General features: G+C 30.6%; 3 protein-coding genes, 2 long non-coding RNA genes and 2 pseudogenes across 7 annotated transcripts in view; 4 read left to right on the forward strand and 3 right to left on the reverse strand.

Moving 5' to 3' along the window:
- The window catches only part of LOC149884378 (uncharacterized), a 1,377-nt gene extending 930 nt beyond the window's left edge, over positions 1–447 (forward strand). The window contains exon 3 of the long non-coding RNA XR_016455795.1: positions 234–447. This is a non-coding gene — a long non-coding RNA (uncharacterized LOC149884378). The remainder of the gene's footprint in view (positions 1–233) is intronic.
- A 13,546-nt stretch (positions 448–13,993) lies between these two features.
- On the reverse strand, positions 13,994–14,776 carry LOC149884379 (uncharacterized). Its single transcript, XM_090096997.1, has one exon. It carries the CDS (start codon positions 14,774–14,776, stop codon positions 13,994–13,996), a length of 783 nt encoding a protein of 260 aa, XP_089953123.1.
- Positions 14,777–21,904: 7,128 nt separating this feature from the next.
- Positions 21,905–22,936, forward strand: LOC149884380 (uncharacterized). The gene has a single exon (XM_090098754.1). The coding sequence runs from the start codon at positions 21,905–21,907 to the stop codon at positions 22,934–22,936; it is 1,032 nt and encodes a 343-aa protein (XP_089954880.1).
- Positions 22,937–30,862: 7,926 nt separating this feature from the next.
- LOC149884381 (uncharacterized) lies at positions 30,863–51,708 on the forward strand. 2 transcript variants are annotated; one of them, XM_090098462.1, is made up of 10 exons: positions 30,863–30,940; positions 35,923–36,082; positions 36,568–36,725; positions 41,697–41,823; positions 42,619–42,677; positions 43,242–43,361; positions 50,856–50,942; positions 51,036–51,093; positions 51,186–51,272; positions 51,531–51,708. In XM_090098462.1, the coding sequence occupies exons 1-10, from the start codon at positions 30,863–30,865 to the stop codon at positions 51,620–51,622; spliced, it is 1,026 nt and encodes a 341-aa protein (XP_089954588.1). In that variant the 3' UTR covers positions 51,623–51,708. The 2 variants fall into 2 exon arrangements, with proteins under 2 accessions (XP_089954588.1, XP_089954589.1); XM_090098463.1 differs by lacking the exons at positions 30,863–30,940; positions 35,923–36,082 and having other exon boundaries at positions 36,681–36,725; positions 41,774–41,823; positions 50,856–51,093.
- Positions 51,709–60,239: 8,531 nt separating this feature from the next.
- LOC145180376 (uncharacterized) lies at positions 60,240–63,263 on the reverse strand (annotated as a pseudogene). The gene is made up of 4 exons (XR_016455808.1): positions 62,727–63,263; positions 61,466–62,607; positions 61,047–61,340; positions 60,240–60,854 (listed from the first exon to the last, which is right to left on the reverse strand). The product of XR_016455808.1 is annotated as an uncharacterized LOC145180376 (transcript).
- Positions 63,264–63,869: 606 nt separating this feature from the next.
- On the forward strand, positions 63,870–69,109 carry LOC149884382 (uncharacterized; annotated as a pseudogene).
- A 2,095-nt stretch (positions 69,110–71,204) lies between these two features.
- LOC149884383 (uncharacterized) overlaps positions 71,205–72,089 on the reverse strand; it is a 1,366-nt gene continuing 481 nt past the window's right edge. Inside the window, exon 2 of the long non-coding RNA XR_016455815.1 lies at positions 71,205–71,836. This is a non-coding gene — a long non-coding RNA (uncharacterized LOC149884383). The remainder of the gene's footprint in view (positions 71,837–72,089) is intronic.

The raw sequence follows: 72,089 nt of genomic DNA on the forward strand, positions 1-72,089 counted from the left end.
CAGTTTATATTTTTGAATAAAATAAATAACAACTTTTGGTAAAAATTTCCTAGAAAAAATCATTTATCCTACATTTTCAAATTGGTAAAAATGTTAAGAAAAAGCTAATAATCATAAATTAACGTACCTGTAATGTAAAAATAAAAGTTTAAAGCAGTATTTTTAGGATAATTGTTTATCTTGCTACAATACCCAATTATGATTTTAACATTCCAATAAATAAATATTTTTAGGTGTCTTTTGAAGGGGTGCCGAAATTATCTCCCTGCCGAAATTACCCTACTTTACCCTAAATCTGCTCGATGAAGAATGCGGCAACATTTTTATGATTTTAAATTAGGTTTGATATCATTTTTTTAAAAAGCATTTTAAAATGTTTTTGAAACTTTTAATATCATTAAAATATTTATAACTAAATCATTTATGCATCAACTTTTTATTCCGAAGGAACTTGGTGACTATGTTATCAATTAACATAAAATATCAATACATAAAACTAACGAGATCTTTTGAAAAAAAATATTAAGAAATTTCTAAATACGAATGGCATACAACTGAATGCCAGATAGTTGAACATAATTTTTTTTGCTCATTTTATACTGCATGGGTGAACTTTACGGCTTAAATTTTTATAAACTAGGAAGCCATTTTTCAAAAAAAATGTCTTCTTTTTTAAATAATGTTCAAAATGAAATAATGTTTGACAAATTGTAAAATTTAACCAAACTCAAGCAATGAAATATTCTAATCAATGATTCATTTTTACAAATAATTAATTTTCGTGCTAAATTCTTTTCTAATCATTTTTTTCACATTTTAAGTGTTTCGTTTTATAAATATCGACTCTGACCAATCGTTGATTACTCTAGTTAGTTTCAATAATATTAAAAACTAAAGTTCCTTAATATTATTATTATTGTTGTTATTATTATTATTCAAAATTTTTCTTTATGCTCATAATAGTGGTGCATCCATACCAATATTGTCCCATATACATAAAAGGTAGTCCAATTATTAAAAAAGTATATTGATTGAAAAGTTCTTTTTATAACATGCCATTAAGAAACTGCTTTTAAATTATGATGTTTTTACGTGCTAAGTTTAAGTAAAAATAATTTTGATTAGGTGTTATTTTATAATAAGCATAAAGTGTCGCCAGCTCATTTTAACTTCCACCGTGCTTAAAAGCCACAATGGCTTCGTAACCTTATTCTATTACTATCCGCGTCAATTTAAGTCAACAATTCGTTGATTCTAATTTAAAAGCTAATAATTTTATTTAGTTGGTTTTCTTAGTCCAGCGCATATATCGTTGAACTAATTTCATGATTATCATTTAATTGTATTTGTTTGTAATACTATTCAGTAATATCACTTATAAACTGAACTTGGGAGGATTGGTTTAGGGTAAAGTGAACTTTTGTCAAAGTCATAAACTTTTCATATTATTTTTGTTTGATGATATAAAAATGATTGGTCACTTTAAAAAAAAGGTTTTCTAAGAAGATACATTTTAACGATAGCATCAGCTGTCCTGTTACTTTCCCCACTCTTCCACCCAGTCATTAGCCGTTACAACCATAAACATACATATTAGTCGTCTCACTTCATTATTTATCGCTATTTTTCTGCAAGTATTACTGCTTTTAACATTTTTTAAAATTAGATTTAGTAAAAATGAATGTATTTGAAAAAAACATTTTGAAAAAGATTAAGGAAACCATGTATCAGACGATTGGTTTCCATAAGTATAAGATTTTTACACAATAAAACGCATCGTTATGTGACCTCATATTCTTTTTTTACGTCATTCGATTTTAACGTAATCAAAGCGAAGAAACCGTAAATGAAAATAATAAGTGGAAATAATGAGAAAAAAGAGAAAGTGGAAAACTTAACAAATATTTGATGGAATACCACGATCTTTTAACTTTTTAAAAGGGTTTAATTAAAGGAATCAATAGGCTAAGTTTGGAACGAAAATAATTAGTGGAAGTAACTATTTTATCAATCTTTAAAAAAATGAACCTTAAACCTTAAAATCTAACGAAAAATATATGTAATTGATGATATACTAAACTTATATTAACAGAAATTCTGTTTTACTGACAGATCCACCCGTTTACGGCAATTCCACTTATTATCAAGATACTTTTCCTAATAATAATAATAATAATAATAATAATAATAATAATAATAATAATAATAATAATAATAATAATAATAATAATAATAATAATAATAATAATAATAATAATAATAATAATAATAATAATAATAATAATAATAATAATAATAATAATAATAATAATAATAATAATAATAATAATAATAATAATAATAATAATAATAATAATAATAATAATAATAATAATAATAATAATAATAATAATAATAATAATAATAATAATAATAATAATAATAATAATAATAATAATAATAATAATAATAATAATAATAATAATAATAATAATAATAATAATAATAATAATAATAATAATAATAATAATAATAATAATAATAATAATAGTAATAATAATAATAATAATAATAATAGTAATAATAATAATAATAATAATAATAATAATAATAATAATAGTAATAATAATAATAATAATAATAATAATCATCATAATAATAATAATATTAATAATAATAATAATAATAGTAATAATAATAATAATAATAATAATAATAATAATAATAATAATAATAATAATAATAATAATAATAATAATAATAATAATAATAATAATAATAATAATAATATTAATAATGATAATAATAATCATCATCATAATAATAATAGTAATAATAATTATAATAATTAAAACAACAGTGTATTCATATTAGCAATATTAATAATACTTATAATATTAATAATTAAATAAATAATAGTAATTATTCAAATAACAGTAGTTATATAAATAATAATAGTTATATAAATAATAATAGTTTCATAAATAATAATATTTATATTAATAATAATATTTATATAAATAATAGTATTTATATAAGTAATAATATTTATATAAATAATAATATTTATATAAACTAGCAAAAAAGCAACCCGTAATACGGGTTATGGTCAGTCTGTTAATTTATAGTGGCTGTTTTCCACAATTTAAAGTTGCAAAACCTTAACTATTGCCCTTTTAGAAAAACGCCTTCAAATTAAAAAATATGCGGAGGTAAAATAATTTACCAATTATTTAACATTATTTGAGTAATTTACGACTGAAATAGGTCATATCAGTGTAAGGCCACTCTAGAATCTTAAATTTCTTCAAATTTAGGAATTCTAATGTAATTTTTGCCTTGTGCTTTGAATCATTGTCTTGCATAAAAAGTGTCGAACGAATTTGCTTTCGCCATCCTCGTAAACTAGGCAAATAGCCATTGTTTAAAATGTCAATATAATGTTTCGCGTCCATTATTCCGTCAATTTTTACGATTTTACCAACACCAGACGAAGAAAAACATCCCCAAAATAACAACTTTCCGCCGCCATATTTTACTGTTGGAATAAAGTCACGATCAGAAATTCCTTCTCCAGCTTTTTTCCATACATATCGAATGCCATCAGAGCCAATCAAGTTAATCTTGCTTTCGTCTGTCCAAATCACCTTACTCCACTCAGCAAAAGTCCAGTTTTCATACTTCTTTGCAAATTCCAATCGTTGTTTACGATGTTTCGGTGTTAGTAGTGGTTTCTTGATCTTCTTTTTTGCCTTGAATCCAATTCTCTTGAGTTCTCTCTGCACTGTTCGAGTACTTACCACTGTACCTTGAGCATTATTTAATTGTTTCTTTACATCGTGTGCTGATTTTGCTTTATTTGTCATGAATAATCTAGAAATTGTTCTCTGATCTCGAGTAGTGAAAATTTTCTTGCGTCCATTTTTGTTGCATTTCTCCTCTATATCGTTTCGCTTCTTAATTTTATAGACTAAACAATAAGATATATTAAGTTCTCGTCCTGTCTCACGAAGAGACAATCCTGATTGAAGCTTCTGAACAGCTAAATTTTCAATTTCTTTCGACACTTTTTTCACTCTTTCAATTATAATTTTTCTGTTGTTTACATTACGAATTTTAAGTTTAAATAAACCGTTTATTACTAATTGAGATATGTTTTATTTAAACAAATTAAAAATATAGCCACAAAGTATTAACTTCGCATTAAAATTAATAATAGCATAAATCGCGACAAAACTGTTTACATCTGACATTTTGTTTCAATAAATAATTTGCTATAAACACTTCTCATTCATTTAAATTCAGGCTCAAAACATGAAACTACAATGAATTACCTTTATTTTGGTATATATATATATTGATGTATAAACATGTATTTCAATCATTTATTTTAAAAAAGAATATTTTTCAAAAACATGTAAACACTTTTGTCGCATACTGTATAAAGCGAACGTAAATTTTACATGAATTAATAATTCTTTGGCATCCCCTTGATACATGTTTCTTTAACAAAGGATATTGTCGTTAAATGCACGCAACTAAATAAATTTATTCAAAGTATCTTACCATTTGACTATTGCTATTTATGGCACTAATCTGACCATTTTTATATATGGCCTCTTTGTTTCAATAATTTTTAGTAAACGGTTATTTGCTACCATATATTAAAAATTCCTTTTGTTACTCAAAATTTAACTCTCTTCAATAATTTGACACTAATAAAAGACCTCCCTTTCCCGTTTTTGCCTTAATGGTGGTAAGGAGAATACATTTATCTTTATTAAGAGTTATCAAGTTTTTGATGAAGACCTTCTACCAGAATAATAAAATGTAAAACAATGATTTACATGTATAACAATTTTTTCTTTTTAATATATATAAGAATTTTTTCTTTCCTCAAAAGATAATTAACTAGTTTAACACCTTATAAAATTTAAGTAACTCGATATTTGACAAATGCGCTAAACTACAATTATAACCCCCCCCCCAATTAAAAAGATCCCCAAAGTTGCGTAAATCAAATAATTAGAAATAAAATAGAGAAGATTTTTAAAAATTGAACTAATTGCATATATTTATATCATTTTATCTGACAAAAATTTACAATAAAAGGTAATCAGGTTTTTTTTATAAATCGTATAAATGCGTCAATCGTAAATCTTAAAGAAAAAAAAAAAGGAACTATAATACCATAACAAAAAAAAAACAACCAAAAAACCAAAAAAAACCAAAAAAAAAAAAAAACACCACATAAAAACTGAAAGTCGATTTACCTATTTATAGTAACCTATTTTGACATGGCAGTTAATATAAACATTTATCAAAAATTTAGCTATAAAATCTATTTCGAAGTACAAAAGGATTAACAATACTAATATATATAGATATTTAAAAAAATCAAATTAAGATATAAATTTCATTTTTAGCATAATGTTGTCTTGGCTTTAAGTAAATAAATAAAAGCAGTAAGTTTCAATAATGAAACTGCCTATCATTCATTTTTAACAATAGACACCAACATGAAGGTGTTTATTGTTAAAAATGAACTTGAACACAAAACATCACAACAATAACACATAACAATATACTATTTACACTCTTGACCTAAAATCCTGCGAAAATAAAAAAACAAATTAAAATATGAAAGTCAAAATTAGAAAACCAATTTAAACTTAACTATATTTATTTTTTTACTAAACATATACTAGTAAATAACTTAGTAAATACATAAGGTATATTTGTTTTTATATTCAATATTTGTTATTCAATTACTTCAAACTTAGGACATTAAAACACCCTAGATTTAAAGATCAAGGTTAACAGACATTGTGTTTCCAGAATAATTAAAAAGGCCACACAACACAACCTAGCTCTAAAGCAGTAACACTGCCTGGCGCTAAATGCTGCCAAGTCACACCTCTGCTAAAAATACATCGCTTGGCTAGCAAGGTTATCAATAATGCTCAACATATTCCCAAATCACACCACTTTGAAAACATGGAAACAATATAATTTAAACATATACAACTATAAACAAATGTGGTTTTATTTAACACATATAAACACATTTTATAACAATATTAAATGACAAATATATTTATCAAAAACTATAAAATATATATGTATATATATATTAAAATAATAAATAAATTTATACAAACAAAATGTGCTCACAACTTACAAACAGTAAATTTTCAAAAAAATAATCTTAAGACTATAAGTTAAGAACATTAGAAAATATAACATTATTTGTGTAACACTTTTCACCTACCACACCTTGAATGAGATGTTTATTAATTTTGAAAAACAAACTATTAAATGCTCTCGTTCTTGAACATGCAACATATTGTTGACCATGAGAGAAACTTGGTTTTTTTGAGATATACCCCAACTCTATTAAATGTTTTACTTTTATCAATTGTCATTGAATAAGCTAATCTGACAGGAAACTCAAGACGTTACAGAACAAAAGGTATATTAGAACCTTATGGAGCCAACTGAACTTGAGAAACAAAATCCCGTTAACCATCAGAAACACCTGTCAAAACCTCTGCATCAATATAATTATTTTGAAGAGCACAAATTTTTTATTCGAGTACCATTGCATAACCCAGCTTTGAGATCTAAATTTCTAAGTAGCATTATTACACAAACAATTTTCAATTTTAAACAATGAGGTGGCATACCTGAAGGAGTTAAACTATTCAAACACTCAACAGGAAAGTCATTTCTTTCATTAAGGTCATCAGTATCAATTTGATCAGCACTTAAATAAATTTTGACCTCACCTGGCAGACATTCAAGCACTTCTTCATTGATTGATAATGAATCAACATTAGTTGGTGTTAAAATCACGCATTTAGAATAATCATTTTGATCAGCATCTCCGAAAATCTTTTCAACAATCGATTTATTTTCTCTAACAATTCACTGATTTGGTATTTTAATGCATCTTTTATAAGGATCCTCCTCTTTGACAGGTATTGTTCCATTCCCAAGTTTTAGTAGCCATTGGGAAAATTCACCTTCCCCATTTTGTACTCTCATATTTTCAGTTCATGCAAACTTCTGTACCAATTGCCAATTCAATGAACATTTTATACACGATTCTACTATCTCAGCTGGTTGTCCTCTTTTCACAACAGGCAGAATTTGCGTTAAGTCACCACCAAAAAGAATTATCTTTCCTCCGAACGGAAAGTTGTTGTTGCAAATATCTTTTAACAACCTATCAATTGCATTTAATTCTTTACATGCACATGTAAGACATTATACTGGTTGCTTCTCAGTTTGTTTTGGTTATTTCTGATGAGAGCAAGGCGCTGGCCTTTGATTTTAACATACGCATCAATTTCATATTGCTGAAACAGTTTTTTGCCATAAAAGAGTGAAGAAAAAAATTGTCTAACTGAAAGTTTATATTGTAATACAGAGAAAATGTAACATGATTTCTAACCAATGTAGCACGCTCAGGGTTGTGAACCAATTGATTATGCCAACCAGCATCACCCTTTGGAAAAAGTAGAGGATAAACCATAGGATCTAAGTTTGCAGACATGCTTGATAGAGTTTTAAGAGGATGACCTCTTGGGTAAATAACATCTTCCCTGGAAACAGGTAGTACACCAACAAATACAACTGCAACTTCATTATGTGAAGGGAGATTGATAGCGATTATAGCAATTTATGCTGGAACATCATGATTCCAAAATATTTATAGTAAAATCATGTAGTAAACAGCGCTAAAGACAAAAAATCAAATTGATATAAAACAAACTGTATATATAGCAAAATAATTTGTATTGGCTTTTAGTAAATGATTAAAAGCAGTGATTTTTAACAAAATTATCTATTTAACAATTTTAATAACAGACACAAACATGAAGCTAAGCCAAATGTCTATTAACTCAAAAGATAACAAAAAAAATCAGAGCAACAACACACACCATAAGTTAATATATGTATATAATATAACTTCAGTAAGATAATATTCATATATAACAAAACATAAGTAACAACTAACGCAAAATGTTATTAAAATAAATTATGTATTTTTAGAACAATTATTAATAATAAAGGCTTGAAAACAGCAAGACCTAAAGCAGAAACAGCTTGACACTAAACAATATCGTGTAACCCTCTGTTAAAAGTACATCACTTGGCTGGCAAAGTTGACAAATCTTGCTCTACACGTTTACCAAGTCACAGCACTTTGAAAACACGGAAACAACATAATATAAACATATGTACCAACTATAAACACAATAAATGTGTTTAAATATGTATATAAGGTTAAATATATATACCTCATATACATATTTAAACACATTTTTAAAACAATCATATAACACATATCAACACATACACCAACAATAAAAAAACACTTTACATTACTATAAAAACACATTGATAAAACAGCTATAAGAGTGCAAATAAAAATTTTAAAAATGGTGCTAGAAAATTTAAAAAGATACAAAATATATATTTACAAACAATACTCTTTACCTTCTTTTTTTTTTTTTTTTTTTCATAAGAACTGTAATCCTCACAACAAAATTTAACCTTTACATACTATAAGATGTGACATACCATGTCAGTGTTGGCACAAAATTTTAATTTACTTTCTAAATTTTCTAAAAAAGAACAATAATAGTTAATAGCATTACAGAAATTTCAAAGTAGTAATAATTTCAAAGTAGTAATAACCATTTTATGGAAATAGCATTAGTATAACTTTAAATAACATCCATACCCTTATTTTCCTTCTAAAAAATAAAATACCAAAAAATAATAATAGCTATATAAATAATGATAGTTATATAAATAATGATAGTTATATAAATAATAGTAGTTATATAAATAATGATACTTATATAAGTAATAATACTTATATAAATATTATTACTTATACAAAAATATTACTTACGTAAATAATAATGACAATAATGACGGGCAATCCATGGTGGCGGGCTTAATATTTCTTAAACTGTATTACTTAAAGTATATCTGTTATGAATTCCTTTTTCTCTCTTTTCTTACTAAAATATAATTAATCTGAAAAATACAAATCCCTAAATTTTCGATTCGATTGGTGTATTTATTAACAAAGAGCGAGCCTTAATTTACAAATGCTGGATGTAACTCGAAAGTTTGTTCATCTAATATTCAATTTTTACTTTGGTGTATTGTAATTTTAATAAAATGCAAGCGTATGCGAACTAATACCGACTGCAAAGCGATGAACAGAACATTACATCTTAACCAATATCGGTATTTTTTTTAAGTCAGAAGAGAAGTATGATGAAGTATCACTTTGTTATGGATATACAAATTGTGTAAACATACTGAGATAAGATTAACCTGCCACCCAGGATCAAATCCAGCTAGTTTATCTCTTTGGATGACCAAACCAACATAGAACCTTTTTAAACGTTGTTTTTACCCAGACTGACTCCAATTACACAATTACAAAATTGCCTTCTTAAACGCTGAAAGCTCTTTCTTCCACATGACCAATGAAATCAGTATTCGGGTGAGCCTGACAAAAAAAATCATAATAAGTAGCCATCGATACATAGACAACATTATATACAAATGTTAAAGAAACTAAATCATGAGTAAAAATTAAACTGAACAAACCTGATGATATTTCTGATTGATTGGCACTGTATGAGTTTCAAAGTCTTTTTTCAGATGATGTGTGATGAAATAACCCGGTGACGTATCTGACACTTGTCCAACTTTTATGACAAACCTTTTAATTGGGATAACACAATGCATTGATCGGTTTGAAGCACAGTGACAATTCCATCTCAAAAATTATCAGTGATGTCATTCATTTCATCAATATCTTGTAAGGGTATAAAATGAATTTCATTGTTTGGATATTTCATTTAAGCAACTTGATAAAACTATTCTGCATTTTTGAATTAGTTTCTTGATCTTTCCATATTGATCTCTCGACCATGCCCCCAATTCCGTCAAAATTTCCTTTTCCAACGCTTGAAGCAAAAAAATTCCATGTGTGGTCAATATTAAATAATTTTTTCCAGTGAGTCAGACTGGAGAATAATTATTTCTAATTAAAATGGCCTGGGGAATGTTCTAAAACATATTGCAATATGTAGTTCATGAATACAAATACAGTATTTTATGTTTGGAAAAATGTATCTGAGACAGTGACACTCCCTTTTCAATCACCTGGAAACCATGTGTACGAAGTGAAAATTGCTTTATGTGTCCAATGAGCACACTGACTCTCATCCTGTTCAACAAAGTTCTAATTTTCAGCAAAGTCAAGCTGGATAATAGCTTTTGAATCATTTGCGTTTTGTTTGCCTTGTTTAAATTTCAAAGCCTGTATCCTTTTTACATACGTGTCCACACAGAGCTGTTTTACCATGTCTTTTAATTTCGAAAACACAGCGAAAGGCGCGTCTATGGTCTTTGCCCTTTTATATTTGTTACCAGATAATGTCCATTGAATATAGTTAACCACTAAATCGATTATTTCAAGAACATATCGTCTAATTTGTGTTTGCACAAAAAAAATTTGCGCAACTTTTCTTGTCGGTCTGATGACGAGTAATCTGGGGTATAAAATCCGAAATTGATGCACCAAGCTAAGAATATACTTGTAACACTGAAAGAAGAAGGCGGACATTCTCAGGGTACTACTATGAATTGCGGATTCTGGCGCATTGATACTTTTTCCATACTTAATGAATTCAAGATGGCGTCGTGTTTTTAATTTTCTGCAATCATGAATTGTGTATTCTGTCACATTGTGATTTATAAAAATACCGCATTAGTATTTTTATAATATAGTGATTTGCTATAGTTAATGAATTCAAGATGGCGTCGTGTTTTTAATTTTTTAATTTCTGCAATCATTTTTGTTGACTTACCTTTTTTTTGTGTCCTCGTGTTCTAGACCAAAGAGTTGATCATAGTCCATAAATGTAAAGCACGGTTTTATAATTAAAAGGTCGGGGTAAAATTCCATCCGAGTTTTGCAAACAGATGGGAGCAAATGTCGTCGTAAAATCTTTTCTTATCAATGGTTTTTAAAACTGAAAAATCTTCTGCACGACAAGGATGACCTCTATTTTGGAGCAGTTGAAACAAAATGTACTGGACATTCATAAAACTTTTTCTTTTTAATTCTTTCGGTTTGTCTTTTCCGTACACCAGATCGTATAAGAAAGACAAATCCTTGAAATCTTTGATGAGCTGTTCTTCGAGGTATTCTATATCGTCTCGCTTACCGACAAGCACGTAATAGATATAGTTGGCATTTTCATAATGGTTTGTATAATTGAGTTGTTTTAAAAAGATTAAAATGTGTTCTTTGGTAATGCGAGAATATTTCACATGCGTATTTTCAGAATGAACTAATAAGTTTAACGCCTTGAATTTTTTCTCTAATTTTTCAAAGACTTCTTCAGGAATCTTACAGTTTTGTTTGCCTTGATATTGTTTGATGCACTCTTGAAAATGAATGATGCGTGAGTAAGTGTATTTGTTCATCGAGTTGGATCGATCGCTGTCTTTATACGGGACAGCCGTTTCTAACATTTCTTGCTGACCTGAACACACGAGACAGAATTTTTTATTGCTGTCGTCCATCTCAAACTGGCTGGGATCGTTGTTGATGCAAAACTTGCATTTGGTGCGCGAGACAAGTGTCTGAGTGATTTTAATATCGTTCCACTGTCGTTGAGAAAGCGTTTCTTCCGCGATGGTAAAATATTGACGTTGAAGCTGGTTTTTTTCCTCGTCAAATTTAGCACGATCTTCAAACGAAAGCTGTGTTTGTAAAATGTCTTGGTATCGCTGGATGAGGTGATCCGTCTTGGCGATAAACGTCATTTTCTCGGTCTTGCGTTTATCCAATTCTTCTTTAGCCTCCAACAGATGTTTAAGAGCTTCATCTGACAGATTGTGTCTGTTTTCCAGAAGAGATATGGATTTCAAGTGTGCTATATCGTCAAGATTATCCTTGTCAAACTTGTCCATAATTTTCGTGTTCAATAAGACAATGCTCATTTTTTAATGAAAGCGAGTTCATTCTTTTAATTCGTCATCGTATTTTCTATTCTACAGTAAACTATAGTGAAAAAAAATTTTTTAAAAATGACTTAAATAAATTTCTTATGTAATAAAAATGAATGCGATATATAAAGATGATCTTATTAATATGCTTAGTGGTGAAGAAGTCAAATGTTCTACTGATAAATCTAGTCAATATATTAAATTCGAAAAAAACGTTCGAAAGCTTCCAAAGTGTGTTAAAATATCGTTTATAGAAATGATTAAAACAATACCATTAGAAGAAATTTTAATACTCTTAAAAAATTCTTTTGATACACATAATCGTATTGAAATGAGAAAAACAAAGGTTAAAGGGTTATCGAATGCTTTCTCGGTAAAAAGAATTTATCGGCATTATAATGGAGAAATTGTTGGTAATGCGAAAGCAAATTTAGATACAAGTAAAGAATAATTTTATATATCTTTATATATAAAATTTACATTTTTCATAGAATAGCACCTAAAAAGGGAATGCTATTAAAGGGTGAGTTCGGTCCGAGCAATAATCCAGATCCAATAGATTGATAACCATTTCCATTTTTAACAAAAAGTCCTTCACCCATAGTAGGTTTCACCCAAGGTCTTAAAAAGACTCCTGATCCTGCAGCAGTCATTTTCATTCCACTTCCATTCTTTTTCAAGTAAACGATTCCTCTTCCTGCAATTTTATCAACCATAGCAGAGCCAGCAGAAGAGCCTACTCCTGCTAACAATCCAGTGGCGAGAGCAGGAACTACTCTTGTTGCAAGTGTGCTACCTAACATACCTAGTAACGGTAGAAGAGCACCGATGAATCCACCTTCAATGGTTGAGTTGTGTGCAAGTTGTCTTTTGCTCAGTTTGAGTGTAACACCTTTACCAGCTTCATACGCTTTTGTAATTTTTTTCAATTGCGCATGAGTGATAGCGAGAATATGTTCACCGTTCAAGTCTTGATGAGATAGTCTTATATTGACATCAGTCTTGTCTTGAATCGCTTTTTTAATTTTATCAGATTGACTTTGTGAAATGTTTAATTTTACTTTTTGGTAACTCATTTTTTAAATAAAAGAAAAAAAATTATCGTTGAACAGCGCTGCTCGTAAAAAGATCTTGAAGCACAGAGGTTATTCTTTCTCTCACGTGAAATCGGAGGATAATGTCTTCACCTCTAAAGTCGATCAAATTACCGTTTTGATCTAAAATTCTTGTTTCCATTCTTGAAATTCTACCCACCATGATAGGCAAGTATATCAAGTGGAAAGGTTTTTCGCTAATTTTGTAGCCTGGAGGAGTGTCAGGATGAAAAGAGTAAATGTCAGATGTTCTTTTTCCGTTATCATAAGATGCTCCGATCGCATCGTTTGTGATTCTGATGATGGTCACATCGTCTATTCTCGAAAGTGCTTCAGACTCGTAATAGTCAATATAACTTGTGACTTTATCTGGATTAGCTGGATCTTCTTTTTTCTCTACATAGGTATATTCTGCTTTATTAAATCCAAGAACAGGAGCTAAACTGTTGTTCACGTTGAAATCCACCCAATATTTTGTTGTAGCTCCAGGTTTTCCAAATTTCAGAGTAGATCTTAAAGTCATTAGGTTTGCACCGATAACAACACCATCCTTTCTATACAAGTTTCCAAGTTGTTTTTCCATTTCCTTCTGAAGATAATCATTAATCTCGTTAATTTCATACGCTCCTTCTTCGATGTAAATGGTGTAGCTGTTTGAACCAGCGTTAGGACTGTATCTGAAAACATTATTTGTCGAATTGATGTTGGTATAGCTGTGAATAGTGTCAAAGCCGACAAGGGCCATTTCATACTTTTTATTAGGTTCAAATTCAATGGGGTTGTCAAACTCGGTTTGGATGACGCTGTTTCTTATGGTTGGAGTTTCTTTTTTTGCTTTTGCAAGGAGATAAAATCCGCTCATCTTTTTATATAGAGTTGGGAAAATAAAAATTGTCAAATCCGCTTCGATATTTTCCACAATCCTTTTTAGAGGATAAATCAATGACGGCAAATCCGTGAGGTTGAGACCAGCAATATTTACAAAACTTTTTAAACTCTTCTTTTTCCATATCGCTGGATACATGATCTTGATAAATGTGGTTTATGTTTTTAAAGTCTTGAGGAAACAAGCAAATGAAATTAGCATTTTCTCGAATGGTTTGTCTAGGCAGCATAAAATAGTTTTGAGCGAGGTAAAAGCAGTCAACGTTAGAATGTCTTCCTCGGATGTAATATTTTTCACATTTGTTTTGTTTGGTCAATTGCAAATCGTCAAAGATCATTAAATTGTTTTTGGATGAATCAAGATCTTCAGGATTAGGCACATCGTCAGCCGTTTCGAAAAATTGGCATTCCATATCCTCTGTGTTATCCCATTTTTTTGAAATTTCATTAATAACGCATTCAGGGCTTACGTTTAATTCCTCAATTTTGCTTTGAATGTTAAACAAATCAAGAATAACTTCCTTTGGCAATTTCTTCTCGAACGAGTTTTTGAGTATTTTATATTCCGGTTGAAAAAGAGATTTTCCAAACACTTGCAAATGATTATAGTCTAACCACCCAGGTCTTAAAAGTAAATTGAGTAGCAACGTTGTTTTTCCACATCCTGATTTCCCAATAATGATTCCACGTATACTTCTAGGTAAAAGCTTGTTATTTTTCCTTTTGTTTTTATTTACATTCCATGACAAATCAATCACTTCCATTTTTTATTATGTTGAATATAAAAAATGTATTGTGTCAAATGCAAAAGAATAACAGAAACGAACAACTTGTACCATTCTATAAGCAAGAGCAATAGAAATATGCTTAAAGGAACTTGTACCGTCTGCGGAAGAGGCAAATGCAAGTTTGTTTCTGCGAATGAAGTCAATGGAGGAGACTTGGTGGAGTCGATCAACAATTTTTCAAAAAAAATAAAGCTTCCATGGGCAAAATTTCCAGGAGAAATGCACATTCCAGGAATGAATTTTGCAGGACCTGGCACAAACTTGGACAAAAGACTCACATCCACAGACATGTATCAAGAGTGGAGCAAACCGGTGGATAGAGTAGACAATGCAGCATACCACCACGATTTAGCTTACAAATATTTAAACGATGTTAAAAGCAGAAATGTAGCAGATCAAATGATGCTTGAAGAAATGAACTCCATTCCAAACCCCACTCAAAAAGAGATAAACGAAAGAAAACTGATCACTCCCATCATCAAAGCCAAAGCTAAATTCGGTCTAGGTGTATCTGTTAAAAAAAAGCACCGGAGAACCTGAAATGGATGGATCTAAAAAATCGTAGATTTTCATTATTCCAAAAAACGAGTTAAATAATTTTCTTTTCTATATAAAAGAAATGAGTTTTATTACAATTGAAAATTTTGATGAGAGTAAATTATCAGTTGGAGAAATTTACGCAGCAACCAAACCAGTAGTCTATCAAAAAGTGCCAGTAAAATATTCTTATCCAAGTGGAGATGGTCCTCTTGTATTACGATCTCCCATCTTATTTTCGTATGGTGTGTGTGAGAATAAAGATCCAGCAACACAAAAATTGACTGGGTATTCCATGTCCTTTGTTTGCTTTGATGCTAAAAAAGGAAAGACAGAACAAGAAGCAAAGTTTATTAGCACAATGGAAAAGATTACTTTGTTCATTAGAGGTGAAGTAGATAAATTGTCAGCCAAACTTAAAAAAGGAGGAAGAAAAAAGCAAATTAATTCAGAAGAATTGAGTATTTTAAAATATAAAGCTGATAATGTTGAATCTACACCAGTCTTTTATGCAAAGACGTTTACTAAAAATGTGAAAGATGAAATACTCATTACTTCTGTATTTCATAGAAAGAAAACAGATCTTGATATAAAAAATGGAGTCAAAGGAGAACGTGGTAATAAAAATTTGGTTAGATCTTCTGGACACGATTTTATCAACCAACGATGTTATGCTATTGGAGGACTTAGAATTGAGGGGGTGTATATTGGTCCTTCGATTGTGTCTATTCAAGTTAAACTGGTCGAAGCCGTCATCGTAAAAAATGCATCTTTACCTCATAGCATCATGATGTGTGAAGACATGAATTTAGAGGTGAAAGAAGATGAAATAGAGCAGGATGATGAAATGTAAAAACCTTTTTTAGATTCCTTGAATCCATGAAAAATCTACGATTTTTTAAAATTTTTCTGAATTTTAAAAAAAATGATCAACGTTGAAGGAATTGTACTACCGAACAAACCTCTCACCAACTTTCAATTAATAGATGCTGTGAAAAAGCTCAAAATTAAAAACTTTAGAGGTGTTTTTGTGAGGGATGAATTACCTAAAAAGCCAAGAAAAAAAGAATGTGGAATTGTTAACACGGGGGATTCTAGCACAGATGGGTTTCATTGGGTGTGTTGGTATAAAGACGGTGATAAGAAATACAGTTTTGACTCTTATGCCCAGCCACCTCTTGTCGAGCTAGTTCATTATTTGAAAAGTCCTGTCTTTTACAACAGTGAAAGGGTTCAATTTGGTGATACGTCTTATTGTGGACACTTGTGTCTTTACGTCTTGAAAAAATTACAGGAAGGAGATGACTTTCAAAGCGTTGTTAACACACTTTGGTGAAAAAATTTTTTCCATCATTAAAAAATGATTGACAAATTTGGAAGAACTGAATTAGGGAGGTATTTTTATGATCCTTATTCAGCAACAACTATAACAGGTGATCTCTATGTCAGAACAGATGGAAACAGCACCATCACTGCAGATTTGGATTACAACTCTCATAAAATCATCAATTTGGGTGAACCGACTAACGCACACGATGCAGCTACGAAGAATTATGTAGATACGCATGCGTCAGGAGGAGGATCATCGATTGGAACTGCAGACTTGGATTTGAATTTTCACAAAGCCATCAATTTGAATGAGCCAACTAATTTGCATGACGCTGCCACAAAAAATTACGTTGATGTGAGTTCGAGCCAGTGTGTTAAAACAGACGGATCCAGCACCATCACAGGGATCATCGACATGAACTCTCACAAGTTGATCAATGTGAGCGATCCTACCGCTTTAAAAGACGCAGCGACAAAAGGGTATGTAGACACCAAGGTCTCTTACAACACTATTTCATACACCGACATTAACATGACAGCTCATAAACTAACTAATTTAGCAGAACCCACATCAGCTTCGGATTCGGCTACGAAAAATTATGTGGACACGCATGCTTCAAGTGGAACGACTGTTGGAAATGCAGATTTGGATTTGAACTCACACAAATTGATCAACGTGACTGATCCAGTCAACGCGCAAGATGGAGCAACAAAGAATTATGTAGACTTGTTGTTACAAAAATCGAGTTTGACCAGTGTCGTTCCAGGATCTAGTTTTACCAGTTTAGGATTCAAGTCTCAGACAGTTGCAGCATTAACCACTTCGCTAGTGTTTACGTTTTCTGGAAAATCTGGAGTACTGAGAAGATTGTGGCTGGCTTTATACAGTACCTCTGGAACGAATATTCCCGGTCAAGTTTTTATTCGAATCTTTACTGACGGAGAAATCAATGTAGGAAATTATGCAGAAACCACGGAAGGAGTTGGAGTGGATCAAACAGGACTTGCTACCGATTTGCTTTTCTCACCATTGGGAGGAGCCTTTTACGCCAACTCTTTACAGGGATGCAACATGTTTAACACCACTTCCTTGGGAGGATATTTCACATTGGACATGCCTTTCAGAAACGACGTCTCCATTCAACTGGTCAACAAAAATGCAACAGCCATCACGTACTGGATTCAACCGTTCATTTCCACACTTGCTTCCATTCCTGCAACCATCCCTCTTTACAAGCTGTACTGCAGAACGTTTCGATATTTGAACACCACTTATGGCAGTGAATACGTTTTGCTGAACACCAGCGGAAAAGGAAATGGTGCCTCGTTGAAATACATCAGGATGCACGTCATTGGCGCCTCTGGAAACTGGTGGGAGTCCAGAGTTAGAATGTACGATGGAAATCTACCTCCAGGTAACGGTACTGTACTCACTCCTTGGACACCGTACAACACCAACAATTACACGTATTTTCCAGGATATGACGGTGACAGCACATGCATCTTTTCCTCATCCGGACTGGAAGATTTTTATTTATCGTCATGGAACGGCTCAAATGTGACTTCCTTCAACAACAAATCGACTGGACTGTTGTATCAATCCACTTCATCCATCGACTCTACATCTACCATCTCTTTTTACAGAAATTTTGGAGAAGCAGATTCTATGCCTACTGTCGCAGCTGGTAGAAGACTCGTTGTCACGCTCAACTCTGGTGATGCTCAAGTCGGTCAATCCGGAAGCTTTTACCTTCTTCTAGGACAAGCCTATTATTACGCTTAAAAAATCGCAGATTTTCCACGGTTTCAAAGAAACTAAAAATCACTAGTGATTTCCATGAGTCTAATGTACAGATAAAAGAAAAAAAATTGAAAATGAGTTAAATAAATTTCTTTTCATATAAAAAATAACAATGAGTATGTCAGATAATGAATTTTTAGAAGACGATGATAGTTTTGTTGCTGAGGATAGACCTAGCAATTGGTATATGTTGGTTGACCCTGAAGATGATGATCCAGAGGATAGACCTAACAATAATATTGAAGCGAGTGCAAACAGACTTATATTTGTTGACGCTGAAGATGATGATGAGTCTATGTTGGATGACCCTGTAGTTTTAGATTACAATTCGATGAGTGTTGAAGAACAAAATGAATATGATGATTATATATATAATGAATTTTTACAAGATATGCGTAATGAAACGAGAGCAAACAACTTCACCATTTACAATGGAGATGATGATGATGATGATGATGAGAGAGAATATATTGTTGGACCACGTGAAATAATTATTAGACGACTCAGAACTACAGATGAGGATGGAATAAATAGATTAAAGACTGAAGCGTTGATTGAAGGTTTTCAAAAGGATGAATATAGAGTGTGTGCTTCTGCTGCTTAAAAACAATAATCATTTTATTCCTCACATACAAAGAATAAAATGGTGTATTAAAAATTAATTTTTTTGTGATAATAAAAATGGAGAATCATGTGCATAAAAAATTATTTATTAACGACCGAAAGGCTCGTCATAAATCATATCTTTTTTTCGACAAGTATTTGAAGCATCCTCCTGTAAAAGTGGGAAGTAAGTATGAAATATTTGCTCAAAAAGACATCACACTACTTCGTCTGAGTTATCAGAAATTAGATTTTATGTTTGGAATAAAACTTAAAAGCGGATTAGCTTTAGTGAATTTGAAAGAAAGCATAAAATCTAAATTGGATTATTTCAATAACATCAGGATGCTATCAGAGCCGGTGGATAATGTGATTATGGATATTTATAGTAACAGCAAGTCGGATGTTATTATTAAAAAAGGAGAAAGTTTAGGCTTTGTCAATTTCATTAATGAGTGAAAAAAAATATTTTTTTTGTAATAAAAATGGAATACAATTACGATGCTAAATCTAAACTTTATCCAGGTCTTCCAACAGCTCCTGCAGATGATGGACACATTTACCGTCTTCAAAAAATAAGCGAAGTCCAAAAAGAGATGGACAACGAGAGGAAAAAGAGAGTGCATCTCAGCAAAAAGTATCATCGCGCTTTCAGAATCATTTCTTTTGTAGACTCTACGTTGCAAGCAGGTGGCGTTGCACTTGGAGTTGTTGGAATTGGAACTTTGAGCACCATCGCTGCTGCTCCTATTGCGATTGCGTGTGAAGGTGTGGCTATTGGAATGGGGTTTTTATCCATTGTAGGAGGACAAGTCAACAAAAAACTAGCACTAAAAGCGGAGAAGCATGAAAAGATTAAAGTGTTGGCCGAGTCGAAATTGAACACCATCAACAGTCACATTTCAAAGGCATTAGTAGACAACATTGTGAGCGATTCAGAGTATGAATTGATTTTAGACGAGCTTCAAAAGTTTAAGAGTCTGATGAAAGAAATAAGAACTAAAACAAAAATCAACATTGACGAGATAACCAAAGAGTCGTTGATCCAAAAAGGAAGAGAAGACGCGATAAAAGCGTTTAACAATTTGTTTAAGAAATCGTAGATTTCCACGGATTCAAAGAATCTAAAAAAAACTAATTTAAAAAAACACAGATAAGTTTGTGTTTTACGTTTTTTTTTCTTGTATTTTAAAAAATGTCCTTTTTTAAAATACTAGACCCTAACAAGAGGGATGAAATTGTGAAAGAACTTGTTGAAAGAAGAAAAAGAATCTATCAAGATAGTTTGAATGAAAATATTTATGATGCTAATCTTCAGACTGATTTGAGCAAGCTTTACAAGCCTCTAATTGAAAGCAATGAAAAGATGCAAAACGAACTAAAGAGCATCGCATACAAAGAGGTTGAAAACACTCCACTGGCTTTGACTTATCCAGAAAGCGAGCCGTCGTCAATTAAAAGAATGAATTTAGGAGGTATTGCGAGTTACTACATGGCTAAATATGCATCGAAAAAAGAATTATGCGATAGAGTTTTTGGAATTCATGCAGAAGGTGGAAAATTGTATATCGGTAAAGAAGAAGTAACCATCGATGAAAACGATGTCATTATTGATGGAGAAAAGTATAATGGAACAATAGGACTTTGGGAGCTGATCTCAAGATCCAAGCCTGATAAAACCAAGTACACTGATGACGACCTTGAAAATTATGAAGATATACTTATTAAAACTAAAGCTATTGAATCTGATGTAAATCCAAACAAACCAAGAGCTTCGAGAGCTGAAAAATACGGCACGATTATAAAGCCTATTTGGGAAAAATTTAAAAGTGAAACCAAAGTCAAAAAAGGTAATGGCGTGATTATTCTTCCGAGCGATCCAAATGCTCTTGTGGAAAAGCTCAACTTGAGCATCGCTGCATGGCATGCTGGAAATAAAGGGTCAAGAAATGTAGCTGTTTCCATTTGCGATGAGCTGTTGAGACAGAATAGGATTAATAAAGACGAGTACAAGGCTATCATGGCGTATATCGATATGAAATAAAAAAAAATCTTTGGAAATAAAAAATGATCGTTTATAGAAATAGATATGTTAAGAAGCATATTGTGGGTGGAAGTGGAATCATGGACACGCTTAAGAATTTCTTGAGAAGAGCAGCATCTTCAAGCGCTTCAAGAGCAGCATCTACTTTGGCTAATAAAATTGCAAAAACTGAACTGGGGAGAGAAGCCATCATGGCTACTAAATCTGCAGGGAAAGAGCTAGCTTCAACAGCCATTTCCACTGCTAAAGATGTTGCTATTGATAAAGGTAAAAAAACCATTGAGAAATTGTATGCCAAGACTGGAACTCCAAAGCCAGCTGCAAAGAATGATCTCAGTCTTAAAAGCAAGGAAATTATTTCAAGCATTGTTAACAAAGCAGCGGTAGCAGCACCACCAGTTATAGATGAATATTCTATGTTTGGATCAGGATTGTCGAAGAACAACGCGATTAGAATACAAGACTTGGTAAAAAGAGGAAATGGGCTTTTGATTGCATGAGGATGTAAAAATTTTTTTTCTTTGATGTATAAAAAATGGCAAATTCCGATGTTTTAAATTTTACAGAAGAGATTATTGTGGATGAAGAAATTGAGAGATTCGAGTTTCACGAATACGAGCCAGTGAATAAGAATCTAAACGTGGATGGAGAAATAAGAATCAATATTGAGCAGCAAGATTTGTTCACGCTTCCATCTGAGGCATACCTTTTGGTTGAAGGAAGACTTTTAAAAGCGGATGGAACTTCCTACGCTGATGCAGATGTCGTTACTCTTGTTAACAACGGTATCATGTTTATGTTCAGTCAGATTTCTTATCAGTTGTCGAATCAAGAGGTGGAGACCGTTTACGAACCTGGACAAGCTACCACCATGATTGGATACCTTAAATATCCAGTAGAGTTCCCAGTGTCTGAAGGAATGAATCAGCTGTGGCAAAGAGACACAACAGCTTTAGCAGATCTTGTCAACAACTCTGGATTTAAAGCTAGACAAGACTACATCATCAAGCAAACTGAAGAAAAAGGAACGTTTTCGTTTTGCATCCCTTTAAAACACATTTTTGGATTTTGCGACGATTACGATAAAGTGCTCTATGGATTTAAGCATACACTTGCTCTTGTGAGAAAAAGCGATAGTGATGTTATTTTTAGAACAGAAGCAACAGCTGCAGGAAAAGTAGATCTAACTAAATTATCTTTGTTTATGCCTCATGTCACACCCTCTGTGGCAGCTAGCAACAATCTTTACAAAATCATTGAATCAAAAGTAGATGTTCCATTTTCGTTCAGATCTAGACAATGCGACACCATCGCTGTTCCTGTATCCAACAACTTTAGTTGGAGGCTAAGCGCAAGATCTGCTAGTGAAAGGCCTAGGTATGTTGTTGTCGGATTTCAAACCAATAAATCTGGAAGTCAAACAGAGAATCCTGCAGTCTTTAATCACTGCGACTTGAAGAACATATATGTCACTTTAAACAGTGAAAGGTATCCCGCTGTGGATTACAATTTAGACTTTAATAACAACAAATACTCAAGAGCTTATAGAGATGCTTCTAAGTTTGACAATAGACTTTATGGAACAAACGAAATTATAGCTCAACCCAATATATCTGCTATGAATTATAGATACATTTGTCCTCTTTTTGTTTTTGACGTAAGCAAGCAAGCTGAGAGGTTAAAAACTTCAGTGATAGATGTACAAATAAAAGCGACATTCAATGCAAACGTTCCTGCAAACACTCAAGCCTTTGCCGTTCTCATTTCCGATAAATTGCTCAGACTTAAATCAGATGGAAGCAGAATGAATGTTGTTTATTGAAATGTTTTCAAAATAATATTTTTTTTTAAATAAAAAATGAGATATACGAAAAAGGATTTGAAAAAATTACTGAAAGAAAACGGAATTTCCAAAACGTCAAACAATAAAATGTCTCTCATGATGCTTGCGATTGAAAACAACTTGATTGATAAAAACATATTGATTAAAGACGTGAAGGAAGATCGACCTGTGGGTAGACCGAAAAAGGATCTAAATCTGTTAAAAGAAGAATAAAATGATACAGTTTTTTCCATTTTTTCTAGAATGTAGTATCAAAGAGACTGACATAAATAAAAAAAGACATCTTGAGCTTCTTGCATTTGGAAAAACAGGTGTGTTTCGCGAATCTGTTTACGTCACTGAAAACGGAGATTTTAATATTCCAAAAGAGTACAGTGATGGAGAGAGAGACAAGCTTTACCGACTTGTATGGAGTGGTGAGACTGAATATTCACGAATGGAAAAGAAAATCAAAGATCATCTCAGTACTTGGAAAGGCTTGCCTAAAGAAGAAAAGTTAAGAATGATTGACAAGTATGTGCTTGGTTTGGATTGTGATTTCGAGGAGAAGAAAAAGATTTCTGGAAATCTAAAAAGCGCAATTTTAAATCATTCGCTTGGTTCCAATGACATTGTGTATGAAAACTTTAGAATAATTTTCATCAATGACATAAATTTTAAAAAATCGAATTTGATTTAAAAAAAATCTTTACAAATAAAAAAGATGACATACACAAGAAAACTTTTGAAAAAATTGCTGAAAGAAAATGGGGTTTCCAAAACGTCAAACAATAAAATGTCGCTCATGATGATTGCTGTTGAGAACAACTTGATTGATAAAGATGTCATTTTGGAAAACTCAAAAGAGGTGAGACCAGTGGGAAGACCTAGAATACATGAGAAAAAAGAAAAGAAACCTCTCGATCCAAAATATGCTAGACTTGGTTTAATTAGAAATAATCCTTTACATTTGAAAATAACTCATGTGGATACTGGTGAGGTGGCTGAGTACAAGTCTGCTTACGAGACTCATAAAAAGACAGGACATAGCTGGCAGTACTTTGAATGCAGAAATGGAAAAGTGATAGATGGTTACAAATATGAGATTTCTGGAGGTAGAAAATTTTAAATTTGATATATGTCAAATTTAAAAATTGAAAATGGTTTAAATAAAAAATCTTGTGTTAATAAAATGGAAAACAAAACGTTGAAAGAATTAAAAGAAATTGCTAAAGAGCAAAAAATAAGAGGGTATTCTAAAATGAGAAAGGGTGATCTTTTAATGGTTTTACAACCTCCTGCTGCTTTTCGTAGACCTACTGTGGTGAGGTTTGTTCAGCCAGCTGTAAAAGTTTCTGTAAAACCTACAAAAGTTTCAATAAAGCCAACAAAAGTAAGGATTGTTCCTTCCGCAGTGCAAAAGCCTCCTATTGCTCCGAAACCAGCAATCATTCCACCAAGACCTGTGGTAAAGCCTCCTATTGCTCCAAAACCAGCTCATTTGCAAAGACCTATCCTTGACGAACCTGTTTCAGATTTAACACCTGCTATAACACCAAAACCAGTCATTCCACCTAGACCTTCATTTTTTTCAAGTCTGACGTCGGCTGTAAAAAGTGTGGCGTCGTATGTTAAAACTAAGTTTAATGATGTTAAAGAATGGGTGGAGCCTTACGTTCCTGAAGTAGTCAAGAATCAGGTAAGCAAAGCAGCGGCCAAAATCGATGAAAAAATAAAGTCTATCAAATCGCTTGTATTAAAAACAGAGTATAAACAGCCCTTGCCAAAACCAATTAAAGTAAAGTTTAAAATGACTGAACATTCAGCAGAGGGTTCTGTAAGACAATTTTCTTATAGACCTTCTTCTCAATACCAAGACCTCGCATCCTTTTTTAATTTGGTGAGAGAGTCTGCCATTCAAACCATGGAGGGGGAAAGAAACACCAGAGTAAGAATTATTTTAACGTGTGAAATGAAATCTGTAAGCATGATGACTGGTGAAGAAGTGACTCGAGAAGCGAGCTTTTCATCAAGATCAGAGATTGTTCTAGCGACTACGGATGTAAGAGAGCTCATGGGTGAAATGGAAGGAAAAGTCTTGGAAAATAGTGTTAAATACAATGCTTTAGGATCTAATAGTATCCTGTCTAAGATTATAAGGATGGACATTAACTTTACTGATTACGAACCTATCAGCGGTTCTTCCTATATGGAGCTGCCTAAAGAGCTGAAAGACAAAAAGGCGATCATCAACATGGAAAACAAGGATGATCAATGCTTTAAATGGTCAGTCACTCGAGCGTTGAATTTAAAAAATAGAGACAACGAAAGAATTGATGAAGACTTGGTTCTAAAATCAGAAGAGCTGAATTGGGATGGAATAGAGTTTCCTGTTAAGCTTAATAAAATCGATAAGTTTGAGAAAAATAATCCTGACATTAGCGTGAACGTCTTTGGGTATGAAAATGAAAAACTTTACCCTTTGCGAGTATCTGATTTTACAGATCGAAAGCACTGTGTTGATTTGTTGTTTATTTCAAACGACGACACTGACCATTACTGTCTCATTAAAAGTTTGAGTCGGTTATTGTCTACGCAAACATCAAAAGGTAAAAGAAAACAACATTATTGCAGAAATTGCTTGCAAGGCTATGACCAGGAAGAAAAGCTTCAACAGCATCAACCTTATTGCTATGACAACGATGCAGTAAGAATCGAACTTCCTAAAGAAGGGACGACGGTTCGGTTTAAAAACTATCAAAGGAGTATGAAAGTTCCATACGTTGTCTATGCTGACTTTGAAAGTTTCATCCAACCTCTTAACACTTGCACACCGAATTCTAAAGAGTCGTACACCAAACAATACCAAAAACACGTACCAAGCTCCTTCTGCTATTATATCAAATGCTTTGACGACAGCCTTTACAAAGGAGAACCAGTCATGTACACAGCTGAAAGCGAAGAGGATGACGTAGCTCAAAAGTTTATAACCATGCTTGAAGCTGACCTTATAAAGATTCTTGACAAGATTGATATAGTAAAAAAGAAAGTGGTAACGGATGAGGATGAAAAGAATTTTAAGACTGCAACCCTGTGTCATATTTGCGAAGATGATCTTAACAGTGACAAAGTGTGGGATCACTGTCATTTAACTGGAAAGTATCGAGGAGCTGCTCATAACAAATGCAACTTGAATTATAAACTTCCAAAATTCATACCCATCATTTTACATAATTTGTCCGGTTATGACAGCCATTTGTTCTTCAAGAAATTAGGTGGGAAATTAAAATGCATACCCAACAATGAAGAAAAATATATCAGCTTCACAAAAAGCATCAAAGTGAGAGAATTTACTGATAAGAAGGGTAAACTTCGTGAAGTATGGAAAGAATTAAGGTTTATTGACAGCTACAGGTTCATGAGTTTCAAGTTAGAAGATCTAGCTAAAAATCTAAACAACGACCAATGCAAAAACGTTGCTCAATATTACTCTGGAGAAAAGTTTGATTTATTAAGAAAAAAAGGAGTTTACCCTTATGACTGGGTGAACTCGATTGAAAAGTTCTCCGAAACGCAATTACCTCCTATTGAAGCATTCTATTCCAAACTAAATGATGAGGAAATAAGCTGTGAAGACTATGCGCATGCGCAAAACGTTTGGGATGTATTTGGATGTAAAACGTTTAAAGATTATCAAGAACTGTACAACAAGTCAGACGTTCTGATACTTGCTGATATCTTTGAAAATTTCAGAGACGTGTGCCGTACCTATTACAAGCTTGATCCTGCTTGGTATTATACCTCACCTGGTTTGGGTTGGGATGGTATGTTGAAACTCACTGGAATTCGGTTAGATCTTCTGTCTGATATTGATATGCTTCATATGATAGAAAAAGGGATACGCGGTGGGATTTGCATGATCAGCAAACGACATGGAACTGCTAATAACAAATACATGAGTGATTATGATCCTTCACAACCATCGAAATTCATTCAGTATTTAGACGCAAATAATTTATATGGATGGGCTATGTGTAAGCCTCTTCCTTTTAGAGGATTCAGATGGATGACTGAAGAGGAGCTCGCTAATTGGAAATCCATGCCTTGTATTCTCGAAGTCGATTTAACCTATCCCGAAAGCCTACACGATTTACACAACGACTATCCTTTAGCTCCTGAAAGACTAAAAATTAATAAAGTGGACAAGCTGGTTCCCAATTTAAACAACAAAGAAAAATACGTCATTCATCATGAAAACCTAAAGCTCTATGAACGACTTGGATTGGTCACTACTAAAATTCATCGAGGTGTCACCTTTGAAGAAGAACCCTTCATGAAACAATACATCGATCTCAACACTGGATTAAGAGCAAAAGCTAAAAACGAGTTTGAAAAAGAATTTTTTAAACTCATGAATAACTCTGTCTTTGGAAAAACCATGGAGAATATTCGAAAGCATGTTGATATTAAACTCATCACCACAAGAAAAGAAGTCTTGAAATTGTCAAGAAAACCTAATTATGATAGAAATACCATTTTTGATGAAAACCTTACTGCAGTTCATATGAAAAGAACAAAACTCTTTTACAACAAGCCTGTTTACTTAGGACTAAGCGTTCTAGACATAAGCAAAACTTTGATGTTTGATTTCAATTACAACTATATCAAACCTAAATACGGAGATCGCGCGAAACTACTCATGACCGATACTGACTCGCTCATCTATGAAATCGAAACGGATGATTTTTATCAAGACATTTCTGACGATCTTGAAACCAAATTTGACACGAGCAACTTTTCTAAAGACCATCCTGCTATTGAAAACGTTGGGTTTAAAGTAGGGTTAAATAATAAGATTATCGGCATGTTCAAAGACGAGGCTGGTGGAAAACTAATTAAAGAGTTTGTAGGACTTCGTCCTAAGCTCTACTCTTACAAAACCTATGAAAAAGAAGAGAAAAGATGCAAAGGGGTTAAAAAGAAAGTCGTTGATAAACGCATCACTCATCAAGATTATAAAGACTGCTTATTCAGTGGAAATGAAAAGCTTGCAGCTATGAACGTTATCCGATCTCATCAGCATAACATTTACACCGAAGAGATCAACAAAGTCGCACTCAGCGCTAACGATGACAAAAGACACATCTTGCAAGACGGAATTCACACCTTAGCCCTTGGACACTACAAACTAAAACCGTGCTTTACATTTATAGACTATGATCAACTCTTTGGTCTAGAACACGAGGACACAAAAAAAAAGGTAAGTCAACAAAAATGATTGCAGAAATTAAAAAATTAAAAACACGACGCCATCTTGAATTCATTAACTATAGCAAATCACTATATTATAAAAATACTAATGCGGTATTTTTATAAATCACAATGTGACAGAATACACAATTCATGATTGCAGAAAATTAAAAACACGACGCCATCTTGAATTCATTAAGTATGGAAAAAGTATCAATGCGCCAGAATCCGCAATTCATAGTAGTCAGGGTTAATACAAACACACACATTGTGTGGTATTTTTTAATTAATTTTTACATGAGGTGATCTGAGCTCACAAAATTTTGATTTGGCAAAGAATACACTAGCATGGGTCTGTAAATAAAGACAATGAGCTTCATTAAGTGATATGAGCACATAACTGGCTTGCATATGACTTTTAGTTTTCAAATCCTTCTTATAGTTCTTTCTAATCACTACACATTCTTTCTTTCAGAGCATTTGATAGATTTCTTTCCGGGCATTTGATTTGATAGAGACTTTCATTTTATTTTGTTTGAGTGACGACACAGCATCACTGCAACAAAATAAAATGACTGTCTCCTTAATTTCATCACTAAGGGCTCTCTTGAATATTGGCTTTTTTTGTTAAATTGTTTAAAGTGAAACCCTCTCTTTTGCAATAACTGATTGAAATTGTTTTCTTTTTCTTAGAGATTTTGGAAGAGGTATTTGTGCACGTTTAACAGTTTTACCTAGAGACTGAACAATGTAGAGTGTATCAATCGATTGTCTCATAGCCAATCAACTGAAACACTCCACATTGTTCTTAATATTATCATTAATACTTTTGCATAATAATTACGTCTTTTTTTCCTCGTTAGCTTTTGCCATCGGTCTCTATAAACAAAAAAATAATTAAAAATGAAAGTACTTAACAAATTTTAAATTTTAATAATATACCTTGTTTCTATGAAATGAAGATAGAGTGATGATGTCTAACAAAAAATTAAAATTTGCAAGTGTGACATGTAATACGCTTAAAGAATGTTACATCCGGCACCACAGTTTATTTGATTATTACAGTATTTAAAAAGCGAATTTTTTATTACAAATAACCTTTCGTAAAGTAACAAAGAAAACCGTCCTAACTATCTTAACAAATCTATTGAATTTGAAATAATAAGCGTTTCGTTTGTTTTTGGTGGTAGATGGAACACATAAAGTGTGCATCATAGAAACATGATTTATATATGAATGACTTAGAACTAGTAAGACATTCTTTGCGAACATAATTATTATATATTAATGAAGTGTATAATACATTTAAAAAGATACTTTCTATAACGAGCAAGACTTAAAATACTTTAGTTTAAGAGGAAAGGTTTTGTAAAAAAATTGAATGCGAAATGTTGTCTCTTCAGCTTATATTCTATTGTTTATTCTATTTTCGATTTCAACTAAAATCTACATATTATCAAACACTGGCATTTTAATCTTTCAAAAAATATAAAAATTTTGAAAATCTATAAAAAAATTTTTTTTTCTGTCCATGGTTTATGTTTTCGTGGAATCGCCCTAATAATAATAACAAAAACAATGATAATAAGAATAACAATGATATTAATAAAAAAAACTAATAATAAAAACAAAATAATATTAATGATAATGGTAATAATTATGATAATAATAACAATAGTAATAATAATAACAAACATAATAATAGTAATAACAATAACAATAATAATCCGGATTTTTGAAATATATATACATATATATATGTATATATAATTCATACATATATAACTCGTATATAATTTACATATATATATACATGTCGCGAGGTTAGAATTATTTTGTTCTATCTCCAAGTTTAAATGTTGGGAGAAAGTTTTTGATTTTTTCTGAAGTAAAAATTGTTTAAAGTTTTAGCTTTTATTTTTAAAGAAATAATAACTTATGATTTAAATAATTTATGTTTAAGCCATTTATTTAGAAAAAAAATTTAAAAAAAATGCGTATTTTAAAAGTTATTATTATTAACTAAAATAAATAACTCATTTTCTTCTAACTTTTAAAATTGGAGATAGAACAAAATAATAATTATTTTGTTTTAACCTCGCGATGTATTAATTATACATATATTTATATATGTATATATATATATATATAGAATTATTCTAACCTCGCGATGTATTAATTATACATATATTTATATATGTATATATATATAAGTTTTTATACATGCGAGTTATATATGTATGAATTATATATACATATATATGTATATATAATTCATACATATATAACTCATATAATATTTACATATATATATACATATATTAATTTTACATATATACGTATATATATATATATATATATATATATATATATATATATATATATATATATATATATATATATATATATATATATCCATATCCATAATAAATGCACATGGATATATATTCATATGTTGCATAACTAATTTATAAGATGCAAAGGTTGTTATACTTAGTATTTCCTAAAAGTTAAAATTAAGATATCTAAACTAGCTTTTGTTCCAAAAAAGCCAGACTTTTTTGAAACTATTGTTTTATTTTTTAAAAATTACAATGACTTAAAACAACTGAATTTTAAGTAATAAATGAATCAGGTTTTTTTACAAGTATTTATATGTACTGTTTTACATAGAAAATGGCACAAGTTTCTAGAAATTTCTCTGAATCATTGAGTCCTCGACAGACCAATGTTAGTCTTCAAAACGTTGGAAAGGTATATTATTACTTGATCTTAAAATGTAAGTTTAAAGGATTTTTGTTTGCATTTATTATTTTTATAATTTGTATAATTTGTATATTTGCATAATATTTGGTTATAAGTTTATTTATTTAAAAATATTTTATCTAGACTATGATTAACAGTACTGTGAATAAGGTTTAGCCCACTTATTAAAACTTATGTTTTTTTAACATATTTTGAATAATAGCTTCTGAATATTTTTTTAAACAAAACAATGTCTTATTTTAAACACTACTATACACTATTTTAACAAACTAAAGCAATAATCATCAAAATATTAAATAGTTTGTTGTATTTAGATATCTAAAGTGTTTATTTTTATAATATGCTGACCTAAACCCAATTCGTATCAGCTCGTTTAATTTGGTTTCGTCTTGAATTTTTGTTTATTAATTGCTGTGAAGACTTCATATAAGATGATTGTACAGTTTACAAAGATGTTTTTTACACTTTGTGTGTTTACTATCATTTTTTGTTTTTCCAAGAGCAAAACTTATTTTAATAAAAGCTTTTTTGTTTTTTTTTGTATTATTTTGTTTATTATTAAAGTGCTGAAATGGGTAAAGTTCCACTACTAAAATGTAAAAAAAATGATCCTCCTTTATGTAGGATTCCTTGATGAAAGATTCTCAACAACAAGTTGTCCGAAAAACAAAATATTCAAGGACAGCCATTAGAGAAATTATAAAAAAATTTTAAAGCTCGAGATCTCTTGAGGATAAAGCTTAAAGTGGAAGACCTCAAAAGCTTAAAAAATATGACATAAAGTATTTAAAAAAAGTGTTTCTGCGAAATTGGAAAAAAACCTCCAGTAAACTGGCCAAAGGCAATCAAGCAGCTACTGAGACCAAAGCTTCCTCATCTTGCATTCGACGAAATTTGCTAAGAGCTGAGTTAAGAGGGTGTGTTGCAGTTCGAAAGCCTTTACTACGTCGTCGAAATAAAGAAAAAAGACTTATATATGCAAAACCGCATAATAATTGGACGCAAAAAAATGTTAAACCGTGTACTGTAAACAGAAAAATCAAAATTTGAATTGTTCGGTAGCAGAAGACGGCAGTGTGTAAGAAGAAGGGTTGGAGAGGCTTATTGCCCTGATTGTCTACATCCAACAATCAAGCATGGGGGAGGTTCTGTTTTAGTTTGGGGTTGTATTTTATTATCTGGAGTTGGTGATTTATGCAGAATTGATGGCAAACTGACAGGAGAACAATATACAGAAATTTTAAGACATCGTGCAATACCATCTGGAACGAGACTAATTAGTAAAAAGTTCATTCTACAGCAAAACAAAGTCCAGATTTGAACATTATTGAACATGTTTGAGATTATTTGGATAAAAAAAAGCCTGAATATAACCCCAAAAATGTCGACATATGTTTCCGAATATTAAAAAGAGAGTGGGCCAGTATTCGGTAAATCTACAGTGAAGCGGCCTAAAATAATTTTACATTTTTGCTTTTAAAAAATACGGTGGAGAGTAAAGAAATGCGTTTAAATAGATTAATAGATGCACGGATGAGTGATTTTAAAAACGAAATAAACTTTTGAAGTTGATAAAATAAAAGTAGTGCAGCGCGCTTGATTTTAAATTACTATACCATATATTCATGTATAACATACACAAATATCAGGTAAAACTTGTTTTAAATCTTATCGTAAATTGCGGCAACAGTTCGGTATAAACGAAGATTTGTTCACTTCCCATCCTCACGAATTTATGTGGCGCCAACAGTTTAAAAATGTCCCTATATTCTCAACATTTCTTTCTTGTGTGTCCCGCAATATCCTCTGTAATTGTTAAACTAAACGGCTTTTTTAATAGCCACATATCTTTTAAAAACACATCATCATGAACAATTATTATATTAACCTATATTCTTTAAGTATAATTGATAACTAATCAAAATCAATTTTACACATAGCATATAGAGTAAAAAGATAATAACAATATCATTAAAATAACATAATAACCATAAAAAACGTTATATAAAAAAGGGCTATCATATGAAATTTTAGAAAAATTAGGACATCATGTCTTTTTTAACCTGTGAAATCAGGACAAATATAAATAAGCAGAAAGTCTAAATCAGGACAAAAGCTCGTCACACTAAATGTGAAAATGACAAAAAATACAACATTAAAAACCAGCTTTATTTTACATTTTTGTAATGACTACAAGAATTATTTCTTTTCTTTGCTTTTAAACCAATCATATTTTTCACTAGAGTGTACTTTTTTAAGGAACAACTGGTCATTTTTTATCTTTTCATAGAACTGTGAGCAATTGAGATCAATATTTAACTTACAAAAAAGCAAACTTTTCACAGTAGAAACTAGCAAAAAATTTGCTACTGAAATGCCCTTTTCCCCAAAATGTTTAATCATCAGGACCCATTTTTCTTCACAACTCATATCATCAGATTTCCAAGTTTCAGAATTAGTTGACAAGTATGCCTTGACCAAAACAACTTCATCAAATAGTTCATCAGTATTTATTGCTGTACATCCAATTTTTCGGTTAATTCTTTCTGCAGCTTCTTCCAACTCTGGAAATGTTATTGCATTGTTTTGAATCCACATGAACTTTTCAGCATCAGCAAAGCTATCTTTCCAAAGGTCAATATAAGAAAGGCATCTCTCGTAAAAACCAGTAAATTCTTTTTTGACAGCAATTTCGTCAATAATTTTGTCTTCAAATAGTTTTGCAAATATCTTTTCAGCTTCCAGTGGAATAAACTTATTCTCAAATCTCTCCTTCAGATTATTCTGCAATACCTTTATCTCATTAACAATATCACATGCACTTGCTCTTGTTTTTTCAATTCTCAGAATTGTTTTGTTGAATGTCTGAAGCTGACCATGAACAAACCAAAGATACATTTCACCACGTTCATCGCTAAAGAACTTACTAATTATCACTGGAGATTGCTCTTGAGAACAGAAGAAAGATTTTAGTCCCGCAAAGATTTCCGAAATTCTCTGAATTGCGGGTAGTAAAGAGAGGAATCTTGTGCTTCCATGCTGCAAAACTCTCTTGTAGTGAACATCAGCAAACTCGCAGAATTCTTGCAGTTGAGTAACTCTGACAGTGTAGATGTGAAAATATTTGTAAATTTTCACCACAAGAGCTTCAACATCAGTTGGTAAACCATCGACAGCTGTTTGAATGCAGTTGTGAGCTATGTGAGCTCCTCAGCCAATCCCTACAATCTCTCGACAAGAAACTTTTTCAACCGACTGTAAACATTGTTTTGTCCTCGTCTTTTCACTCCACCAAAGTTTGTGTTGCAGTTGTCACCACAGAATCCAATCACTTTCCTTGATAAATCATGGCTATTGATGGCAGATTGCAGAGCATTGCACAAAGTTTCTGATGTTGCACCAGGTACATTTTGAAATTCCAGTAATTTAACTTTTACTCCAGGCACAAAATATCTAACAAGGACAGAAAAAAGTTTCAGTTCATTTCGGTTAGATGTATCAGTTGCAATGGTGATAAAAGTAGCTTTCTTCAACTCCTCCATAATTTCTTCAGAAATCATTGGTAGAATAACATTGAGAATAATAGCCTCACATTTTGTTCTTGCAAGTCCAAACTTTGGTTCAAAAAGTTTTGAAATTAATTTGGTAGAGCAATCAGCAGTTTTGAAGCTCAAATCATGAATTGCAGTGTGAAAACCAAAAGTAGCCAATACTAGATCTTTATCACTTAAATTATCAGTCTTGAAGAACGATGTTATTGATGCAGAACTTGCTGATGCTTTCAAAGCATTTTTGTGTCTCTCCGTTGTTAAATGCTTGGTGATGTCTGTCCTTCCGCCATTTGCAACAGAAAATTCAGTCAAACAATCTCCGCATCTAACTTTTTCACCACTTTCATAAACTTTATTCAGAAAAGGAAATTCATTCTTCAGAATTTCATTAAAATGGCACTTTCTTTTCGACATTTTGACTTTAATAAAGGATTTTTTTTAACTTTAAGTTAAAGTAAAAGTTTAACACTAAAAAACCCTCTGTCACGAAGTAGAAACTTCGTAAAAGTGGAAAGTACCAAACCAGCAAAAACAAAAGTAAAGTACTGCCTTATCATGTCTGCTACCACTGCCATTTCTGCCAGCACTGCCTAAAATTGCAAGAAAATAGTAAATATTGAATGGAGAAGTTGGAGTTGCCAAGTCAACAATTTTCTCTTTGCTTTATTTTTTAGTTTTTGTCAAAATGATATTTTTTTCTTTTTTGTTATGGTTTTTTAAAATCAGGACATTTTGGCACCTGATCAGGACAGTCAGGACAGACCCTTCAAATCAAGATAGTCCTGATGAAAATCAGGACTATGATAGCCCTATATAAAAAGTACACAGTTCCAAAATTAGAAAAAAAAAAAAGTAAAAAAACTACTTTATAACTTATCTAATTTGCTTTTAATAAATAGTCTATGACGTTTTCAGTCTCCGCGAACGAGAGCGCAAAAAGCAAAAATGTAATATTATTTTAGGCCGCTTAACTGTAGATTTACCCAGTATTCTACAAAGTTTCATTACAATTCCAGGAGATTCGCTTCTGTGTTTAATGCAAAGGGCGGACTTAGGAAGTATTAACTGTTTTTTCTTCATGTATCATAATTGATTAAATTATTTCAAGATATTTTTGTTTGTAATATATGTGTCTATAAACCTAATTTTTTTGTTCTTCACAAGTCCTTCATATTTTTACAATAAAATCAAAAATAATTATAAAATTATGGTGGGCTAAAACTTATTCACAGTACTGTAGCTGTCTTCATTAAAAATGAAACATAAAGTGGATGTTGTATATGTATATACGTTAATGTAGAAAATTGGAAATGAAAGGATATAGCAATGCATTTAAAATATCTATTTATGCTGTATCATATTTAACAAAGAAATTTTAGTATTTTAATTACTAAAATAATTTTTGTTTAAATTTTCTAGTTCCGCTTAGTAAATGATTTGAAACCAACAGAACTGACATTTATCTTGTTAGCTTTTGTGAGTGTAGTAAGTGCTGGTATAATAACTGTGGTGCGTATACGTGAATCCAAGCCTCCAAGTTCAGACTTCACTTTTGCTCTTTTGCTGTTGATAAATTTAAGTAAGTTTCTATTATTTCACTGTTTTGTATTTTGTAAATACATGTTTCAAAAATATATTTTACACACACATATATGAAGTTGTTTAAATTTATTATGTATAACGCTGCTACAATTACTTTTGTGAATAGGAAAAACTGTATGCACATATTGCACATATCTCATATATTTAACATATTCTTTTTTATTTTAAAAGCAGAGTTCATTAAAATTAATGAGTTTCTTTCTTTCTATTTTTTTACTTTCTTTTTGAGAGTGGTTTTATGTTCCTTTCTAAAATTATTTCATTGTTAATTAAAAAAAGGAAAAGAAAAGATATCGTCCCTTCATAAACCAAAATATTAGTTTAACTGATATAATGGCTACCAGTAATTAGACTATTAAAGATAAACAAAAAGCTTATGTATGGTTTTTTTGTTTAATATTTGTAATTGATAAATTTAAATAAAATCTGTAAATTTTAATTTTGAATTTTTTCTTTTTATAGTATTCATTATGTACTATATTATACATGGAATTTTTCGTGAGCGTCCATTTGAGCTGCTTGTGTCCATTATTGCTACAGTGATTGTGATGCTGTACTGCATTGTTGAGTTCGGAGTTAAAGGTCGGTATGATAAGAACGGTACATATATCTTAAAATTGGTAAGTAAACGATATAAGTATACATTCTTTATATGTTTTAATCATAGCACTTAAGTGATAACTTTTACTCAATTCTGAATAAATGTTTTGCACTCCCATTTCAGTAGGGAAATATGTGCAAAAAATAGAAAATTTCAATAATGCTGTATTTTTAACTTTAAAAAGTTAGGTTTTTAATACAATCTGGCCACATACTAAAATTTTTGCACACTTAGTTCAATAAAGTTATAAGTGTAAAATAGAAAAATCATGGAAAATGAAGAAACAATTTTTTAAAACTATAAAATTACTCGTAACCTAACTTTTTTTAATTACATAACTAAACAAAGAAATATATAAGTGTAGCTGCACATGTATGCAGATTAAGGGGTCAGCAAAGTTGTTAAACAATGCCATAGAGTGAGTTTTATTAAATGTAGCTGTATTGGATCAGAAACATAACATGTTTATAGTTAAAGATACGGTGTTTTGAAATTTTCTGTTTTTTGCACTAATGTCCCTATTGAACTGGAAGTATGGTTTATGTATATTACAGTTAAAACAAATAATTAAGTAAATTAAAGTTTAAATTACCAAAACTATTTAGGATATAATACTTAAATTTTAAATTATATAATTTAGATCTGATGAAGCCAAATATTTCTAAGGTGTTACGGAAAATGCTCATTGTAACATGAATTCGATATATATTTACCATAGTGTAAAAACAGATCAGTTAGTGTCTTAATATTTGCCTTTTTATTTATAAGACCTAAATCTCATGTCATGTACAAATGACCTCTTTTTGATTTTGTCAAAAAAGAAGAGATCATTTTTGAACGAATTAAATTTTTAAAAATATTTTTCTTAGTAATTTTCAAAAAACAGCTTCAAGTTGTTCATATCTTTGGGTATGCAATTCGTTATGAAATAGACCAAAATTGTTGCCACATTCAGGTCTTCACAGTAACTCTTGCATCGTAAATAAGCTGAAATAAACTTTATCTGAAGTCAACTCATAGTTGCAAAATCAGTTTAAGGATAGGTATCAATAAAGGTGTATGTCATTTGTGGTTTTATTCAACTATAAAAGTTCTTTCAAGATGTTAAATCGAAAGAAATTTGTTGCCTTTTTTTTTTGTTTTCACTTTACTTCCTTGTGCAGATTGCTTTTGTATTTCTTTGCTGCAGCTGGCAGTCTCTTTCCATTTAAAAGACCTCGACTATTGAGAGTTTGCATCAACTGCTGATTGATGTTAGAAACACATTTTGCAAGAAACTCATGTCACTTAAGTTAAATATCGCTGAATGGAAATCGGAATGAGATGCTGAAACTGTTAAGCTTACTCAAAGATATCTTTCAATAAATCTCATTACTAATACTAGCATCTGGATGTTTCTCTTGAAAAACTAAAAAAAATTTATGTATGTCATTTTGAGAATCATGTTATAGAACTTTTTAAAGGTATAAAAAAGGATGAAAGTAACTTTTATAAACAATTATTTTGAATTATTTATCAAAGAACTTACCTATGGTGTTAAGAGGACTCTTGATTCTTTTGACGTGCCTATTGGTGATACCGAAGAATGCCATAAATAAAGCAGACTTGCACTAGTTTTGTAGGCTAATTGGCACTAATGACGCTGAAAAATAAAAATATGAGTTCAGCGTATTTTTATCAGACATTATATTGATTTTTGTCTCTAGATCCATCTTTCCTGCTCATTGGTTATTTGAGAATATTTAAGATACAATGACAGACTAAGCAAATCACATTTAATGATTACACATTGCTTTTGTCTCTTTCTTTTGCTTATAAACTGGAAAAGGCCATTATTTATGTTGATAATATTAAGAAAAACTCTTTTTGATTAGTTGAGTGGTATTACACATATTGTGAATGATATCTAAAATAATATTGCAAAAAGCTGCTTCCAAATAATTGTTATAAAAATATTATAATGATGCTTAGATATTTATATAAAAACTGAAACTTAAGGCTGAGATTGTCATACTGCATTATCAAATACGTACAACTTAAGTTTGGTTAATAAATAAGTCACAACTTGTAAACAGTATAAATAGAAGGGAAAAGGTATACGTTTTATTTGCAGCCAGGTTTCAATAAAGAAAACTATTAGAAAAATGAAACTTTTAACGCATGAATCTTTCGCTCTTTACTAAGGCAAAAGTTAGACTCAAGTTAATCCTAACAATTTCAACTCTGGTAGGCATATGCCAGAAGAGAATAAACTACAATATTTTATTGTCACTGAAAAATATTTTTTCATATATTCTCTAAAAAGGAGCACAAAAAATAGTTTGTAACATTTATATGAGGTAATTATACCTTTTTCATACAGAAAGTTTGTCTTATTCTGTTTTTTCCAATGCATACAATTTCTTATATCATCTTTTTTAAGGGACTATGCTTGTCCAACAAAGCAATTTAAGTTTAGCTTGTCATATAAATCACTTTTTAAGAACGTTGATTAACAAGCCTTCTGGAAGTTATGCGATTTAATAGCAAAAAACATTATGAAAGTATAAACAAAAGGACACTTATCGAAACGTATTGGCAAAATGGAAAAAGCCTTTTAAGAAAAGTAAAAAAATAATTTAAAAAAGATAAAGACACCAGAGCAAATTGTTAAAATGATTTCAAGCTGATGCAAGAAAAGCAGAAACTGGAACTTGATAACCTATTTGATATTTCTCAAGCAAATGATTTTAATCTGTTAAGTGTGTAGCTCTCTCGCAGCGAACACAACGTTTCAATTCTACATTCTCTCTTATCCTAAAAACTCTCCTCTACCAAAATTTTGCATTTAATTTATACTTAAAAATTACCTCAGATACGTTCATAAAAAAACCGCTGAACCTATATGTATAATATTTCAAAGAAACTACTTCAATATCCGCTTTGTTGGTTCTTTGTTCTTTGAAATATTTAAAGCTTTACGTAATTTCTTCCGCGCAATTTAATTACACTCCTCCTTAATCCTTAGGGATCACATTCGATTCAAACCGGCTCTTTCTTTCCGGAATATCACATTAATGCTTTTTTTTTTTGCGGATCCAAATCTCAGACACTGCTTCTAGCAATCTAACTACAAGTACAAGTACCATCCCCCTTGTTAGGTTACTTCGCCAGACACGAAAAACGTTATAGATCAGCAAAAGAGACATCCACTTTTTCCTCATCTTCCGCTTCATATGCAACTCATGCCACGTAGGCATCCAAAGAAAAAACTCAATAAATATAAACACATCTTCGATTCGCTTCGCATCTTTCTTGTCTTCCACTCAAAAACCATTGTAAGCACCACTTCGCAACAAGACATGAAAGAGCACTGTCAACAAAGCAATGTGCTTCTCTGCAACCACTTGATTCGGTTTTGGATGTACCATCGCATTTTTTCAAAGATGTTCGAAATATTCGAAGGAGACTCCATCAAGTGCCCGGTTAGCTAATATTTTTCTTGCAGCGAACACAGCGTTTCAACTCTACATTTTCTCTTCCCCTAAAAAACTCTCCTCAACCAAAATTTTGCATTTAATTTATATTTAAAAATTACAATAAATACGCTCATAAAAAAACTGCTCAAACTTTATGAACTTCTTCCACGCAATTCAATTACAAAGTGTACAGTATGATAACAGTTTTTGAATTACTTAGAGGGAGAGAAGTTAACAAGATTTGCCTAAAAGTCAATAAATATCATACTAAGCAAGAAAGAATCATTAAGATGAGCTTTTAATAGCTGATGATCAACAGTTCTGGATTAAGTCTACTAACTGTGCATATCTTTTAGTGCAGCAAGCGTAATCTAAAATTTCGAAGTTATAGTGGGTCTCTAAATTTAGAAGTTATAGTGGGTTTTTTTTCATAAAAAACTAATTTAAAGGCGCTTTGTACTTAATGTTGTTTAGCCAAGTTTTTGCGAAAGATAGTTTTCCTGAGGTATTGATCCGTAATACTTTTAATGCAAAATGCAGCCCCAACTCCTTAGTATATAAAAACAGCCCTATACATCCACCATGCTTTGCAGTATGTTAAGTATACTAGGGTCTAAGCTGTACCAGCAGAACTAAAAAAAATAACTTTCAAATAAAGTTTCGGTTAATTAAAGCTTGTGGAATTTGCTATTTGAAATAAGAGCGCTACTCGACTTTCGCACCCTCCTTTTTTTATAATTGATAATGATAGACATATTTATGCTGATTAAGAATCGTATAAAGATATAGGTATCAAAGGTTAATGAAAAGTGCTCTAATCTAAAATTGAAAGTACAAATATATTCGACAAATCCTTAATGTTCGCCATCTTGAATATTGATAGTTCTTTTTCTAAGAGTTGTCTTTTAAAAGTATCATATATTTTATAAACTTCTCATTTAAAACTCACTTAGAGACAATTTGGTGGTTTAAATGACTATTTTGGCCAAACTATTATTTTGGCAGTTTTGATTCAATGATTTCATTAGTAATAAAACATATATATTGAGCAAATGTGATTTCCTGTATCTGTTGTTAATTTAGACAACAGAAGCAACCCCTGCATATTAAAATAATTTCACCTAACTTTACCTGTATTATTTTCTCATTTATAAGTACAAAACTGCGTGATACACAAGTAAATATTTCTCTATTATAGGAAAAGCTGTAATATATTATATAAACACTGTATATAATATTGCAAATATATATATATATACTTACTTATGCATGTATCTATATATATATGTATCTATCTATCTATCTATCTATCTATCTATCTCTCTCTCTATACACACACTCACATATATGTATATATATATATATATATATATATATATATATATATATACATATATGTGAGTGTGTGTATAGAGAGAGAGTAAACATGTTTGCAATAAAGTAATATATAATGCTACATTTATACCTTTTGTAAATAGTATAAATAGTTTAACGTACTTGTATTTATTTTGTTTTTTAAGACTTCTTTTTAGGTTCGTCTAATTGTAATTTCTGTTCTTGGTCCATTTGATATTGTCTTGGGGATAATTATTGCTTACATGTTTTACAGGTCCAAGAACCTTATTTTTAAAACTGTTGGTGGGAATCCATTATTTCAAGGTATGTATCATTATATTTAAGGCCTCAGTACTAAAGGTACTTAAACCATATTTTTGTCATATAAAATTAAAATAGCATTTAATGTTAATCCTATTTTTATCATTTTATTTAATTTTATGTGAATTTAAGATCTAATTAAGTTTATATTAGCACAGACATTATTGAAGCAGCTGGAACTTGATAATCTATTTGATATTTCTCAAGCAAATGATTTTAATCTGTTAAGTGTGTAGCTTTCTCGCAGTGAACACAACGTTTCAAGTCTACGTTTTCTCTTATCCTAAAAACTCTCCTCTACCAAAATTTTTCATTTAATTTATACTTAAAAATTACCTCAGATACGCTCATAAAATTTAGTGTCCATTTAGTGAAACAATAAAGTAAAAAAAATAAATAAATAAATATGGTATACAGTTGGAAAACCTCCTTTTTTCTAAGTTTTATATAAAAAAAAACCATTAACAGATGAAAATATAAAACTCCAATTTTTCAGGGAAAGAAAAATTTTGTGTTAAGATAAATTAGGAGACAAAAAAGTATGCGTATCCTTTTAAATATGTTTTTAATATGACAAAAATATATTCATTATCAAATATTAGCCATTGGTTGAAGTATTTTCAATTGAAAGCTTTTTGAAACAAAAATATTTTTATTGCAAGAAATTATAGCTAAACACTAGTCAATAGGAAAAGAATTTCAAATGCGAAAATTAGTGATATTGGATGTATTGTTACTATTTGTAATGTTTAATGGTTTCAGTATGACAAGAGAGTTTTTTTGTTTGCTATGCTTTAGACATGTGTCAAACAATGTTTATTTTCACTGTACTTTTGAAGTTCGATTTCCAGTTGGTAGTAAGTATTGTCTCACAAAAGATAATGTTGCAATTTACTTAATATATAATTTTTTAAATGATTTTTATCATTTTTATACTTGTTATAAATAAAAAACATTATTTTTAAATATCTATAAAAAATAGTCGGAAGGTTTATTAAACATACTTTAATGCCATTTCTTTTTTATAATTGTTATTTAAAAGCATATATAGCAAACGTGGTAATTACTTTCTTAAATGGTTGCATGTTAAAAGCAAAAGAGTTTTATTAGAAGCATTACTTTTTGATTGTGCTTTTACTTTTGTCCACAGCATCTTGTTCCGCTTTAACTTAAGAATCCCTCACATTTTTCAAAAAAATGTTTAAAATGGTTTCATTTAAGTTAGCGCTACAAGTGTATTGTTGTCCCTTTGGCGAACCAACAGTGGTCTTAAATCAGCAGCAGAAAAAAGTTCTGCATATTTGTTAAAAGTTAGATCTGTACAATATTTTTTAGGTTTTAATTGTGTGAGCGGTGAAAAATATTTTAAAATATTTCTTAAAAATTTTAATTCGAAACAACTAGCCTATATTTACTTTTAGATAAGCTTGCTTATTTTGATTGTAAGTGGTAGAAAGAGATCGCAGGAAAGGGGTGAAGATCTTGCTCTGAGTTTTGGAGTAGCATTGAGCTTTATCTGGGTTCTTTTAGGATTCTTAATGGTAAGGAGTGCAATATTGTTAAAAGAAAAACTCTGTTATTTAAAAATGGTCAACTTGTTTAAAAATATTCCTTTCGATTGGTTTGGAGGAATCATCAGCGTTTTTTTTTAACACACCAAATAAATTTTCTGTTTTAAAAACATAAACAGTCCAATTTGATAAACTTCAGAAACTCGATTTATCTTAAAACTCTGAATTATAAGAGTGTACTGTATTTGCTATTAATTGTTATTAAGGAATAAACCTAAGGTCGACGCTTCGTTCAGAGTAAGCACCGGATTCTAAAAATGTTTTTCATTCCAAGACGTTTTGATACGATACGAGAAATTCTAGATTGGTTTCGAGACCATGCGTATTTTTTGAAAAAGTTTTCGAGAAGATACCTACTGCTTGAGTTAAGGTTTCAACGAGAAGAAAGATGAATCCACTTCTTTTTTCAATTCAAATTAAATGTTGAAACATGGCCTTTTTTAATTTTGATTGTGTATAAGTGTATATCATCAATAAGAGCAATCACGTTGCAAGACTGGTATTGGTTTGCCTATAAATTTAAAATTGCTTCCTACAGATTTTCCTCCCACCGGGTGCGAAATTGCGACCTGACATTGATCATGGATTACTTATTACTTTGTTTGTTTTTTTCTTAAATTATAGCTATTTCTGTACATTAAACTCTAAATGTTTCAATAGCTAAGGGATCTTGTGCACAAGTCCATAAAGTCAAGGTAGGTCGCGGGTTCGCGCCCTATATTTGGTTAAACTTTAAACTTTGAAAGACCAATTAGATTGCTGAAAATTTCAGAAATCACAAATTACGATTAATGTTGCCTACACGTGGAGTTGCTGGCTTTTCGAAAGCAATAAACAAATTGGTCATCATAATAATCGCTGAAAGATTATTTGAAAATTAAAACATTGAAAGAGAAAAATTTGTTCCAAAAGAAACCAAAAAAGCAGTCCATTAAATTTTTGCAAACACTTTTTTTATTTTTAAAATAATTATAAATCTGAAAAAGTAATAAATTCAGCTGCGAAAAATAAAATAGCACCACAAAGCGTATTTCCCTTTTTGTTAAGAAAACACCATGCAAAAAATAAATTTTTTTTATAGCTTTTCTGTTTAAAATATTAGCTAACATGTTAATTTTCTAAAACAAATCGTTTTGGGAAAAAAACTGGTTGGTGTTGCTCGATTTTAATCAAAAATGCCAATTCTGACCGAAAAATAAAGTAGCACCACACAGTCTTTTGTTGTAAAATACTCTGGTAACGGTAAAAATAGTTGTGAAAATAGTAAGCGTTGGTTTTATTTTGCTGTTTTATTCGTTTTATGTTAGTGCGTATTAGTAGGAGACATTTACATATAAAAATGGGACGCGGAAAGCATTGTTGTGCAGAAAAACGAGAACTGATCCGAAAGTTGATATTAGCAGGGAAATCTTATAGAGAAGTTGGTCGTTAAGTTAAGTGTTCCAAGAAAATTATAAGAAATGCCATAAAATTTCAAGAAAAGCCTGAAACACGTGGTCGAAAACGTTCTATTTCAATATTACTGGCCAATCGCTTAGTGCGACAGGCTAAAAAGGAACCTTTAAAAACAGCTACCGAGCTTAAAAAGGACTTTAACATCGATGCAACAGTACAAACAGTTCGGAGTTGTCTGCGAGTTAATGGATGAAAAGCCTGTAGCCCCAGAAAAGTTCCACTTCTAAGTGCCAGACATGTTGTAAAGCGTATTGCGTTTACTAAAAAAACACTCAAATTAGCCACTCGAAAAATGGAGGAATGTTTTATGGACAGACGAAAATAAGATTGTGCTTTATGGTGGAAAAGGCTCTCGGGCGTATGTCAGAAGACCGCCGAATGCAGAATACAATCCAAAATGTACCATCAAAGCTATTAAACATGGAGGTTGTAGCATAATGATATGGGCATGCTTTTCTTATTTCGGAGTAGAGCCCATTCATCACATTACTACTATTATGGACCAACGCGTTTATGTTGATATATTTGATAAAGTGATGTTGCCGTATGCAGACTATGAAATGCCGTTGTCCTGGGTGTTCCAACAGGACAATGACCCAAAGCACACTAGCAAGAAGGCGAAGAATTGGTTTGAGGAGCATAAAGTGAACGTTATGGAGTGGCCAGCACAGTCGCCAGACCTTAACCCAATCGAGAATTTGTGGGCTGACGTAAAGGAGGTGGTTGCTGCTGCCAAACCCACCACGAAGGAGTCACTTTGGAACGTAGTTAAGGAGACATGGAGCGAAATTCCGCTAAAGCGATGTCAGGATATGGTAAACTTAATACCAAGACGTTGTGTAGCCGTCATTGCCAATAAAGGTCACGCTACAAAATACTAATATGTTAAGAAATAACTAATATTTATTGTAAAATGTTTAAAACAATTGATCTCATAATATTTCGTTATTTTAAAGTACACATTAAAGCTGTGGTGCTATTATTTTTTTCGCGTTTTATTTGATATTTTTTGAATTTTTGTTTAATAAATGAATACTATATATTAAAACTTGTATATTTTGTTTTTTATAAAAATTTAAAGCCATTTTACTTTTAAATATGTATTTAAAAGATTTTCAAACTATCAAAAATAGCTAAAAATTCTAATTTCAACTAATTTTTGGTGGTGGTGCTATTTTATTTTTCGCAGCTGTATATCGTAATAATAGTTTATTCTTTAAAACTTCATAAAATATTCTTTTTAAATAAGAAAAACACCGCTGAAACATTTCTTACAACTTAATCCCTTTTATTTCATTTAAATATTTAATTATTTCTCTATATTGTACTATGTTTCACTGGTCAAGTGTCTTGTGCACTAGTCTAATGTACTAAAGGTCTCGCGGTCGCGCCCCGTCAAAGGAGTAAGTTTATGTGGTAAAGTCTACTTGAATTGCGTTGTTTTGATACTTATCAAGCAGTTTTGATTTCAAGTTTCTAAATTCTTCTTTCCTTAACTTAACATCATCATCGCCGCTGAGAAAAATCACATTCAAACAATCGTCTTCTGTTACTTTAATTAATGCCCTTTATCAATTTAATGAACATCATAATCATCAACTGCGGACATCTCCTCATCTGACAATTAAAACAAATCTTTTTACTGTAAAATTTATCAAACTTGTTTAGTTAATATATTTTTTATTTATATTAGTTTATAATAATTTATTAGTGTGTTCAATTCTTTTAAAAACATTCTAATACTAAAAATACATTAAAATCTCGATAAGTAATAAAAATCTCGTAATAATAATTTATTTTTAAAAATTAAAAAAAAACAAGAATTTAAAACAAAACAAAACACTGTAAGAATAGTTCTTACTCGGGTGATTTAAGGCCAGTCTGAGAAATTTTCGTTTTATTTTCGTGTTACTTTTGTTTAAACGCGTGTGACGTGTTTTCACCTCGCGGGATTGATCTCATTAAGAGTTAGACGTTAAATATACCGTTATCAAAAGCCGATATTGTTTTTATAGAAACAGCCGATAATAGATAAAAATATACATCTATCAAATCTATACATTCATATTTAACAAAAAATAGTACTTTATTTTTATTAAATATAAATGATTATATTTACCTATTTAAAGTGTAAGTTCTTACTGAACTTGAGGTTCCAAAATATTACATCCTTTTTGAGAATACTGCTCAGAAATGCCTTTATTGGTTCAACCAAATTTTTTTTAAAGGAAAAAATATGACAATTTACTAGATCTTTCTTCGATACAAATGTGAAGAAACTGGCACTGAAAAGTTTTCATACTTTTTTTTGAGAATGATGAATTTCTTCTAGGCCTCCTAAAATTTTAGCTTCCATATAAAAACACTTAGAGAGTTTAGCTATGTTCTTAGGTTCAAATTTAAATGTTCCAAACCTATTCAACTTTGTACACTTGCATGGTAGAAATAGGAAACATGTAGTGAAATACCCCCTAAAAGTCTTTTGACTTTTTAAAGGGTATTTGTCACTTGCCTTTGATACAAAAAGGCTAAAGGTTGACGCTGGTGTATATTTTTCCTGATAATTTTATTTTTTCACTTTTCATTACTCCAAGCACAGGCTACATCTTAACATTTGACTCAAACAAATCAGGAGATAATAACTTACTTGAGTTTAGGAAATAAAAACTTATAGATAAACATAAGGTAGTAAAATATTTTCTTTCTAAAACAAAATACAGTTAAAGATTGTCTTTTAAACTGCAGTAAAAATAGGTTTTTTACCCCTGCCATCAGTCTGATCCACTATGTGCCTTATAAAACCTTGTATATATCAGTCTTTGTCAACTTACAAAAGTTTTCCAAAGTATTTTCTAAAAATTAACAATAGAGAAGCTGAATGAAAGAATGAAATTTAGCAAAACCCTATTGTGAGATTTAATACAATTATTTAGAGTGATCAATTATCGGTAAAAAAAAAAAGATTAATTAGTATTTAACATTATCATTTCTTACCTTTGCGATGAAATAATCTGCTTAACACTATGATCTCATTTCCATATATTGCATTTTGAAGAGTGCTTGATATTTATTTTTCATTGTCCTATGAGAAACAAGGATTAAAAAATTGTCAATATTAATCCAGCACCTTGTATTTTATACACATTATAATGTAGTTATCATATAATGAAAAAAAAAATGTAATGGAATTCAAGGAAGAAATAAAAAAACTTCTCTTTTATATTTGTATAGGTTTTATTTAGACCCACCACCAATAAAAGCTTCAAGGTTGACTAAAGACAAATAATTGATAAAAAACATTTGGATTTTGCAACTTTTCCTTGTACTTTCTAAACTTGTCTTGTTTTTTATCATTATTACATTTGCTGAAAAATGAAAATTTCACAAAACTTGTTGTAGTAATTCAAAAAATAACAACTTAGATGTATGTATGAATGCATGAATGTATGTATGTATGTATTTATGTATGTATGCATGCATGCATGTATGTATGAATGTATGTATGTATGTATGTATGTATGTATGTATGTATGTATGTATGTATGTATGTATGTATGTATGTATGTATGTATGTATGTATGTATGTATGTATGTATGTATGTATGTATGTATGTATGTATGTATGTATGTATGTATGTATGTATGTATGTATGTATGTATGTATGTATGTATGTATGTATGTATGTATGTATGTATGTATGTATGTATGTATGTATGTATGTATGTATGTATGTATGTATGTATGTATGTATGTATGTATGTATGTATGTATGTATGTATGTATGTATGTATGTATGTATGTATGAATGTATGTATGTATGTATGTATGTATGTATGTATGTATGTATGTATGTATGTATGTATGTATGTATGTATGTATGTATGTATGTATGTATGTATGTATGTATGTATGTATGTATGTATGTATGTATGTATGTATGTATGTATGTATGTATGTATGTATGTATGTATGTATGTATGTATGTATGTATGTATGTATGTATGTATGTATGCATGTATGTACTTCCTACATATACCAAGTATATTACACAGAAAATGAATCATTAAAATTAGAAAAGATTAGGTGAAACATTAAATTCATTTTCAAGTAAAAACCAATAACAAAAAGATAAACATAGCAACAAGACAACTGGTTTAACATATTTTCATGTAAAACTTTCAAACTAGAAAATGATTTTGGTTTTGCTTGAAACAGCTGCAAAATATTTAAAAATCTAAAACTTCATGTCTAATAAAATGTAAATTTGGTCACATGGTTTCACCCGACAAAAAAAATCTTAATTATTCTTATTGACTTTATTGCTCTAAGTGCCGTTAATGATGATTGCTTCTTTTAGTAGTGTTAGGGACGACGCCGGAAGATTATAAAAAACGTCGGATTTTCTGATCGTACCATCAATCACTAATTGTACAAGTGGATAATAACAATTATCGAAGTGTACAAGATTGAACATTACTGGAATAGATGTGCATAGAGATCATTTTGTTAATTTTTAAAGATATTCTTCTTTTTCAGAAAAGACAAAATTCGTGATAACCCATAACGTCGTAAAAAAATAATATTTTAATTTTTAACAGCTTTTGCTTGGTAATGTTCATTTTAGTGAATTGTTTCCCAAAAAAAGTCATGCTCAAAAGAAATGTTTGGTGGTGCAACCGAACACTCATAAAAACGAGACATGCCTTAAATCACCCGAGTACAACTTAAACCGTTTTATATGATTTAAATAATAATTTTCTGTCTAATTTTAACAACTTTTCAATGCTCGAGCGGTCTTGTGCACTGTTTCATTAAACTAAAGGTTGCGCGTTCGCGCCCAGTGGAGGGACAAAGTTTATGTGGTAAAATCGATTTGCACTGAATCATCGCATGGACTGAGAGCAATAGTGTTCCAACATCATCAGTGTCTTTAATTAACTTCCTTTTGGTAGGAAACATCATTGGTCATGGGCATTAAAGTCATTTCTGAACTTGGCTAATTCACTTGGACCTCATCATTTTCACTGAGGACAATCACCATTGTCTTCTCTTCCGTTAAATGGACATCATAATCACCCTTGAAATTCTCTGCTCCACAGTGACCATTGAAACAAACTTTTTTCTACATTATATATTAACCTTGTTTAAATAATAATTATGTTATTTATATTGTACATTGTTTCATTAGTCAAACGGTCTTGTGCACTAGTCCAGTGTACAAAAGGTCGAGAGTTCGAGCCCTGTAAAAGGATCAAGTCAATGTGATTGTCTGATTTCTAAGTTGGATGACTTCTTAAAAATTACAAATCTAAGTTGCAGTTGCTTGCAGATGGTCACTCTTGTGTAAGTTCCTGGTACCTACCTGGTGCCTACCAATATATCATTATAACCTTGAAGAAAAACTGAGTTGGTTATTACTTGGAATCTTCATCATCACCACTTGAAAACCCACTTATAAAACCATTGAAACAGAAAAATTTTTAAAAGTTTTATTTATTCATAACAAAAAACAAAATTAGAAACAAAAATGTTTCATGGATCGCGAAAAGAACAAAAATTCTCGTTGAAACTTTGCTATTTTAAAATTCTCGAAATAAAATTTTTTTCCACAGTCTCGAATTTTTCCTAAAATCTTGAAATGATAAGAGAAATCTCGTTATAAATGCAACTCTCGAAAATCTCGTAAAAACTTCATTTCGAGAGTCTAGGAATAAAATCTCGAAAAAAATCTTGTTTGCGTCGGGGTTTATTATATTTCGTCTCGAAACTTACGAGATATATCGAAAATTTTTAAAAGCGATTTTGAAATGTCTCGTCTCGTATCGCATAGTAATAAATTTCTCTACTGATTTTAATCCGAAAAGTTTCCAGAATCCGATGCTTAGATTGGAGATATGTTCAAATAACTATCATATATCAAATGCTTAGTTAAATTATTTGAAGGCCATTTGTAAAGTGTGTCAAATTGTCAAAGGATACTAAGATTTTTATTTTTATCTTCGTGCTAGGTGCGTTATGAGAAGATTCGAATCAGCTATTTTTTCTGGTTATTAGGAATAATGGAGCCAATATATATTGCTTGGTTGTTCAAAAGGGTTATACAATCAAATTTTGATGTTTTTTTTTACATAGATTTTAGTTTATACATGGATTATTTTTTAATCTTTTTTAAAAATTTTGTTTATAAGACTGCTGAGGAAATCAACGCTGAAGGAAAAATCATTACGATATGCATATTTGCCGCTGGTAAATTATTTTTTGAATAACTCAAAGCACTCTATATGAATTTGTGAACTTTTGGAATTTTTGAAATTATAACAAATCCGTAATTGGTCTAGGCGTTGTGGGCTTGCTTCTACGCATAATTGTCTATACTTGGTCTTATTTCGTCACAAAAAATTTCAGAAAAGGATTAAAAGAAAAAGGTTTGTGTATTGATCAAATCAGAAAATCGCGGGGATATTCATATGTTTGTTGCGTAAGGATATTCTTACGAATCGTACACTTGGATATTCTTATGCGTCGTGGAATGATTCTTATGTTGGACTTTTTTCTATTTTCTTTTTAAATTAGTTAAACTTTTGAAAAATTATATAAATGAAAGTATTAAAACCACTGGTTAAAACAAATTTTTTTTTAATTTAATTATTATTATTAGTAATTTTTTTATTTTTTTGCATTAGTGTATGGACAAGGTTCTTGGTTACCATCATGTCCTAAATTGGCTGAAAGTCCGCAAATTCAAATTAATTACAACGCTATGCAAACATTTTAAAGTAGTCCATTAAGCAATCTTTGTAAAATTGCTGATATTTTCGCTTTTTAAATCTTTTTGTTTGTCCATAACAATAAAACTTTCATGTCCAGAACTTCTTTTTATAAATGAGTTTTTGCAAAAAGTTGATAAAAAAGTTTATCACATCAAGAGTGTAATAAAATTTGTGCCTACTGTTTTTGTCTCACATATTTTTACTTTCGTTTGATGACTTTTTATAAATATATACTTTCTGTATAAGCTGTTTAATATATTAATTATAAATATTTTTTGTTCTCAGTTTATGTTAATATTTTTTACAACTCTCTTAGTAAAAGACGATATCGGTTATAAATATATCGAAGAAATAAATCATTTTTACACGAACCTGTTTCTAAATAAAGCTTGTTTTAACAATTCTAGATTAATAGTAGATTCTATCTACAGTAACAATGATTATTCTACAATAAAGAAGATAATGCATATTAACCTACTGTATTTTCCGTTCGGTAATATAAAGTCTCCACTAGATTACAGCAAAACCATTTTTCAAGAAAAAACTCATTCCCAAAATCTACATATTGCAAATCTTGGGATGAGGTTTTAAGTTGCTCATAATATCTTTCCTGAATACTTTGTAATATCGGCCTCGTTATTAAATGATGTTATTAAAAATCAATTGGATGAAAGACTCCATGGCCGCCGAGAGGGGGGGGGGAGGGTGGAAGGGGATTACCGGGGCCCCGTGTTGGTACAAATAGTTTTTTAAAGTAATTTTTAAAAGATTTAAATAGTTTCGACTTTTAAAAGATTTAATTAACTTTTATTTTAAATTTTCAATGACCAGAGCACACTTCTTTTGGTTCTGGGTATATAATTGATCATAATGAGGGCCCCTTAAAAAAACTTCCCCGGGGCCCGAAATTTCTCTCGGCTGCTATGAATGACTCTGTATGATGAAACTTCGGAAGTAAAAGAAGATTTTAAATCTTCGTATATAAAAAAGGTACCCGATAGATTGAACGTCTTAAAAGTGACTTCCGCAGAACAAAAAGAACCGACCACAATGAATCTCTAAAAGAAAATGACTATATAGTTTCTGCCGAAGAGAAAGGTATAGAAATCGGTAAATCTCGAGCTAAGGTTAATAAAGCTAAAAAATTGCAACTAAAGCGTTAAGATAAGGTGAGGATATTTAAGAAGTGATAGATTTAACAGGTTTATCTAAAAAAGAAGTTGAAAGTTTAGAACCTAAAATGAGATCTTAATGATTAATGTTTCATTATACTTGAGAGTTAATAATGGGGAAAGATAGTGTGAACTATACAACAAAACAAACCAAACGTCAAAAACTAGAGAAGTTTTTTCAGCATTTGGGTAATGATGACTAGTGATTTCAAAAATATTCTCCAATTGAATTCAAATATTTTTATCAAAAATTGTATGAGTCGCTATAAATCCTATACAGTAATAGTTAAAACAAAGTTAAATGCATACAGTAAAAATACTCAATAAGCCATACAATATTCATAATAATTCACTCAAGCAGATCTGCGAATACATAAGTGGTCACTTCGATTATGGATATGGAAAAAATGAGCATTACCTTGATGAGGGCACAGCAAGAAAAAATGATGAAGCTGGTAGTCATGCAGCAACCGAACAAGTCATAAGACATCTACAAGACATCCAAGCCTTAATGCTATCGGTATCGACTAAATATGGATTATCAATTATATAAGACAATGAGTTAATTGTCATGAATACCATACATGCAGATATAGTAATAAGTAATTTAATAAATATTAACATTTAAAGATAATGGAGAGTCTTTTTAATGAGTATCTATGTTGTGGTACTCACCACAGTAATAAGAAAGAACAAATTATATCACCATCTAATATAAAAAACTCAGATTTAATAGACGTTGCAGACAGCAAGCTAAGGCTTAAACATGCATAGGCAAATCTTTTAATTTTCAAAATATAAAATGCATATGCAAAAATTTTAAAAATTTAGAACAAACCTAATGAAAAATAAATTATCAAACAGTACAATGGAGATGGCAACTTTTATAAATTTGTTGAAGACTTTACAAAAAATTTAATCAATTTTATTCAGCATAATAATGTTTGCAACATAATTTAAAGTTTAAAAATATAATTTAATTTTGGGTTAAAAAGTAATTCATTTTAAATAATGAATTAGTTTTTCAGAAAATGGTATTACAGTATTGACACCCCACCTGAGCCATCAATGTAATATCATATTAAACAATTTAAACTCAGCTTGTGATGGGGTAAAATAATTATGCGCAAATAACGCAATTTAGTTGTGCAGATACACCTTATGATCTAGATTCCTTATATAGGAGGTTAGCTACGGGAAAACTCATCCAAAACCAATATTTTTTTAATATAAACTTTTAAGTCTTCTTATCATTATGGGTCCTCTTCATTCGATAGATATAACAAGCATAAAGCTTAAATTAAATCATAAATAAGGCTGAACTGGTAAAGGTACTCTAAGTGACTAAAATATCAGCTCCAAGTACTGTTATTCCGTAGTAATATTTCAGAAATTGGACAGTGATTGCTATCAAAATATTGATTATCACTAAATCCAAAAAAACCATTTAAATCTTCGAAGTTATTGATTATTATATTTACAACTATTGCTGATGCATGTTGATCATCATCGTAGCTCCTTTTTGATTCATCAGGCTCTGTTGAGCTTCTAGAGCAAACATTATTCCTTTGTCTTCAAAATTTTCACCAAGTGTGTTTAATTTAACGCCGTACCAATTCTCAACTAAATTGTTGAATACCTTTGAAGGGAATTGCAGAGCTATTGAGATTTTTATCAACTCTTAGGAACTTAACTTTGCATTCCTGTTTTGTTTAATTAGATTCCTTGCTTTGTATTTCTCTATTCCATTCACTCATTTTAAGAAATTTTTCAACTTTTTTTATGACAAAAGGTTCATTACAAAAATTTTTCTCTGCTTTTCTTTATTCATTGCATAACCAATCAAGTAAATATTATTATCTCTTGCTGCAAGAATATCATCATCTTTCTTTTTATCTTTTTCTCTATAATCATAAATTAGTTGATATGGTAAAAAATCAAAAAAACTGCTGCTCGAGATAAATACTAAGTTTTACTGCACGTTCCATCGCCTTTAGCATTTGACTCGAAGTTTCGTTAAAACTTTAAAAAAACTGTGACTTTTGCGAAACTGAATGTTTAAATTCATCACTAGCTAATTCAAAAAACAAGTCATTAGTTAATAATGTAGTGCAGTTTCTTATTTCTTTAACTTGATGAATATATTTAAATATTAATTCCTTTTCTTTTGATTCCGCTGATTTCAATAAATTTTGGTAACTTTTGAATGTGCTAAGATTCTGCATAACAGTTGATTTTTAAGAACAAAGCTCACTTAAAAAATGTTTGTTACTACCACTTGGCAATATTTAAAAAATGTATTTGTTGCAGGTAGAGTAGTAATTACAAATTTTTCATACCCTCCTCATCTAAGAAGCAGAACATCTGTCATCATATTACGACCAAGCATTTTGTAAACTCCAACTTGGACAAGAAAATTTTCTTTTTCAAGACTTTTGATAAGCTTCTTCAAAAAGTTCTCTGATTGAAAAGTTTGTTTTGTGTCCACATCTTCAAGTACAAAAGTATCGGTGCTTTCATAATCAAATATTTTTAACATTTTGCAATTGTTAGGTATAATTAGATCTAAACTTTCTTTGAATATTTTAAATTTTTCTAATAAATTTTTTGATTTGATAGTGTGAGGAGGGAGAACTAAAATAAAACGACGATCGATAAAAAAACATACACAAGATAACTCACCAACTCTTCACATAAATAAGTAATAAAGCGTTAGAAGAAAAGTTAAATACAACTGTGAAAAAAAGTAAACATGAAGACGCGTAAATGATAAAGCAAAAAAGAATTAAGCTAAAAACAACTGAGAAAAGACGTAAACGCAAAGACTCGTAAATGATAAAGCGATAATAAAAAAAGTTAAAAATAACGATCGGAAAAGACACATACAAGATGACTCGTCCACTCTTCACATAAATAGATGATAAAGCAAAAAGAATTAAGTTAAAAGCAACAACTGAGAAAAGACGTAAATGCGAAGACTCTTAAACGATAAAGCGACAATTAGAAAAGTCAAAAACAACGATCAGAAAAGACTTATACACGATGATTCACCGATCTATCACGTAAGTAAACGATAAAACGGAAAGAAGAAAAGGCAAAAACAACTGAGAAAAGACGTAAACACGTAGACTCATCAACCTTGCCATATAAATAAATAAAAAAAAATATCGCAACTGGAAAACAAGCAAAAACTATAATCACTCAAAAAAAGAGAGCCTTACAGATTTTGGAGAGAATTACAGTTATTTGAGAGAATTAGAGATAGAGAGATTAGAGAGACTGATAAGTACGGTCGTCTCTTTAGAAGAAGAGATTTAAAAGAGGATTTTAAGGGAAAAGAGTTTTTAAGAGGTTTAAAGAGAATTTTAAAGAAGAGAAAGAATTTTGTGATAAGAAGAGTATTTTGATGAATAAGCAGTTTAATAAACAGTTGAATAAAAGAAAAGAAGATTATAATATTGATTGCTGGAGAATAACCAGAAGTTTTAGTTAAAGAAGAGATATTTGTAATAAAAGAAGATATAAAAGAAAGAGGAGTAATTGAAATAAACAGTATTGAACACTGCAAAAAGCGTAAGAGAATATTATTTGTATTATATAAAAGTTATTAGAGTAAGAGTGCTAACCATTAAACATTAATAGAACATTTGTTGAGTTTTATGATATTATAGAATATACTGAGGAAGGCGATTAAAAGTTCAGCCCTTTTAGATTAAACCTTGCCCATTCCTAACCAAACTATCCCTAAACCTCGCCCTAACCTAACCAAGTACTCCCCAGACCCCTAATCTCGTTCCCAACCTCCATAACCTAATCCAAACAAACCTTAACCAAAACCTTCCCCTTCCCCTTCCCTCTGTTAGCTTAACTAAATAACAAACTAAACGTTAAACAAAAGTTAAATAAATAACTTGAAACATTAAAAAAACGCCACCCTCACAAAAGCTTCTTATTCTAGTTTACTAATTATTTTATTATATTTATTCACAAATTTTGTTTATGGAAGGTCTATAATTTTTGATTGCTTTTCGTAAAGCAAAAATGTGCCGTAACTTTGTTATCATTAATTTTAAATCCAAATTGTCTTTTTGCTTCTGCTATTGATTTTCTCTTACTAACAACATTTAAGACTTCAATAGATGTTAACAGTTTCGATGACTCATTACAGCGATTATTGCTGTTTATTATTTCCTTTAGTTTTTATTCTTTTTTAATATGTTTGATTAACATATTTGGTTTGCTGTACTTTTTTAAAGTTTATTTAAACTACGCGTAGCTTTGGTTGAGAACAAATCATGGAGGTTTTCATGTCTCTTAATTGCTTTCTAAAGTTTTGGAACAGATTGAAATCCTGAAGAAATTTCAAAAGTTTTAAATCTTTTGAAATTTCTTCAGGATTTCAATCTGTTCCAAAAGCTGCATTGTTTTTCTCGGCAAAAGTTGCGGCTAACTTTTTAGGTATATAAAGAAACAACACCCCAAGTTTTTGTTGTATTTTTTTTTTGCTTTCTCAAAACTTTTAAATTTTGTATTTCTTTTCTGTACATTTGACAGACTGATCATATTCGACAAGTTGCTAGCGCATTAGAAATATCTCAATCGGTATGCTGAAGGGCATTCTTTAAAACAGCAAATTCGTCTTCAAATGAAAAAACAGCTGTTTCAGTATTGTTCTGTTGTTCAATTTCATCTTCTTCCCTTTTTTCAAAAAATGAATTCTTACCAAACATTAAACAATTTGCTCCTTGAAAACAATGTAAACATCTTTGCATAAACTAAAAGTTTGAAGATCACATATTTTTCCAGATTTTGCAAATCGCGATCTCTTAATTCAACCTTTGCAAGGGCATAAACTTTCATTTTCTTAAAAAAAAAGTTTTTTTTGTTTTTGACTATCCATAATGTTTTATTCATGTTTAAAAATTGTGATACTAGTTGCTAGTTGTGTGTTTGCTAAAGTTTCTGGTCTAATCTATTCTTAGTTTGTTTTTTTTTCATTTACTTGTGTAATATTTTAAAAATCAGCATGCCAAGGAAGTGTGTAAGTTTAGTGGACAATTTTTGTTAAATTTGTGGTGAAATAACAGTTTCCTTACAGAAAGGAATTGTAGCACCTCTTGTGCATAACCAAAGAGAATGATTGAAAAATAAAAAAAGATCTTTGGCATTTGCTGTTTCTATGGAATGGAGAGAGCCGAAAAACCATACAGATGACTGCTATTTCTGCTTGACCCCACCCATAAAGGCAGGTTTGTGTATGAAGAAAATAGTTATGGTTAAATATCCGAATCTTCCATTCAACCTATTCCACATTCAGATAGTTTACCAGTTCCAACTCCAACACAAAGTTGTGAGTGAGAAACACAAAGTTGTGAGCAGAAAATCAAGTAGAAATAGAAGAAAACAAGCCTTCCATATCATATGATCCTGATTTTGAGTTAACAGATGTTGTGGCACAGATTGAGTCAAGCAGAATTAAGTGATCTTGTTCGAGATCTGGACTTGTCAAAGGAAAAGGGAGATCTTCTAGGGTCAACGCTAAAGCAGTGGAATCTTCTCCAACTTGATGTCAAGGTTTCACATTACGGAAAACGGCAGCAGAACCTGCTTTCTTTTTTTGAGAAGAAAAATAATCTTGTTGTTTGCATTGATGTTTTTGGATTAATGAATTGTCTTAACTTGAACTATGATCCAATTGAATGGAGATTATTCACAGGCTCATCTAAGCTAAGCTTAAAAGCTGTATTACTACACAATCGAAACCGTCTTCCTTCTGTTCCTATTGGCTATGCTGGGATAAGTTTACTCACACGGTTACTTGTTCAGGAGAACTTTTTTGTTGTGTATATATGCTAAGAAAATGATAAATTCAAAATACTTTATAAATTTCTCGTCTGTAAACATCTTTCTTGAAGAAGATATTTTTCCATGAAGTAATAATTTACTTTTAGAAGAAAATGTAAAAATATACAACTTCCGTCTTCAGAATTCAAGATAGAGGCAAATATCGCCTTAATCGATAATTTCTTCATATACAAAGATATACGGTTCTTAACCTTATTGTTTCGTTTTTCCATCAAATATCTATGAAAAAAAACTGCCATTACAATATTAAGATCATTGTAACTAGGACTCTGGTTTACAATTATTTTAAAAAATGGAAAGCACGGAAAGTTAAGTTGTTAAACAGTAAAAATAAAGGCGACACTGTTTTGTCGCCTCAAAACGTTTTGTTACAACTGTCTACTTAATCGGCAGATATATATATATATATATATATATATATATATATATATATATATATATATATATATATATATATATATATATATATATATATATATATATATACGCAATAAAGTATGCTTACATGTATAAAGTCTCGCAAGGAAGTTGATTTTAAGAATAAAATGAGAATTAAATAAAGAGTGACAGAATGCGAAGACGCTTTAAACACGTTTCAAAACGAGCATGAAAAAACAAAAATGTTTTGCGAGAAAAAAACATAATTCGACCCACGAGAAAAAGGAGAAACTTTTTTTTATATTTCGAATTTGTACAATAGGCCATCCCATGATTTTTTTTTTGACAACCAAATTACATGCGGAGTTGCTAATGAGTGGTGTAGAGGTCATATTTATAAGTCAAATTTTTTTTTTTTAAATTTTTTCCTGTTAGAAGTATTCGCGCCGGTCGTTCGAAGTTACGCACTAGGCAATTTATGACCAAAATTGAGTAGTTTTCAAATCGAATCCAGTTAATTTTTTCATTTATATTCTCTTCATGTGTTCCCATACCAAAAAGAACACTGTGCTTTTCGAGTTAAGAAATATATAATGCCTACCGTTCACTGATTTTGATAGAAAAATCAACATTTGTGTTATTTCAAAGTGCCTTTTTGTTGATCTATGAGGTCATTTTCAGTCATGGTGCAATATTCATTTTGTTTTGCTTCTTATTGGTATCAAATGATGTTTTTAAAAAAATTACTTTTATTGGAACTTAAGATTAAAGAAAGTCAAACTTAAAATGGTTACCCCCAAAAGATTTGTTATAGGACTTTAAATATTTTGCTGTAGATTTAACTTGATCAAAATGTGTTGATATATTTCAGAAAATATCTACTTAGATTTTGTGTGTGTTATTTTAAGTTCTCATTAAATTTTAAGTGCTCATCACAGAGCACCGCGGGAAAATTTTTTACTAGTAAATGTCGTTTATATGACTAAGCCGGCATCAATCCTCAGACCTCCGATATTAAAGTATAAACTCTAAGTACTGCCATTGTTGCTATCATATTTATTATATATATAATAAATTCTTTCCTTTAAGACAAATATATCTAAAAATTACATAACTTAACTTTTTTAAATTACATTTTTAAGGTTTAGAGTCTACAGTAAGGTAATTCTAATTATTAGAAATATTGGAAAGGTTTTGAATTATTAACTCACAGCCAGTAGCGAGGGAGCAGGCGTTGTAACTGACTCCTTGTATCCATTCTTCGTCTTTTTAAATGGCTATTTCCAAGAGCTTTTCATTTGGAGAAGGTTCTGAAGCTTTTCCTCGCTCTTCGCACGCTCTACATTATCTTGAATGAGTTTTACTGCACGTTCTGATGAGTCTTTAACAACTTCGACAGTTTTACGAAGCTTTGAAACCCATTGTATCCTGGAAATTCTTTCCAAAAAATCTGAGGGAGTTTCATACTTAGACATTTTTCAGAAGTATGACCTAGGATATTAAAAATTAACGAGGAATCTGGCGAAATATATGATTGAAGACCTGGTGGTTGGTCTATATTAAACAGAAAACTGTTATCAGAAGGGATTTTAGCTTTGGTTCTACCCGTTCCTACATTTTTAATGCCACTCCGTTGGGTTGAATAAAGAACTTTTGCCATCTTTTCCATTTCGATGTAGTGATCTTTATTAGAACATGCTAGCGCCAGCACCACGGTTGATTGATCCAAATACCACATATGGTTTCGCCACGATTTTAACACCACTTCTGCGGCAGGCTCATACGCATTGTAATGGTACATCTGCCAATAGTTTCTTTGATCCTAAGAGTGTGAGTTAAATATAATGCAATATACATAGTAAGTAAGGTTGATAATGACATGCCTAACATCAAATGTAATAAGTGTAATTTATTTATGTCATTATTCTAACACAATTTAGTTGGTCTTTTTTTGAAACAAATTATTCTTAAATTATGAGACTAATATAAAAATATTTAGGAAATTAAGTTTTACTTCAAAAGCTGCAGAATCAGAAAACTCGCAGGTCAAAAACTACCATGCCCAGAAAAGAGAAATGTAGTCACCCATTCTGTTGATCTCTTTGACAATTTCATCACTCAGAAAAAGAACCTGTCTAATCTTAGGGAGAACCAAATTGAACTTCATATAGTACAATGCCTTTGCCATGAACCTGGCGTGTGAAATAGCTCCGGTTTTGTGAATTTTATACTTAACTGTCTGATCTTCTTCAAGGAACATAACTACAAGCTCTGCCAGTTCACAATAATCTTTGCGCTTCTCAAAAGTCTAAATGTATATAACTTACAATTTAATTAGAAACTTTTATGTTTCTTCTTTCTATTTTTACAGTTATTATATATATTTGGTATAAAGTTGTTTTAAAGTAATATAATTTTTTATTTTAATCTTACCTGACTATTTCTTAACTTGTTTTTATCTATCAGGTCCTTGCAAGTTTTGAGCACCAGTAGAGCCTGCTTCTCCAATCAGGTACTCTTAACATTCTGGTGATTAAATTTCAACAGCATCTTCTCGTTGTTTGCATCAATACCATGCTAGTTCTGCTTTAGAGATTTAAATAGTTGAATCTCTGGTCCAACAGATTTGTTTACTGCAACTTAATTGCAAAAGTGTTTTATATGGAGCTCTCCTGCATGATGGCGGCAGACTAACAAGAGAAATGGTCGGCCATGAAAATTTGATAATCTTACACAAGCTCCTTTTAAATAGCCAGTGTTTGAAGCAGTAGTATCAAAACAAACTCCGTGGATGAACTGCCCTAGATCAAAAGAATCTAATAGATTTTGAGTTGCTGTGAACTGAGCCTCACCACTGCCGTGTTCCAACCCTGGAGCGCCCAACAGATGGAACTGATTGTCATGCCTTATAAGCACACAAATTCGGTTTTTTGTCTCATCTATGCTACCCGTATAATCTTTGATAACTTTGCTATCAAAATGCACAATGATGGGTTTGTCGCTCGTCTTAAACATAGTGGTTATGTTTGCTCTAAGAACACCAGCATCTTTTCTTATTATTGTATCAAAAATCCTGTGAGTTGAGCTGTGGGATAATGTTACGTTTTCTATATCTCCACCGGCTTTGCAAAGAAAAGAAAAGATAAGTGCTGTTGCCTGGTTAGTAGATATTCCCATCCCAATAGCAGTTCTGGCAGTTTTTGAAAAAATGTCTTTTGATATCTTTAGAGTCATTTTTTTAACTGTCTTCTTCTTTGATGCGTTACCAATCTTAAAATCATCTTCGGAACATGCATCATTAGAGTCATCAGTAATCATTTCATTGTCAGAGGAAAATCCGGAGAAATCATGGAATGTTTTTTTTTCTATACCAGATGTTTTAGAGTTATTTCTTGACGCAGATCTATTACTAACATCTACAAACCGACCGTCCAACGCTCCAATCACCATCTTTCGGCAACTTAGCTGGTCCTGTATGAAGGTTAAATCTTCAATCTTATCTGCTTCCAGTCTTAGCCTATCAGTCTTTAAACTACGTTCAAGAAGCGTAAGGTCTTCTCCAGCCCAAAATAATCTTTTAAATTTAATTTTTTTAGGTAAGAACAAGAAAAAGTAAACTATTTACTTCACAATAAATTAGCTTAGTACAGGGTGTTTGACTAGAAAATGTTAAAATTTAATAATTATCCCCAACCTGTCATTGATTTCTCAAATTTATTGTCTCAAGATAACCAATTTCAATTTTTTTCTGGGATTTCTTCAATCCTATGTACTTTTCTACATATTTCTTGGCATGATACATCATCCTTTTGTCACTGATGTCTTTAAAGCCAGTTTTTCTCCAAGGAATTAAGATTCCGGAAAGGATACAACTGATATTGCAAAATTCATTGTTTGTTATGCATTTTAATCTATGAAAAACTTCCGTAAATTAAAAACATAACTTATTAAATTATCTTTACTATATTTGACATAAAACATTAAATAACGTTCTTATCTATTGATTTCTAAAGCTAAAAGCTTACTGGAAAGTTTTGGACATTAAAGGACAAGCGACGAGATCCTTAAGTGCTTCCTTTGGAAATTATTCTCTTAAAAAAAAGTAGCGTTGGATAACGTGAATCCTTAGGGGCAGCTGGTTTGTTTCTATTCTATCCAGAGTGATCTCGATCTTCTTTTTTAAACCCCTTCTTGGGACAGGGATACACCTCAGATACTTGAGCTGTCATAGCTAGCTTCAAAACAAAATTTCATAATGTTAATCATTGTTTTATAACACTATAAACATTTTCATAATTTGTATGAAGTTTAAAATTTTTTAAAAGTTTATTTAAAATATTATAACTGTTTAAATAACCTAATTTATTTAACTATAATTATAAAATATAACATGCATTATTATGTTATGTTGTTATAATAAACTTACTTGAGGTGGAAATAATAGATTTTTTAAAATTAAAAATTGTTAAGTAGCTCGATAAACAATTGTTTTGTAAACAGCGCTTTTTTTAAATATCACCCGATTTTTGCGTTTTTAGAGTACCACCTGGTAACATATATGATAATAATAAAAATGCGCACAATCGGTATGAATAAAAAACCTTCCGTTCTTTGTATTGACGCAATTAAGTTGCTAAAGGTTTATAAATTTCTATTCGCGCTGATCATTTGAAACTGCCCATAAAAACTCAAAAAATGTAAAAAAGTTAAACTTGAAACAACTGGCGCGAGTATAAATACTCATCCAGAATAAAAAAAAAGAAATTCATTAACAAACCAATACTTTAGGAACATTTTGAGACACTCCGTGAAATAAAATTCGTTCATGAGGGTCAAAATGGGATGGCCTACAGACCATTTTACAAAAAAAAGAAAAACATTTCTTGAGGCAGAAAGTGATGGTGATATTTCTGATGTGTCTGAGGAAAAGTGTAGTTTTAGAAAAATCAAAAAAAAATCTAAATCACCTTCAGTAGATGATCCAGTTCTTATTTCTAAAACACACCACAGGTTCAATCTACCAGCTGGTGAAAAAAAAGAAGTTCTAACAAGATTTGGTTAGCCTATTTTTTTTCTCAAGATTTCAACTGTCAACAAAGCTGCAAAAAAGCCACTATTAGATTTAAATGTAATGGAAGAACCAACAGTTGACGATTAACAGATATTATCGCAAAGTAACAACTAACTGATAATTAGGAAGATTTCAAATTATATGAATATTTTGAAAATAGGGACGACAAATGCTCCTTGTCAGCAGGCTGGAAAACAAGACTCTGATAAGTCCTTAGGTGTCCAAAATCTTAACCATGTTTTATGTTCTTAATCATGTTTAAAATAACTGCAAGAGAGCCATGCAGGTAGTTTAAACATGATCCTTTCTTTCTTTTTTCTTTTTTGTTAAAGATGTTTTTTTATAAGTGTATTTTCATTAATAGGATCGCAAATAGATTTTGCAGTTAATGAAGCAAAACTGACGCATTTTGATCAGCATTTTTTCATGAAGAGATTTGCGGGTAAGATTTGATTTCTTATTAGGGTTGTATAATTAAAGTTATTTCTTTAAAATCAATTAACCCTACCTTTTTTGAGAGGACAACTTCTCACTTTTTTTAACTTTTAAAGTTTTCTTTAATTTAAGTTTTCAAAGTTAGCTATAAAATAAGGTGTAGGTGCTTGCAAAATGAACATAGTAGAATATAATAAATGAATAAATAAATAAGAATTATTCTTTTTAGTTACTGCGGGTCTTAATATGAACTGTGTTTTATATTTTTATAGCATTTGAAAAGTCATGCTTATATCTTCTCAATGGTATCCGTTATGATATTAAAAAGATTAAAATTTGTTTGGACAACATTGAGAATAAGCTGTAAAGTTTTAGAAAACCTGCTGTTGACCAAACCATGTTAGCAGCATCAACTTTACTCCAAACGCAATTGTACAATATTTTCCCTGTATTAAGTGACACAGACTTAGAAAATATAGTAATTATTATAGCGGAAAAAACTGTCAGTGCGTCTTTGGTGTGAAATGTATATTTTCAAATTACAGTCTTTTCATTATTTTTAGTTAGATTTTAAGTAATGTGATAAATAATTGTAGACAGTGTTTATGATAGATATACATAATGATGTGATGCATTTTATACAATAATTTTCCTATGTTTACCAAACATCACTCTTAAATAAAAAATTTTAATAGTGTGCTGTATTATTTTAATAAAAGGGCTTGTTGTAAGTCAATGCTAGTTATAATTATAGGTATATGTAAAATGCAAGTTGCAGTTAGTGGAGTTGTATAAGGAACATGACTTATGAAATATGGAAGAAAACTTAAATTTTCTTGTAGATACTTTTATTATTAATTTTTCCTTGTGCACCAAATCTTTTTGTCTAAAATATTTGGCTGGCATGCAGTGTTGATGAACATGTGTGTTCATCAACACTGCATACTACTGCATACCTCTGCAATGTAATATTTAAGAATAAGGATTTGGTACACAAGGAAAACTTAATATCTGCAGTAGTATGCATACACTTCACACAACTGCATGCTACTACAATGTTAAAGGCTATGGCTTTGAGCTAAATGCTATGTATAATAGGACATTATCTGCATTATTTACAGTGGCGTACCAGAGAGATTTGCAAGGGGGGGGGGGGGTTGTGTTGATATATGTCTATGTGTATGATATATATCTATATGTATATGCCTAAAATTTAATAAATTTAAAAAAATCTAATAAACATTTAGAGTTGGTATAGATTTTTTTTCACCATATTTATCTTCTTTCTTTATTGCATTTCGCAGTGCAATTTTTTTTTATAGAAGAATTAATAAAATTGGTAATAGTAATAATAATAATAATAATAATAATAATAACAATAATAATAATAATAATAATAATAAAAATAATAATAATAATAATAATAATAATAATAATAATAATAATAATAATAATAATAATAATAATAATAATAATAATAGTAATAATAATAATAATAATAATAATAATAATAATAATAAAAATAATAATAATAATAAAAATAATAATAATAAAAAAAATAATAATAATAATAAAAATAATAATAATAATAAAAATAATAATAATAATAAAAATAATAATAATAATAAAAATAATAATAATAATAAAAATAATAATAATAATAAAAATAATAATAACAATAAAAATAATAATAATAATAAAAATAATAATAATAATAAAAATAATAATAATAATAAAAATAATAATAATAATAAAAATAATAATAATAATAAAAATAATAATAATAATAAAAATAATAATAATAATAAAAATAATAATAATAATAAAAATAATAATAATAATAAAAATAATAATATTAATAACAATATGTAGGATACTTTTGGGTTATCCCAACTGAATACTATCTGTGCCCCGTATAGGTTCCGTTTGCTATCCCGGCTTGGTCCCTTTTGTGTTTTCAAGCGGGAATACCGCACTGGTCCCGTCTAGATCCCGCGGATAAAAACCGCTGGAACGCGCCCGGGTACTCTAAGGGCTGGCTAGTTGGCCAGCAAGTACAGCCATACAGGACCCGAACGGGAACCATCTGGGATACCAAACGGGAACCGTACGGGGTTTGTCCGCGGGATCAACATGGGAACCGTATGGGCAGAATAAAAAAAAAAAAGAAAAGTCTTTCGGTTGCATCTTTTCCACGTATTGACCCCAGATTTCTCCCGGATGTGCTTTAAATAAATTTTATTTATAGATTTTTAATTTAATTTGATTATTTATAGTTTTCATTTTTTAGAGTCTCTCGACAAACTCTAAAAAAATGTAAATTATAAACAATAATTATAAAGAAACATCAAAATTTAATGTTTTTTTGTTTCATTTTAAATAAACTGAATGACCATTTAAATCTTGGTAGAGTGATTATTAATGTAAGTTGTGAAGGAAAAATTTGTAGCATGTATATATTCAAAATGAATATACATTTTGCATATATACCTGCTACAAATTTTTGAATAAGTAGAAAAAAAATTAAATCAGTAGAATCTTATATTTGTTTGTTGGTAAAATTCAAACTAAGAACTGCGAACCTGTAAAATGGAAACTTTTTTGCAAATCAAATCAAGACATTCTAAGGACCATTGAATTTTACCAACAACCACCTGATTTACTAAAAAGTGCATTCCGGTAGACAAATGTCCACACAAAAATGTTTAGCAGGTCACATGTGTCCCGCAGGCAACAGGTTCAGCACTGCTGTTTTAAGTATGTAATAGTTATAGCTTTTTTTTATATATAAAATAGCTTGATTTTGCTATAACTTTAATAAAACTGTGAACAGTGTAAAAAGTTAAGTAGTAATATTATTGGTGACTCCAAAACAGGAAGATTTATTTACCTTACATTACTGATAATTGTGTTACCATTTGCTATTTCTTCGTATGATTCTTTCTATATCCAGTTTAAACTGATGATTGTTGACTCAATTGTGTCTTATTACTCCATTCTTTAGAGGGCAGCATAAAAAAGTTTTTTTAAAAAGAATTGTTATGCCTTGAATCAGTGCAACATTACATGACTCTAACTCATATTAAGTTGCACGGATATGTAGCTAAAAGTTTTGAAATTTCTACATGAGTAAGCTTGAACTTTCATCATTGTATGCATTTTGTCAATCTTTTTCAATTGTTTAGCATCATTTTATATATTTAGGGTTATACATTTAGTTAACACTAGAAAAAGGAAGCACTAAACTTAATAACATAATGCTACTAGGTAATCAGCATTACATATCTTATGACAATTCTGTATGGTAAAGTTATTTTAATAAAGACTGAGACGAATATTCGTTTGTAGGTCTCAAGCATTACACTTCTTTAGCCATAATTGAAGGCCTTATAGGAAGACCCACAGTATAGTTGGGAACCGGTAAATTACTGGTAAATCGAGATTTTTTTACAGTATAAGTTTACCGGTTTTTATATAATCACCGGATTTTACCGTCTGAAAAATCAAACAAAAAAGTGTTAATGGTATTATTTTTAAAAAAGATATACATTTTTGTTATTTTGAAAATTTTATTTATTCATATATAAGAAAAAAATTTTCAGAAAGCAAAAACTATCAAGGAATTCAGCACTCGTTCGTTACCTTCTTTTTGTAGCAAAGCAACCTGCAGTACAAAATGCTCTTTCACTTTCAACAGAAGTTGGAGTAATTGTTTTAAGTGTCAATAGTTTAGTCTTTAAAATTTTTGTTTCACTATTTCTTTCATACAGGTGGAAATCTTTGGACAATGACTTTAATTCTTAATGACTGCTATACTTTCCAGTCAGAGACTGAATAATGATCTGATCAAATTCTTCAAACAACAGCTTCAGTTGAGTTTCAGAATTTTGATGTTGTGAGAAAGCTCCAAGTTAGTAGTACTAATATTCTCGTCTTCTTTAAAGCTGCAAATGTGATGTAGCATTTCTTTAGCTACTTTAACCAATGTCGGCTTTAAAGGAACTAATAAAAAATCATCTGTTTTTCCGACTGATTCTGGTTAATTCAAATATCTTAATAAAGCAAGAAAATTGCTCTGTTTTCTTTCTCTGTATCTTTTTAATACAGCTACTTTCATGCTTCCTGCAAGTTAGGACATATAATTTTGAAAATTCTTCTTTAACATTTCGGTTATTAAGTTCAAAGTTTTTGATCAATACAAAATTATAATAGCCAATTCACTTAACAATCAATTTCAATAAATTTTCAGCAAAGAGCCATCCAATGACAATCTTCCCCGTTTTTATCGTAGAACTAACACAATCCTCGATAACATATCTTTCGATACTCTGGCCACTCTTATGGAACTCTCAGCACTAGATATATCTAAATCACTTTTTGTAGACAATATCAGTCCTCATGTTTTACGCTTTTGTTCTACCTCAATGTCTTCTCCACTTACTCTCATTTTTCAAAAGTCATTTGACAATGGTGAAATTTCAAGCTCATGGTCCAAAGCAAATGTAACACCTTTATTTAAGAAGGGCTCTAGAATCGACCCATCAAACTATAGACCAATATCCCTCACCTAAATCCCGTGTAAAATAATGGAGAAACTAGTTAAGAAGGCAATTATGCAGCATCTAAAATCAAACAATCTTTTATCAAATAGTCAACATGAAAAAAAAGCATGCGTTACAAATTTCCTTGAAACAATCGACTTCTTGACTGGAAATATAGCCAGAAAGCTACCAGTTGACGTCGTATTTCTGGATTTTGCTAAAGCTTTTGACAAAGTCCCACATTAACGAATGCTTTTCAAATTAAAAATGTACGGAATCAAAGGCAATCTTCTCAATTGGATAAAAGCTTTTCTACTCAGCAGGTCTCAAAGAGTCATCCTTGGTAACACTCAATCGAATTGGTTACCTGTGACAAGTGGAGTTCCGCAAGGATCAGTCTTGGGTCCAATTTAATTTGTCATTTTTATCAATGATCTGCCGGATGTAATAAGTAAAGAAAACAGTTGTAAGATCTATGCTGATGATGCTAAAATCCTAAGAATTGTCAACTCACTTGCTGCTCAACTTCAACTCCTATCAGATATTGACCAAATTGTTCGTTGGACTAAATCTTGGCTCACGGAGTTAAACGCAAAGAAATGCAAGATCATGCATTTTTGTCAAACAAAGTTAACTCCTTTCAAGTACTCAATGGAGGAATTAGGCCCTTGTTCAATAACGACTCAAACTACATTGGAAGCAACCACCTCTGAGTGTGACTTAGGAATTCAAATTACCAATGATCTTAAAGTAGAAACCCAATCCATCATTGCCTCATGTAAAGCAAATCAAATGCTAGGCATTCTAAAACACACTTTCCAATCTCGTGATAATTATTTATGGAAACAACTCTATTGCACCTACATTCGTCCTTTACTTGAGTTTACAATTCCGGCTAGGAACCCTCATTTGGTGAAAGATGAACAAATTATTGAACTAATACAGCGCAGAACTACAAAAATACCAGACAAACTGAAAAAGTTAGACTATAAGGCCAGATGTTTACAACTTCGCCTTTCTTCTCTAGTTGAACGTCGTAAAAGAGGTGACCTCATCCAAAAATATAAAATTATTAATAACATTGACATAGTCAATTGGCGCTTTCTCCTCTTCATAATTCCACCAAGAGCAAATCAGAGAGAAAGACTTCACCGTGAGAAGTTCAGCAACAATTTAGCTCGTTTCCACTTTTTTAACAATCGTATTGCGAAGGCAAGGAACATGTTACTTGATGAAGTAATCAGTTCTCCAACTGTCAACAGTTTTAAAGCGAACCTCGATAAGCTCTAATGTTACTACAGCTCGCAGCTTTCCTTAGTGAAAGTTGCAATATGAGCTTGACAAAAACTAACTGTAATCTGACAATCTATGATTTGTATTTTGTCAATTATTTTTACTTTTGTTGTAACAAATATATACTACTTCTATACTTCTACTACCTATGGAACTTATTTATCCTGAGTTGCTTCTTGATTTTCAGCAATGCTTGTAATAGCTGCATCGGTTATTCTCTAAAAGAGCTTTTTTCACCATGCATTTTGGCTTCATCAACTTCCAATAAATCTATCGCTTCGTTCCATCTAGCTTGATACAATTAAGGATTGCCATTAACAAATCCCCAAAACAACTTTTGCATTAATCCCGTAAAAGCTGTTTGATTCTCAGGATACCCTACTAGGTACTTTTTTTCACTTTTTATTGCTTCCGTAAATGATTTAAATTCATTACCCATAAGCTTTTCATAGTTCTTTGCAATAACGTCTAACAAAGCCTTTGCTTCCATACTTTTTCCTAGGCCTACATAATGTCCAAAAAAATATATGGTAGCCTCAAAAAAGGCTATTTTATCTATTTCCTTTACTTCAGGGGCTACCCAGTAAACATCGAACAGTTGGTAAGTAGTTGGCCCGATCCTAATAACCAACTATTAGCTACAGTTGGGCCAACAGTCGGCTATTTAGTTGGTACCGTGAAAAAAACGTAACGCTTTTACCAACACTTAGCCAACTGTTTTTAAACAATTGTTTGCCATTAACGGCCCAACAGTAATAAAACAGTTGGCTAACAGTTGGTACCATTACCGGCCCAACTATATGATTTTTTTTTCGCGATTTCTTAAATTCACTTTTGCGCTTAAATTGAAAGTGCAAAAGTTATAAATCATGTTTTGAATATTGCTTAATAACAAAGTATAACTTTGCTTTTTCATATTTAATTTTCTATCTAATAGTGATTGTTTGTATATCAGACTTTACCAAACAGTATTACTGTCGACACAAAATATTGTATTATTTATTGATAACTTAGTTGAATACAAAAAAAAGAACAAATTTTTTACACTTTTATTTCCAGACCGTTAAAGAAAAATATTTACAAATAAAGAACTAAAAATATTCTATTATTGTAGTTAATATTATTAAAGGTTTGAAACTAATATTGGCAACTTTAATTAAAAATAATATTGTAAAACGCTAATATTTAAAAACCTGGCGATTTATTAGATAATTATTAATAATAATTAAGAAAAATTAGATTTATAAATAAAATCAAGAAAAATAAGCTTTTATAAATTTTTAAAAGAAAATAATAACTAAATATTCTTTTCATTGATTAACTGCAACTGATTTTTTATAACCTTGCTTTTCGTCTGTCTATTTATTCGCCCATCTCCTTGATCATTTGCGCCCTGAAACCATCTTGAAACCATCGGGTAAATATCTTTATCCTTGGAATTAAGATACTGAATTCTTACTGCTGCTAAAAGAATAAAATGAAAATAAATTTAAAAACTCAATTTATTTTTTGTTTAAATATAAATTATTTTTAAGTTATTTTTAAGCTCTTATATGTATACTTTGCAAATCAAGAATTACATTAACTGGTTAGCAGTTTTAAAAATATGTGCATATGATAATAAGTTCAAGTCACCAAGGGAGAATATAATATCTTACAAATTTACAACTAATGACAACTCTGGTAATTGTCATAAGTACTAACATATTATATTCTT

The sequence above is a fragment of the Hydra viridissima genome, unplaced genomic scaffold (assembly GCF_058129835.1).
Source record: "Hydra viridissima isolate aposymbiotic clone 2 unplaced genomic scaffold, HvirCarnegie_v1 scaffold_9, whole genome shotgun sequence".
Taxonomy (NCBI): Eukaryota; Metazoa; Cnidaria; class Hydrozoa; order Anthoathecata; family Hydridae; genus Hydra; species Hydra viridissima.

What these genes read in the sequence shown, in the direction of transcription:
- LOC149884379 (XM_090096997.1), bottom strand. Translation starts at nt 14,776, where the DNA reads ATGGAAGTGATTGATTTGTCATGGAATGTAAATAAAAACAAAAGGAAA.
- LOC149884380 (XM_090098754.1), top strand. Translation starts at nt 21,905, where the DNA reads ATGTTTATGTTCAGTCAGATTTCTTATCAGTTGTCGAATCAAGAGGTG.
- LOC149884381 (XM_090098462.1), top strand. Translation starts at nt 30,863, where the DNA reads ATGGCACAAGTTTCTAGAAATTTCTCTGAATCATTGAGTCCTCGACAG. An exon ending in GTACATATATCTTAAAATTG is followed by an intron (nt 36,726 to 41,696) that starts GTAAGTAAACGA and finishes ACTTCTTTTTAG; the next exon opens with GTTCGTCTAATTGTAATTTC. An exon ending in TGGGAATCCATTATTTCAAG is followed by an intron (nt 41,824 to 42,618) that starts GTATGTATCATT and finishes GCTATGCTTTAG; the next exon opens with ACATGTGTCAAACAATGTTT.